Source organism: Desmodus rotundus, chromosome 12, assembly GCF_022682495.2.
Source record: "Desmodus rotundus isolate HL8 chromosome 12, HLdesRot8A.1, whole genome shotgun sequence".
In the NCBI taxonomy this organism is placed as follows: domain Eukaryota; kingdom Metazoa; phylum Chordata; class Mammalia; order Chiroptera; family Phyllostomidae; genus Desmodus; species Desmodus rotundus.
Genome location: NC_071398.1, coordinates 77,408,746 through 77,480,834, shown reverse-complemented (window position 1 = coordinate 77,480,834; position 72,089 = coordinate 77,408,746). Strand labels below are relative to the sequence as shown.

Genomic DNA, 72,089 nt, shown 5'->3' with positions numbered 1-72,089 from the left:
AAATCAATTTTGAAAAACCACATATTCAATGGTGAGGATTAAAGACAAAAAAAAAAGATAACAGATGTGACAATGCCTTGTAAACTGTCAAACAATATGAAAAGATTAGATTTTTTCTTTTTTCTACCCAAGTAACAGACAACAAGGTTATAAACTCTAAGACTACTGATACTACCATGAGTTCAACAAGGACAAAATTACTAACAATGTAGTGGTTGTTAGGGAAATGCAAATAAAAATGAAAATAAGATACTACTTAACATTCATTAAGAAGGCTATAGTAAGAAAGACTGACTATAATAATAATTGTTGGCAAGTGTGTGGAGAAACTGGAACCTTTGTACTACTCCCATTGCTGGTGAGATGTAAAATGGCACAGCTGCTTTGAGCAACAGTTTGGTAGTTCCTCCGAAAATTACACTTCTGGGTACATACCCAAGAGAAATGAGAATGTATGTCCATATAAAAACTTGAACACAAATGTTCATAATAGCATTATTTCTTACAGACAAAAAGTGGTAACAATCCAAATGTCCATCAGCTAATGAATGGACACAACAAAATAGTACATCCATACAGCAGAATTTTATTCAGCTATAAAAAGGAATAAAGCACTAGTACATATTACAGCCTGGATGAACATACTAAGTGAAATAAGCCAGATACAAAAGACCACATATTGTATGATCCCATTTACATGAAATGTCCCAAATAGGAAAATCCAGAGACACCAAGTATTTGCATATGTGGTTTCCAGGGGATATGGGAGGAGGAAACAGGAAGTGACTGGTGATAGGCACAGGGTTTCTTTCTGGGGTGACAAAAATGCTCTAGAATTAAGACAGGGTTACATAACTCTATGAATACATGAAAAATTACTGAATTGTACACTTCAAAAGGATGAATTTTATGGTATATGAATTACATCTTAAAAATTGATAAATGTATACAGACAAAAAAAGAAATATACAAAAATGAAAAGAACTATAACCTTTTGCTTAATAAATTTTAAGTATTTTATAATCCCTAGTAAAAAAAGATTTTGATAACCAGTTGAGTGTAAGAACTCAGATTTCAGTTGAACATGAGAGGCAAAAGAAAAGAGCGGCAATAATACTGTTATATTAAACAACATCTTAAAAATAGAACTTTAAACATTTCAAAACAGTGTTATTTTGTCATGTGATCCACAAAACACCCCTAAGAAATACTACTGAGAAAGTTTTTGTTGCCTTTTCATCCAAAGCAAAAAAAAAAAAGTTGGTTAAGTGATTTGCCTAAAGTCACATCCACAGTTAAGATGGTCACTGAGTGAAGATTAAAACCCATTGTCTCAGATTCCTAATAAAATGTATTCTAAACCTTACTTCTGTGGATCAGGAAATTCGGTGAAGATGGAAGAAAGAAATATCAAAAGTATGCTAGTCCTCTCTATATATTATTATGATTATATGTCTACTATTTATTGGTTGCTTTGCCAGAATCATGTAATGCAAAAATTTAGTCACATGTGACTTCATGATTTAACTCAAATTTTTAAACCCCTTTTAATCACTGCCTCACCATCCAAGAAGAATATCTAGCTTTACTTTCTGAGCTTATATAAGGAAAACAATAGTTTTATAATTTTTCTAAATAAACAAAAATACTATTGATTATTCTTTTAGAAACTGCCCTGAGATTCTAATATGCCCCATTAAGGTATTTTATCTTGTCAGCTGAGAATCACTGAGAATATAAGTCTCCAGTTTTACTCACAAGGAACTGAGAACCAAAAAGGTTAAAGGACTTGACATGATGGCAAAGCTAGTAAGGAGCAGAGGCAGGCTCTGAACCCAAAAGGGAGAAGCATGCGCACTAGGAACACAGTGAACACAGTTCTGTACAGTCTTCGCCTTTACTGTAAAGTAACAAAATGGCAACTGTGAGTGTGGTTTAGCAAATCACCCTTCTGGTGCAGCAGCAAATGTAAATAGAGATGAAGACCTTGGAAAAACTAATATGGGAGAAACAAAAGGATACAGACCTTTTTCTCTCCCAAGGAATGTTTTTAAAATCAAAATACAAAATTTCAGTTAACATACACACAAAAGACTTGTGGGGTTTTTATTACCCCTCTTTCCCCAAATACTGCCACAGCTGTGGGGTCCTGTAACACTGCGGAACTGCCAACTGAGCTAGCAACTGGCAGGGTGAAGCTGAGGCAGCTAAACAAGGCAAACCAGACAACACCTAGTCTCTGCTGGATGAGAGACTCACCATCAAGGTCAATGACAACTTTGAAACACTATTAGAAATAGCTTTCTAAACTGGAGCACATAACCCATGAGTGACTTAAGCAAGAAAGGATAAAATAGAAAACAGAGTGCATCACATGTAATAAAGGCAAACATTGTTCTGTAAGATTTGTGTTACAGTTTGTGTGTGTGTGCTGGGTTGCAATGTAAAACAAAAGTCTTCCTGTAGATCCTGATTAAAAAATTTGAAATCAAATACTCTAAACTGAGATTTTTTTGGTCTCAGAGAAGGAGACCTAAGTGTTTACTGAATTATACAGGATGGGGCAAAAAGCAAGTTTACAAGTGTTTGTATGGGAAACAATACATTAATTAATTAATTAATTAATAATGTAAGAATAAACTCTGTGTTTCATGTACTCACAACTGTAAACCTACTTTTGCCCCACCCTGTATATAACTCAAAAGATTCTTTAGGAGAAAATAAAAAAACCCACCACTCTTGAGAAGGAACATGCATTATTAGAGAAATACATCAAGAAAGAGCAAATACTACAAACTTACCTCGACAAGATGTCTCTGAGCTTTCCATTGAATCTAGTTTTAAAGCGTCAAATACCTCAAAATCAGATTTTTTGACATGGATCAAATTGTTAATCGTGCCAAGCTGACTGGTAACAACAGGCTGAAACAGTGAATGGAAAACATTTATGAGTCCCTATTTCAAATCCATCTCTTCCACTCAACTCTCCTCTTTTCAAATATCATCATACTCGCCACCTCTTTTATCAAGAGAAATCCTCCAGTGCCGGAGAGCTGCTGCCTATGGATCGACTCCGACAGCCGTGAAGTTTGACACCAAGGGGATAATAGCTAAGAGGACACTGAAGTCAGTGGTTACCCTCAGAGATCTAGGCCTTACCTCTGATGGATCATGAACCCACTGTCCATCCACAAAGAACTTGTACTGGTGCTCTCCCTCAGGGAGGTCCAGGATGGCCACAAAGTCATTATGGCTACAGAAGAAAACAGAAAGTTAAACAGGCCAAGATCCTATCAGAAGACAGAATGTAAATGTAGAAGCCATGAGGCTATCAAAATATACCAGTTCTCTCTCACACTGCTAAGCGATTGTATCCCCTAGAGTTAAAAAGTACCGTATAAACCCCGTTTCCTTTCCCATATCATGTTCAGCATGTATTTGCCAGCCCCTCCCAATAACTTTAGTTCTTAACTAACATCTAGAAAAGAATAAAGATGTTATTCTCCCAAAATGGTTCACCTTAATGTAACTATTTTGCTTCAGCAGAACAGATCCCTCACAAGTGTAAATAAGATATCAGGAGGTTCAGGATACAGAAGCGGCTCCAGGTACCCTTTCGTATTTTGGTGAGCATCTTCTGGAAAATTACATACTGATAGGTAGGCCTTTCTGATTACCAGTTAAATAATTCATTACTATTCTGCAGGCAACAAATAATATTACTACCTAGAGCTTCACCACGTGTTTTGTTTTAGTGTAGAAATCAGAGCAACTAGACTCAGCTACTTATAGAATACTTGCTACAAGCATAGAAAGGACTTGAATTAAGAGTCCTAAAAAATGTACCCACAAAGCTGTAAATGCCTCTGAGAGGTAAAATTCCTAAGTGGTAAAATACCCCTGACTCACTATGAGGTTAAAAAAAAAAAGTCGCAGACATAGTCACTGGTCACAGAAAATGTTCGAGTCCCTAGCGGATGGAGAGGAGTGATCCAGCCAGGTCTCTACTCCTGGACTCTGTAGACTCAACCAAGATGCTTGTCTTCACCTCTTAATCAGTGGAATCTTGGTGCTCCAATTGTTGAAGGACCCAGAGATGAAGACCTCCTTGCCTCCTTCAGACCAGCGGATAACAGTGGGCCGGGCCTGCTGTGTGGGCTTTACGGAGTCCTCCAAATCCTGCTGCCAGGATACAAACTCTTTGTCCCCAGGGAGCTGTAAGAAGGATTAGGTCATCCCTAAATTGTGACCCAGGAATTCTTAAAAGGTCACTCTCCTCCTTAGGGCAAAGAGGTTTCTGCTAAGGATCAATGTAAGGTTTTCAACACACTAGAGAAAAATTACTCATCTAGGACCAAAATGGTCAAATGGCTTATGTTCAAGGGCTGCCCGAATCACGTCCTAACTTCCAAGTCTATTTCCTGTTATCACATTCACTCACAGGTGGGCAGCTATGCTTCTGATTGCCTCTTAAAGAGGAAAAAATGTAAAAACAAAGTATGGTTCTATAAAAATAATTAAGCTAGACATATATTTTTCACACGCAAGTATGAAAAGCTTTCAATTATCACTGTAATGGAAGTTAGAGATACTGAAATTCATAACTCCATTTTAGCTAATAGGTTACAAAGGACATTAAAAATATAAAAACCAAATCACTGGTTTCTTAAATTTTCAGTAGTGATTATGAAATCTTACCTGCTCACCTATGGCAGGTTTATACTAATTATTTCAGGAGTATGAATGAAATTTCTGGAGCCTAAAGGAACATCAGATAAAAAACACAACTTCCTTCAACAAAAGCAGTTCCAATATCAAATGAGGTCTGTAGGATTCTAAAAACTGACTCCTTATGTAGTTTCTTTTCATTACCATGTTGGGAAAATTTCCTGGGGCTCAGAGACTGAAGAGGCTGACAATGCCATCATTACATCAAGAGTTTATTAAGGGAACTTAACATGAGGCTTATATCTTGCACACCAGCAAGATAATGTGGATATACGCCAAACTCAGTAGCAGACACTAAAGACTTACGTAGAACAGAGCAGAATGGATAGAGGTACTGGGGCAAGAGCTGCCCCAAATAAGGGGAAACAGCCTTAGTGCCTGCCCAGGGCAGGACAATGGCCTGTTCCAGGGACCAGTAAATCTGGGGCACAGGGCAGGAGTCAATCAGAAAGCCTCTTCAGGGGATTTCAGAGGAATCCTTGGAAGCAACCTTTGTTCTGGCCTGGATATAGGTGGATCTAGCTGGCGGGTCAGACAGGTTATGTCTGGAATAGTCTCTACACCACAAACCATTCTTTAGAAGAAGAATTAGCAAGCTATAGTCAGTGAGCCAGATACTTACATAAAGTTTTATTGGAAAATAACACAGAAATTCATTTACTTAGTATCTACAGCTACTTTCACGCTACAGTGGCACAACTAGGTAGTTTTAAGAAACTCTATGGTCCGTAAAGTTTAAAACATTTACTATCTGGCCCTTTACAGAAAAAGGTTGCCGATCTCCACTTTACATTGGCTTAAATGATGTTGGTAAATAAGACTGTGCAGTATCGAGTCAAAATATTACCAAATAAAATAATGTGGGTTTAAAAATAGGACTGGCTTATTCATTTGGGCTTTATTTTCAAAATGGGTGGGGTGTTATACTTCATACTGCTACTCAATATTCCTCAAAACTGCACTCAGACCCCAGTCACAGCACAATCCGAGGTAAACACAGAAAGAGAATTGAAGGGACTTTCTCATTATATAAGTGGCTTAAAAGAAAACCTGATCTCCATATTCTTAAAGCAATGCACTCTTATAGGACAGGCTGCATTAGAATTACAAAAATTTCTACATATGCCTAATAATCCTCAGATTGTAATTTAGATATAGGGCCTGGGAATCTCTTTAAGTTTCCCATATAATAACACTAATGACATATTAAACAAAGAAAAAAACCCTCATCTTTAGAGATGCATTCTAAAATATTTAGATAAAATAATATTTGGTAAGTCTAGAATTTGCTTCAAATAATTGGTGGGAGTGAATTGGGTATAAATGAAATAAATTCATTCATGAGTTGATTATTGTTTAAACTGGGTGACAGGTATTTAGGAATTCATTAGACTCTTCTCCCTATACTTTGAAACATGAATAATGTTTCAAATTTTCCATAGTGTTTAACATAATCTCAGGTGATTTTAATGTGCAAACAGAATTGAGAACTGAAGAGGATGGCATTGGAAGCAACACAGGCCTCACTACCACTGTTTCTATTAGTTACTTTTATGATTTAGGATTTTTGATTTAAAATTTGAAAGCTACAAACTATTGATATGCCTGGCTTTGGAAGGAAGCCCTTCCAGGTATGACATACACTTCTGTGTTAGCAGGAGTACAGCTAACTAGCAGAAAGACTGTTTATTCTGAGTTAAATAGTCAGCAAAGTCATCAGGAAAAGAGACAAAACAATCAGAATTGCAGTTTGAAATGTTTAAGTAAAACATCGAGAGAAAAAGTAGAGACAGTAGTTTGAGAACTATAAAATCTTCGATTTGGAAGCGACTTTAGGAATGATCTAAACCAATTTTATTATTTCACAAATGGCAGGACTGAGATAAAGGAAAGAATGATCCAAAATAGGCTCCAATTCAGAAAAAGCAACCTGGCTTTTATTCAGGACACCAATTACCGCAGTCACGGTTTGGCAACTGCACTGTACTTCAGTCCTGAGTCATCAGTGTAAGAAAAGGGTAAAAATACAGTGAGGTAGATCACCTTGACAAAGTGAATTCAGAGGGCTGGGTGGACGGCCCAAATGATGAGAAAGAAGTCCTGAAGTGGGAGAAGAAAGGAACAGAGAAGAAGAAATCCCCCCAAATGTTCATTTTAATCATCCTCACTCCCCCTTTCTCTGATTATGTTCTCAGTTGGGATCCAAGAAAATAACCAAATTCCATGTGCTACCAACTTGGAAAATCATTCTCTATTTACTTTGTGGAAGAGATAAGAAACATCAAACACACTCCAATCTCCTCAATCCCTCCATTTTTCTACTTCATTCCAGTTGGCCTTAATGCATTTAATTTAATGTTAATAGCTGTAAAAGTGATTAGAAACATTTGAATGGTAATCACCCTGTCAGCTCCATTTAGCCTTTCTGTAGAGTGAACACAGGGTGCTGTTTTCCTGAAAGTCCTTGGAACTGAGATCAAGGTCTTCAGAGCGGCGGTGGGTGGTCGTTTTCAGCCATGGTAACATTATGAAGAACTACTGGGAAATGGAGAAATCCTGGAATTATCTGCTCTGCCACTGCGAAAGAAGCACAACCTTGGCCACCACAGCCATGGAATAGGAGACAAAAACTGAGCAGCGATGTCCTTTATTGGTCTCTTAAGCTAAGAGAAAGTATTCAAATAAGCAAGTGCTTGTTGCTTACAGTCAAGCCAAAGCGGAAAAGAATCAGAAGTGCTGAGCCCCTCGAAGGTCCAAAAAGATACTGATACGTGGAAGTTGTCAGGAAAAAACTTTCATTCACCCACCTCTGGGCAAATGTGAGAAACTGAAGTTTTCCGCCAGCGCTTACAACCTATATATTCATCTATACTCCTGAAGAGGTCACCCTGCCTGTTAGGAGAACCGAAGATGGTGGGGGGGAGGGGGGAGCAGGGGTCCTACTGTCCTCATCCTGAAAATGCGGCCAACAGATTAGTCGAAAAACAAAAGCTTTTACTTCTATTCTGAGGCAATACTGCAAGAGGAATTGCCATCCAACATCCCCGTTCCCGAAAAATCCCTTTAATTCAAGAAACCGTAATCCCAGGTCCGTGTGATAAGAACTAAGAAAGGGAGGAGGAACCCTGACACACAGGCCGCTGCAGAATCGCCACCAACGGGGGGCGTGGGGACGCTCACCTTGGAGTCCGGTAGGCTGAAGAGGCTGGGGTCATCTGTGCTGCCCACCATGATCTTGTGCTCCCTGTCCAGGCCATGGCCGCTGGCGCCCTCAGCGCGTGCAGCCTTGGCGCCATGGCGTTCCCCGGCCACCCGGTCGCTGGTGGTGTTTCCCATGGCTGCAGCACCAGTCGGAGGCCACCTGCCGTGGGGAACAACACGCGGCGAAAACCACCCTGGCGGCGGAGTCAGAGGCACCCCAGGCCCCGCCCCGCCGTCTGGGGACCCGGTGAAGGGAATCCCCGCCGCAGGGAAGCCGTGTCCCGCGTCCGCTCCCTCCTAAGCCTCCAGGGACTCCAGGAACGCGGGGAACCCCAAAACCCCACAGCTCTCCGCTTCTCAGGAAACCCGCTTTCGGGAACTCCCCTGCACACCCGCGCCCACGCCACATCCCAGTCACCTTCCGAGAGGCGCTCCCTCCTCCCCGGGCTGCGGGTGCGATGGGTGTTCTGATGACGAGGCCACCAATAAAGTTATTGAAATTGAAGCCGCGCCCAGGACCAGCGATCCGGGTTTCCTCCTAAAATGGCTACAAGGCTGGCCCTGCGGACCGCCCCGCGAGCCTCGCCGCGCCGGGCCGCGCCTGCGCCCGCCTCCCTAGCTGCCACCACCCCGGTGATGGACAGCCCGCCCCAGCCTCCAGCCTGGCCGGGCGCCCGCCCGCAGTCACCAACGGGCTGGACCCGGACCACCAGCTTGCGGGACTGTTGCGGGGAAACGGTTCGCTGAGCCCCGGGGCCTGCGGTGTAGAGGACATTGTTCCGAATGACACTCGAGGCTGCCACCCTGGCTCTGGTGTTCGGTAACGGGAGGAGTGGCGCTGCCTTCTTCCTGGCTCCCTCACCGGTTTCCTTGTCTTAGGCGACCCTGAAAGGTGGGTTCCTGGAGGGAATAAGGAACCGACCGCCCACTTAAGGCTGGATTGCTCCTGGATTGCTCACGTAGGTGCTCTAGGGAACCTTCAGCCCAACTGGGGGCCCAGGGAAGGAGGGATCAGTAGATAAACCTTAAATTAGTAAAATGTCAGTCCAAAAAGAATGAGAAAGCTAGTCCAAGCTAAGAAACAGTATATGCAATTAGCAACCCCCAAAGCAGTTAAATTCAAGAAGGAGAGCAACAATAAAAACAACAGAAGGAATACTAGACAGAAAAGGGCAAAGACAGTCCTGGGTTTGGGACAAATCCAGGCCTTTGCTGATAATTAGTGGTATTTAATAAGTCTTACTCTGTAGTATAGTTATGAGTGTTTCATTCCCTATTAGCAACCATTGTGCTCAACGTGTGTTACACAGACCAGCAGCACTGGCTCACTTAGGAGCTCATTCCAAATGCAAAATTTGGGCCTCATCCTATAGAACTGAAATCTGCATTTTAATAATATCCCCAGGGGAAAGTGTGTACACATCGAAGTGTAAGGAACACAGCTTTGACAAGTGGCAGAGAGAATATCTCAGTTTGATTCCTCTTCATATTCAGCACGTGTTTTGTACAGAGTAAGCTTTAATAACATTTTCAAACTGAAGGATACATTTACTACTTTTCTCACAAGATAATGCCACTTGGGCTTAAACACAGCCAGTTTGGGGGAACCACAAGTCACACAAGCCCACCCTTTCTGAATGAGCCACTCTATAGGAAAGTTCATGTTTATGTTAGGTTGAAAACCCACCCACTTATGTCCAACAAATCCACTGCTCTGTGCTCTGCCCTTAAACTCAGTTGTTTTCTGGCTCTTAATCAAAGTCAGTTTGCATTAAAAGGCATAATTATTCAGTAACATTTTGCTTACCCCTCCCAAATCTTGACTGCTTACTTCCTATTTGGTTACATCCCCGGCCCTCCCCTCTTCCTTTCATCCTTTCCATAGGACTCTGAAGCAGCACCCTTGAAGGGATAACACATTAAACTATTCAGAAGTCCAGTGGTTTCTTCATGCCAAATAATATGTCTCTGGTAGGTATTTCCTTACAGTGGTCAATGAGCATAGGAGAAGCAAACCAAGTATATTAGACAATGCAAAACTTCTTAAAATAAACTGTTTTTGTAAAGCTAAATAGAAATGATTTTGGATTATCTGATTTGAGAGTGTTAAATGAGAAACTTTCACAGCCAAAAGCTTTTTTGGAAGAGAAGGCTTATTGAGCCAAATACAAGCCAGAAAAGGACCAGGTCCTGGGGCATGCCATCTGAACCACCAGCAGCAGGAGTAGGTGGAAAAGACAAACATATTTGTGATACTGGAGTTGCTGGGCTCCTTTATACCACAAGTTTGGGCAAGAAAGGATGTAAGTTGTTTTGAAAGAATTTACACTACAATAGATAAATGGGGTGGTGTGGGGTTAATGTTGGACATGGCCCATACACCACCTGTCACAGAAGGCTAGACAGAGGGCCCATGGCCAGAAGGAATGTTTATTGTCCTGAGGAATGGAATGTAGTTCCCTCCTTATCTTTCTTGAGGATGGGTTTCCTGCCCAGTGACTGCTTCTTGACCTTTTCCTCCTGCATGTACACACTGAGGTAATGTGATTCCAGACTACATGCAGGTTTGTGCAACTTGGACCCATGACACCTTTGTCTAAAGCCCCTTATAATGAGCCTCAGATGGAGGGGGGGTGGGGTGGGGCCGGGGGTTGTCCTGCTTTGCCAATTTGTTGCCGTGAGTGCTCCCTGTAATGTGAGTAGTAAAGGCTATGTCTGCTCTATGAGGTCCTCCTTGTGTTTTTTTTCTTTATCCAAACAAGTGGTCGAGATCCCCAGGGTTGACCTCCTGCATTACATTTGGCGTAGGAAGCAGGATTCGGATACTCCAAAAAATCCCCGAGTTTAGTCGACTGTGGACAACACTATGCTAATTGGGGAGTTGCCGGGAGGAATCCTGGGCTGGCCAGCAAATTCTGTGTAGTTTGAGGGGTAGCAGACCTTCTTGATTCATGGGGACCACCGCGGGACTGGGGGTCACCCGTGAAACTCCCATTGGCATCCTACAGGCCTTGCAATGTGTAGGAGCACATTGCACCCTAGGGAAAAACAAAAACTTCTGCCATGTTACCACTGCCTTTGTTTGGCTGATGCTGCCAGCGCTGCAGAATATGACTGAGAAGCAGATAGAGGCAGAGGCACACTCTGTGCATTTAGAAGAGGAATTGAAACTATAAAGGGATATGTGTCTTTTACCAGCAGACAATAAGGACATCCTAGGGAGAGAGTTAGAAAAGACCATTGAGCAATTGCAGGACCTAACATGCCGCTCACCAGGGTATGGGGGGGTGGGGGCTAACTAGCCCCACCCATATGTGTCACAGTGTGATTAGAATCCCCGCAAGTGGGATCCTATGGCTGAAAGTGAAAGTGACTAGATGGAGATCATCGCGGATGAGGACGGGGAGGATATAAAGGTAGAAGAAGGGAAGGTAGATATAAAGGTAGAAGAAGTTTATGGCTCATCCTATTATCCAGAAGATTAAGACCCAAGAGCCATGGGTGTCACAGGGTGTTCAAGCACCGCCTTCCCAGCAGACCTTGCATACCACGGTGTGCCCACATACCCCCACCAAACTAGTAGAGCTGGCTGTAAACTTCAGGCAGAGGTGTTTGAAGTAATTTCAGGGTGGCTAGTGTGGCTCTGGGAAACGGGCTGATGGCATTTTGCTTACTGGGGGTGATTTGAAATATATGTCTTCTGTCACCACCCATCCTTTTTTAGGATCCATGGGGCCAGAACTCAAGAACCTTTCTCTGTGGCCAATGGCTGGCTACGAAGCAGTGTGGCCTAATGAGGAAGCTCTACCCTCCTCTAATCCATGCCGGACCAGTTTATTGGAGCTCTAGCAGTTCATCCGGGAACTAGGCATGGGACACGCCATCTATAACCCACAGTCTTATGGGCCAGAAATGGAGAGGTTTACTGCAGGAATGAGGGATTAGGTTGTGCAGACAGCGCCTCTGAGTTACTGTGGCACCCTGATACCTATTTTGTCCAACAAGGTGGGTGATCATGTACAGTAAGTAGCACAGACAGTTGGTGACTTAAGGTAGAATTACTAAGGCAGAAGAAAGGAATAAGACCTGTAGAAAAAAAGGACAAAGAAGGGACAAAGGGAGAGAATTTGACTGAAAAGTAAGCAGAAAGGCCCATGTGAAGGTAACCCACAAACAGCTATGGAATGACCTAGTAAAGGCTGGGGTAGGCAAAGACAAAATAGACAAAAAGCCCAATGGTGTCCTTGTAAGCCTGTGGCAGCAACTGAAACCTGAGCGACAGTTCCAGCCTATAGCAATATCTGTGCAAACGGTGGAATAGACATTGTCCAATGAGACAGTCCCATCGGCACCCCCAGAGCCAACACCCTGTTTGGCTAACTTTATGGCTGCTCCACTTGTAGAGTTGCTACCGGCCCACCCAGAGGATGGCCCATGGGGAGGGACCTTTGCATAGGAGGATGGCTGAGGGACCTGCTTACAGGGACCCAGTGGGGACTGGAGGCCATGTGTACAACTTGCTATTTATTGGTCCCCAAAGAATGTACAAAGAGTGTTGGCTTTAGTTGATACTGGTACAAAATGTACTCTTATTTATGGTAATTCAGAGAGGTTTAGAGGACCCAGAATGTCATTGATGGCTATGGAGGACAATCCATTCATGTGAGAACTGTGACATTAACCCTTGAGATAGGGCATTTACCAGCATGCCCTATAAGGCGTATGTTCCCCCTATTCCAGAGTATGTCCTAGGAATTGACATTCTAGCCAGCATGCACTTATAGACCACCATGGGTGAGTTTTGTCTCCGAATATGGGTTGTGAAGGCCATCTTTTTGGGGGGGCATGCCAAACACCGCCATTTGTCACTTCCCACTCCCTGTAGAGTAGTGGCCACCAAACAATACCGCCTTCCAGGTGGCCATAAAGATATTGGGGAGACCACAGAAGAGTGGCTAGGGAGAATGTCATCAGACTGGCACACAGCCCTTACAACTCATCTGTGTGGCCAGTCCAAAAACCAGGTAGAGCATGGCACATGACTGTAGATATAGGGAACTAAATAAGGAAATTCCCCCTCTCTTTGGAGCCATGCCTAACACAGCTAGCCTCCTAGACCAGCTCATCCATGAGCTGGGCACATACTATTACGTATTAGATTTAGCCAGTGCCGCCTTCTCAATAGGCTTACATCCCAATAGCCAGGATGAGTTTGCCTTCACCTGGGAAGGCCACCAGTGGACATTTATTGTTTTGCCCCAGGATTACTTGCATAGCCCTACAGTTTGGCATGGCCTTGTGGCTGCATGGACTACACCATCCTCTATGAAACTGTATCATTATATTGATGACATCATGCTAACCTCTGATTCTCTTACAGAGTTAGAACACTCTCTAACTACGTTAGAGCTCCTCTGTTGTTGGCTCATCTCCAGCGCTGAGGATGGGCAGCGGATTCCAACAAAATCCAGGGACCTGGATTATCTGTCAAATTCTTGGGTGTTGTTTGATAGGGTCAGACAAAGGTGATGCCTACTGCCATTATAGATAAGATTCAAGGTTCCCTCTCCCCCCAAAGCCAAAGCAATTACAGGAATTTTTAGGATTGTTAGGATACTGGCAGGTTTTTATACCACACTTAGCTCAGCTGGTGTGCCCTCTATATCGCCTAACCCACAAAGGAGCCACCTGGGATTGGAGGTAAGAGACTGACCAGGCCTTTAAGAATGCTAAACAAGCGGTAAAGACCGTGCAATCACTGGGGTCATAGATCAATCTCAGGCATGTAATTTGGACATACACATCATCTCTGAGGGTTATGCATGGGGCCTCTGGCAACAGCAAGGAAGCACCAGGGTGCCAATTGGCTTCTGGTCCCACTGGAGGGGAGCAGAGGCTCCATAGAACAAGTAAATGCTGTTTATTAAGCTCTCCTGGCTACTGAAGCCATCATGGGACCTGCTGAGGTTTGAGTACATACTACCTGTCCCATTGCTGGTTGGGTACAGGATCCGGTAAACTGACTCAAGAGCTCAGTAGCACAGATGGCCACTCTGACAAAGTAAAGTGAATGTCTCTGGCAGAGAAGCAAATTGGCGATGAGCTCTCTGAGCAAAGAATTGCAGCAGCTCCTGGGCCCGGTTCCTTAACAAGATGCAGACACAGAGGTCCCCGCTCCCCTTCCCATGCCTGGGCCTACTATTAACTGGCCTGTAAGGATAGACAGATGATCATATCTCATTTTACAAACGAGGTTCAGGTTAAATATTTAGCCAGGATTTTTGAAATAATATGTATAGTTCATTTATATTAACAAGCTTTGATGGAAGGCCTCGTACTTGCTGGGCCTATGCTAAGTAACCCCTGCCGTGGAGTTGTTCACAGTCTGGAAACCTCCAAGGACCCCACTATGACTCCAATTAGGTATGACCTCAAACCTGAAACTTATAGACACATAAATATCTGTAGGTGACTAAACATGAACTGTAAATTTCCTCCAAAATTATAGACTTACATTATTGGAAGAATTAGTATATCAATTAGCACCTTAATTAATATGCATTAATTGAGCACATAGTATGTATACAGCATCATCACATGAGTATTGATTTTGTGCAAATAGGCAGATACCTGTACATTGTATGCCTTAGGGCAAGTATCTTTATCTTTCTAGTTGTAAACTTTCCCATATATAAAATGAGGATTATGCATGTGAACAGTAAATCCAGGGTTAAAGTTGAAGACATCAGTATGGATTCATGTTTAGTTTAATGTAGATACAGATGGATAAATGAGAATAATTATAAACATGTGTATTCATGGGTTAGTATAGACATGCACATTTACAAGCTCTGTCCTTTGAAGCGCATAGGAGCAATGAAAACTCAGTAGCACCTGGCACCTACTTTTTAGTTTCCCACCCTATTATGTAATAAAAGGAATCAGGAGAAATGGGAGAAATGGCTGCTTCTAGGACTGGACAGGGAATATGCAAGATAGTCAGGAGGATCTTATAGTTCCAGAAAGTAAAGAAATATTTAAAAAAAAATCCACTGGGGGTATGTCAAAAGGACACAGGAGTCAATGAAACAGTTCCTAATGGCTAAAGCTAGAATAATTTGAGAAATAAAGTAAGTAATTCAATATTGGATTATAACCCAAGTTATAAAATAAATATCTGTGAGTCCATACTATTATAAATATATGATTAAGTAAGTAAATGGGGGAGAATTCTTCCCATACAGAAAATTACAAAAACTTTATGTAGATACTCTGGCTGAGCATAGTAACTTCCCTGCAAAGAGTACCGTACGGAAAGGCGGAAAGAAGAATGGCTGTGTAGCGGAGAAACCGGACAAACACTACCTTAAGGTTATCAAGGTTAACATCATTAGTGATAAATTATTAATAGTATGCACCCTTGATGTGGTGGAAATAGCACTTTGCCTCTGAGGTCTTTCTCCCCCCCAAACTGTAATCCCAGCTTACTCAGACAAAAACAAATATTAGAGGAAAATATCAGACAATCACAAATTAAGGGATATTTGACAAAACATGTAACCAGTTCTCTTCAAAATTGTAAATGTCATCAAAAACAAGGAAAGTCTGACACACTGTCACAGTCTACAGGAACCCGATGACGAGAGGTAATGGGGTATCCTGAGTGAGGTCCTGTGACAGAAAAAGAACATTAGGTATAAACTAAATAAGTCAGGATAAAGTATGGAGTTTAGTTCTTTAAAAAAGTGTCAAAGTCCTGAAATACAACTGAAGACTCTTCAAAGGTTCTCGAAACTCTTAGTAAGTCTCCCTGAAAGAAAAGGGGTGTGTTCTTCTACATTTCCTTCTTCTGTGTAATGTTCATGTAACAGCAAGAGCTCCAGCAACCATCTTGGACCATGAGGTAGAAACCACATACTGATAGTAAAGCAGAAAGAGGAGCTATGGAGCTGGTATGACATCTCAGGACTATCTTCCTCCAGACTTTTTTATATGATAGGAAAATAAACTTCAATCTTGTCTAAGCTGTTGTTACTTTGGGTTTTTTATATTGTATGGGCTGAACCTAATCCTAATATATTGAATTGGTGAAAGTAATACTGACATAGGTATTAATGTCAACTATAGGAGTAATTATACACAGAGGCAGGGCGTTTGGTGCTAAAACCTTCACTGAATGAAGGGAATTCAAGGGAGGTCCATAAATAACTTCAAACAAGAGAGATAGTAGGGTGCTTCAAAAAGGTGGGAATTTAGGAAAGCAGGGAGAAACAGCTATGAGGATCAAAGCAGCGGTGAGAACCAAGGAAGACATTTACCATGCCTTTTTTGCCTGTGTTAAGACACTGACTTTTTAAATCCTGTGTTTGGTTGAGGAAGTACAGTAGACCTCATTTTATTGTGCTTCAATATGTTGTGCCTAACAGGTGTTGCATTTTTCACAAATTGAAGGCAAGCCCCTCCCGCAGCAAAATGATTACAAGTCACTTTATTGCAGTATTTGCTTTATTATGGTGGTCTGGAACTGAAATCACAATATTTCTAAGGTATGTCTGTAGGTTATAGGCAAGAAATATCACTTGTGTCTCAAACCAAACTGGACATTAGAGATGACATGCTGACTCAGATCAGTGACCTATCCCAGAATATTTTCTGGAACAGGCTTGCCCCACAGACATTTCAAAATGTTAAGCACTCCTTAATATCCTTGATCATTTTTTATCAAATTATTCGCATTTATGTATGCATGTATGTATATATATATGTATTTATAGGTTTACTCACTATTTTATTTAATCCTTTAAAAATGCATTTAGCCCAGGCTGGTGTGGCTCAGTTGATTGGAGCATTGGCCCATAACTGAAAGGTTGCAGGTTTGATTCCCAGTCAGGGCATGTACTAAGACTGCAGGTTTAATCCCTGTTCCTGGTGCCTAAGGGAGGCAACAGATCGATATTTCTCTTGCACATCAATGTTTGTCTTTCTCCCTTCCTCTCTGCCCTCCTTTCTTTCTAAAAGGAATGAAAAAATGTCCTCACTTGAGGATAAAAAAAATCGCATTCATACGTTTACCTCCCATGTCGAATTTATTCATTCAGTTAATTAATCATTAATTTACTCAACTCATATTATGTTCTAGGTGGCATTAGCAATATGCAGATTAATTACAAAGTATCTTCCTCCAAGGAATTTACTAGTTCAGGGAGGAAACAGGAGAGAGAACCAAGTGATATTATATAGTATGACAAAGATATTTACCAAATATAATTGATATTTGATAATTGATATAAATATAAAAATATTTATATTTACTTACTTTTAAGAGAGAGGGGAAGGGAGGGAAAGAAAAGGGGGAGAGAAACATCGATGATGTGTGAGAGAAACATCGATTGGCTGCCCCTTGCATGCCCCCAAACAGGGATCTGGCCCACAACCCAGGCATGCGCCCTGACCAGGAATCAAACCAGCAAATTTTCACCCTGCAGGACACCCAACCAACTGAGCTATGCCCATCAGGGCTGAGCTGTATAAGTTCTTTATAAATTTTAGATATTAACCCCTTATCAAATATATCGGTATGTTCTCCCATTCAGTGGGGTTTTTCATTTTGTTGATGGTTTCCTTTGCTGTGCAAAAATTTTTAGTTTGATGTAGTCTTGTTTATTTTTTCTTTTCTTTCCTTTGCCTGAGGAGATATATCAGAAAAATGTGTTTAAGATTTTACTATGTTGCCTTCTAAGATTTTTATGATTTTGAGCCTAACATTTCAGTCTTTAATCCATTTTGAGTTTATTCTTGTGTATGGTGTGAGAAGATCGTCTAGTTTCAATTTTTTTTGCATGTACCTTTCCAATTTTCCCAACACCACTTATTGAATAGACTGTCTTTACCCCATTGTATCCTTTGTCAAATATTGACTCTAAATGTGTGGGTTTATTTCTGGGCCCTATTCTATTCCATTAATCTATACGTCTGTTTTTATGTTAGTACTATGTTGTTTTGATTGCTATGGCCTTGTATAGTTTGTGTATCAGGTAGCGTGATTCCTTCAACTTTGTTTTTCTTTCTCAAAATTGCTGTGGTTCTTTGGGGTCATTTATGGTTCCATATGAATTACTGGAATATTTGTTCTAGTTCTGTGAAATATGCCATTGGTATCCTGATAGGAATTGTGTTAAATCTATAGATTGCTTTGGGTAGTATGGATGTTTTAATGCTGTTAATTCTTCCTATCCATGAACATGGTATGTGCTTCCACTTATTTGTATTTTCTTATATCTCTTTCTTCAGTATCTTATAATTTTATGAGTACAGGTCTAGTGAAATTGAAGCAGCATTAAAAAGACTCCTGGACTGGATGGCTTCACAGGTGAATTTTACCTATCATTCAGGGAAGAACTAACACCTATCCTCAAACTGTCGAAAAAATTCAAGAGGAGGGAAGACTCCCAAGCTCAATTTACCAGGCCAGCATTATCCTAATTCCAAAACTAGATAAAGACACTACAAAGAAAGAAAATTATAGGCTGATAAACCTGATGAACATAGATCCTATCATCCTCAACAAAATATTAGCAAACCGGATCTAGCAATTCATAAAAAAGATCTGCCCTTGTCTGCTGGCTCAGTTAGAGTGTCATCCTGTACACCAAAAGGTTGCGGGTTCAACCCCCAGTCAAGGCACATACCTAGGCTGTGGGTTCAATCCCCAGTCAGGGCATGTACATGAGGTAACCAATCAATGTTTCTCTCTCACATTTATATTTCTCTCTCTCTCTCCCTTCTTCTCTCTCTAAAATCAATGAACATATGAACAGGTGAAGTTTTTTTTTTTTTAAAAGATCTTACACCATGATCAAGTGGGATTTAGTCCAGAGATGTGTGGTTTGTAGAATATCTGTTAATCAATAAATGTGATATACCACATAAACAAAATGAAGAATAAAAACCACATGATCATATCAATAGATGCAGAAAAAGTATCTGATAAAGTCCAGCACCCATTTATGATAAAAACTCTCAGCAAAGTGGGAATAGAGAGAACATATCTCAATGTAATAAAGGTATATGGCAAACCCACAGCCAACATCATACTCAATTGGCAAAAACTACAAGTGCTTCCCTTAAGATTGGGAACAAGACATTGATGTTCACTTTCAACATAGTACTGAGGTCCCAGCCACAGCATCAGACAAGAAGGAATAAAACCATCCAAATTACAAAGGAAGAAGTAAAACTGTCATTATTTACAGGTGACACAATACTATTTATAGAGAACCCTAAGGGCTCCATTAAATAACTATTAGTACTGATAAATGAATTCGGTAAAGTAGTAGGTTACAAAATAAGTATCCAGAAATCTGCCCTGGCTGGTGTAACTCAGTGGATTGGACGCAGGCTGCCAGTTCAACCAGAGGCTCGCCAGGTCAATTCCCAGTCAGGGCACATGCATGGGTTGCCGGCCAGGCCCCTTGAAGGGGGTGTGTGAGAGGGAACCACACATTGGTGCTCCTCTCCCTCTCTTTCTCCTACCCTTCCCCTCTCTCTAAAAGTAAATAAATAAAATCTTTAAAAAACATCCAGAAATCAGTTGCATTTTTATACACTAATAATGAACTATCATAAAGGGAAACTAAGAAAACAGCCCCACTCATAATTTCTTCCAAAAAAATAAAATGACTAGGAACAAACTTAACCAACGATGTAAAAGACCTATACTTGGAAAATTATTAATATTTCCTTAATTTTTATTTAATGTCCTTTTTATGTTCCATGATGCCATCCAGGATGCATTACATTTAGATGTCAGGTCTCCTTAGACTTCTCTAGACTATGACAGTTCCTCACACTTACCTTATTTTTGATGATCTTGACCATTTTTAATGATTAGATATTTTATAAAATGTTACCAAACTTGGGTTTATCTGATATTTTTCTCATGGTTAGACGGGGTTATGGATTTTAAGAGGAAGACCACAGAAGTAAAGTACCCTTCTCATCACATCATATCAAGGGTGTAACTGAACAGACAGAGGTTCAGCTGCATGCCCCGAAGAAAGCCAAGCTTGTGAGGCAGGTGCTGGTGCTGAAGGCAAGAGGCTTTATTAAGTTGTCACCTGTGACCTGGGAGAATGGTAGAAACCCATCTCAAAGAACATCTCCTTTTCCTGTTCAAGGCTGCTGTTCTTATAGGGATAGGGAGGGGAGGGCCTTTTCTATCCATTCATATTTCTAGCTTTTGGCAGTGCTCAGTGTAAGAACCTCCCCCTGCTGCCATCTTGGTCAATGGGGGAAGACTCCCCAGCACTCAGGCTGACTGTCTGTGGTTACAACGGTACATACATACTATCAACACGACTTCACTGTGGATGTTAGTCTTAATCACCCAGCTGAGGCAGTGTACGTCAGATTTCTCCATTGTAAAGTTATTATTCCCTCTTTCCACACTGCTCTCTTTGGAAGGATGTCACTATGTATTTTACACTTAAGATAGAGTGTCTACATAAATTATTTGGAGATCTGTATGTTCTTCTCCTCTTATTAATTTATTCAATCATTTATATCAGTATGGACTCATGGGTATTTTTTATATTTTATGTTATAATCTAATACTAGGTAATTTTACTGCTCAAATTGTTATATCTTTGAGCATTGGGTCCACTTTCAGTTTGCTCCTGTGTCCCTTTGACATACTGTATCAGTTTGCTTTTGAGCATGTCCATGCTGTTTGGCACTATACAGATGCATTCTATTGTATCATCTAATTGGGAAAAATGACATAACCATTTAATATAATTACAAAAGCAAGATATGATAAATTGATATTAGCACATATTCAACAGTTACGAGTTTGTACCTTGAGTTGTTTTGAGTTCAATTTCCTATTCATATCGTGCTTTTAACTCATTTTAGAAGTTAATCAATGATTTTTTATAACCTTACATATTATAAGGAGAAAGACAGTCAATGAATTTAGAGTAAAAATTTTTGTAAAGAAAACTGGGGTACTTGTTGCTGATGATTAGGAATTATATTATGAAAGGACCATTCGTGCACAAACTGACCTGCTAATAGAGGCAAATTTATATGTTAAAAGAAACGAGAAAATAGCAAGTGACCCTCAATTTATTTTTGAATTAACCTGCAGATTAAAAGATACTAGGTCCATTTTAATAGATTATAAACACCCAACATCATAAGGATTAGGGAAGGAAAGAGACCTAGGAAGTAATATTGGTTGTCAATTCTTTAATTCTCAAAAGACATTTCCACAGGTAAATTAGGACAAAGGTCAGAAAATTGTCCAAATAATTATGACTAGGAGGAAGTTGCAGTTCTCACATTTCTGGTTCTCTTATGTGTATATTATTAAGAAAAATAATAATTTCTAATGTTGTTCTTTCAGTTTTTCCAGTTTATCCTTTTACTGAGTAATAGGCATCAATCCCAAAGTATATTGCACAACAGCTATTTATGAACATATACCTGGCTAGTAGATATAGTACCTTCATTCATGAAGCTCAGTGTGCCTGATAGCTAACACTTAGTTAACTTCTCTGTGAGGTAAGAACAGAGCAAAACTTCTACAGATGAGAAAACAGAATCAACAGTGGCACTGGAACATAAGCCGGAATCCTTGCTTTTCATTTCATTTACTTTATTTTTCAGAACTACACTGTACGATATAGAGAATTGTCATAAGCAGAATGTCCTTATATTTATTTATTTTAAAATAAATGTATTTGGGTGACATTGGTTAATAAAATCATATAGGTTTCAAGTGTATAATTCTATGATACATCATCTTTATATTGCATTGTGTACCCACAACCCAAAGTCAAATCTTCTTCCATCTCCATATATTTGACCCCCTTTACCTTTTCTTTTACTACTTTGCCACCCCCTTCCCTCTGAATGCCCCTATATTTAGTTAATATCAATTCTAACTTAATGTAGAAATGACCTCTTCAAATACTACTTAGACTGTGTGGGAGGGATTGGAGTGGAGAAAGCAGGAGTAAGGGGAGACAAATCAAATCACATTTGTAGGCCATGCTATAACAGTAGGCAGCTACTTATATTTCATAAAGTAAAGTCTTGTTAGATTCTAACATGCAAACTAAGAGATCAGAAAAGATAGGACAACTAATTTGAAGTCTCAAGTTTTTCCACAAACCTTCCGACAAATGCTAGATTATTAAAATGACCCAAAAGCCTAGAAAATTAAAGGTAGTTTCTTCATTAAGATAATAAAGACCTTTAGCTGAGAGGAAAAGAGTCAAAATGACCAGGTATCAGATACACTAGTGAATAGCTAGTGAGACAAAATGTTTAATTATCTATATATCGTAGGTATATACAAGTGTTATAAGACTATTATTTTTCCTATTCCTCAGGAAACATACATTTAATTACAATATTAAAAACAAACAAAATATTGAGTTTCTAACAGAAAAACAAATCCTATCAGAGGCAGAGTTACACAGAGTCACCCGTTTCTTATAGAGATATTGACTTATGCTCCCCACCATAATATCTGATAACAAACATTTTTTGAAAGATTTTATTTATTTACTTTTAGAGAGAAGGAGAGAAACATCAATGTGTGGTTGCCTCTCATGCTCATCCTCCTGGGGGCCTGGCCCACAACCAGGCATGTGCTGTGACTAGGAATCAAACTGGCAACCCTTTGGTTTTCAGGCTGGCACTCAACCACTGAGCCACACCAGCCAGGGCTGATAACAACAAACACTTTATTAAGTATCTATCATGTGCCAAGAACTCTGTTAAGGACATGAAAAGATGACTAAGAGAGTATCTGAGCTCACAGTGTAGGGATGGCTGAAAGCAAAACATGATGGGCCATAAGAAGGAAGACAAGTTCATATGAATGAAAAGCTGAAATTCCATTGTGGGGGAAAAGACGAAAAGTGGGTAAATGCTTTGGAAAGGGATATAAAAGTAGATTTCTGGGCAGTGTGAAACTGAGAGTTGTTCAATCTTACAGATTCTGAAGACATCTTTGAATCCAGCTCCCCAAAGAAAACTGGTGCAAGGACAATGGAACAGCTAAAAATAGGTTATAATTATAGCAAAGAGAACAATGGCCAGCATACACCTGGCCATTGTTATTGCTGAAGTTGTGGAATTACTGGTTCCAACTGCTCTCGTCATCAGAGGCTTCCTGATACGATCTACTGTGGTAAGGATAGCTTTTCGAGCCCCATTCCACTTGCCTGGGCCCTGCAGACGATATTGGATTGGAGTACAGGGTCCCAATAATAACTGTAATGCCAATTTGGGGTCTGTGAAGGCCAGATACAGCAGGTTGGGCTTGACACCCACCAGATCAGCAAGCTCTTCCGTGGTATCTATATAATCTCCCTGAATGGTATGGCGTTGGCTCTCCACATACCTGAACCAGAGAAGACAAAAGCCATGGTCTAATCACAATTTAATCAATTAATCAATCAGTGAAATAATCAGTGCTTTCTAAATGCCTGGTATTGGCTCAATATTGGTCTGGGAGCTGTGAAAAATAGGGAAGAAAGATAAGACATTGTCTTTATCCTTAAGGACTTTATCATCTCCTGGAGGAGGTAAGATAGATACACATGAAAAATAGAAGAATATAAGACTTCTGGCAAATCACTTTCGTTAAATAGAAATGTAGAAGAGGGTAGTTAAAATAGAGCTGTAATAAATCTTTGAAGGATGTGGAAATACAGATTAGCTGAGAACAAAGAGGAAAGTATTACAAGTCAAGGGAACAGCAGAGTGAAGGAATAAGGCAAGAATGAGTGAAGAATATGAATATAAAATATCTGTAGGCACTACCTGCAGTAGAGAGGAATGTTGTAATAAACAAGGGTTGGATATAGAGAGGCAAGTATAGCAGATCCAGATACAGAAGACTGATGTTAACAGAAAGAGAGAACACACGAAACTTCAGTTTGGGACCCCTAACTGACAGCAGTGGTGGTAGGTTTCACAGAGCAGGACCTCCGTGAGCCAATGTTAATTCAGAATCTTGAAAGGAGAGGGAAGGATGACTTATCCCATAAGAGGAAATGACTCTCCAAATGGAGTCAGATGGAATGATTATATCAAGTGCAGATTCGAAGAGCTAAAAGGGCTTTTTAGAGGGGAATGTGGTAATAAAGATACCTGTGTAGAAGGAGTGGGATTTAGAGACCTAACTGGTAACTTTCTTTTTTTACTTACTACAGTAAAAATAAAAGAACAGTGGGACAGACAAGAAGAGAAAAGCCAAGTCAAATTAATTAAGATTAGACGGGCTTACTAAAAGAATCCAAAAACAAGGACAGGGAAAAAAATAGAAAATAAATTTAAGGTAGAACTGGTGAAATGGAATTCCACAGGAACTGAAAAATTCTAGTTTAGAAGAGAAGACAAGACAGGACAGAATCTGGGAGTCCTCCCTTAAGGATGTTACTTTGGCTCGAGGGTTTATAGACATGCATTTATCCTATAGTACTGGGTCACAAGCTGTAGTATTCATGAATCTTTCACAAAGAGATCCACTAGCACCTGCCTTGTAGGGTTTTTATGAGGAATAAACAAACTCATACATACAAACCATTTAGTGTATGTACATAGTTGACTCTCAGTAAAGGGTAAATTATATCCTTAGGGGCTGCTCAGTCAGAAGGTAGCCAGACAAAAATAAGTAAATAAGTAAAGGAAAGGGTAGAGTTGAAAATGGATTTTTTAGTACCAGAAAAACAAGGAAAGAAAGCACTCCAAGAAGGAAGAGAAAGATGAAATGTTTTAAAGTGTCAAAGTCAGAGAGGAAGGAAAATGAAGTTGACCTTTAAGAAAGCAGTAGCAGGAGTTACAATGCAGGGAGCTTAGGAGAAAGAAAGGGTGAGAATTTAGAGCATATAGTGCTGAATATTTATCGCAGAAGTCTGACAGTGAAAACAAGGAGAAAGTAGAGTATCTGAAAAAAGGCATAAGGGTTAAATAAAAACTCCCTTTCTCCTCCTCTAAGATAAGAAAGAGTTTTGCTAATATAACCATTTAAAGAAAGCCACATATTTAGGCCTGGAGTGATTGTGCCTCTGACTTTTACACAAAATTTTAGGAACTTATCATCAACTTCTACTTTGTCCAAATAAAAATCAACCAGTAAATAAGCTCAGTTCAACCAGTGAATAATCTGAAATTCAGATTGCTGAACTATTGTATCCACCCAAGCACTAAGCAGCACCTTTCCAAATCCTGAGCCACTGTGACCTGAGTGTGCTGTCACATGACAGCAGCCCACAAAGTGGCCTCTGCAGATTTAGAATTCAACCATATACACTGCTCAATTCATTGTCACTTTTCATTTCCCTGACAGCTCTACAAGCACTTCAAGTAAACCTTGCAAAAACCATATATATGCCTGACTTTCTCTACATATGCTTTTTACTACTTGACTTTTCTTTTAGGCCTTAAACGTATGATTTTAAATACTTTTCTTAAGTTTCTTTCTTCTTCACCAGCATATGCAAATCACTTGGTGCTATTTTTCTATTCTATTGTCAGAAAACATTATTTCCTTTTCCTTCAAAATACATGCTGAATTCTTAAACTAACACAATGAAGATAAATATAGTATAATACTGTTCTTATTAAGTAGGAAAATTTGGAGCTTCCAGCCAAGATGGAGGCGTAGGTACACACACTGTACCTCCTCACACAACCAAAAGGACAACAACAATTTAAAAACAAAAAACAACCAGAACTGAAAGAAAATCAAACTGTATGGAAGTCTGACAACCAAGGAGATAAAGAAGAAACATTCATCCAGATCGGTAGGATGGGTGGAGACAGGCAGGAGGGGCGGAGAGGACTCCTGGCAAGGCAGAGGCTGGTGGATTCAGCGAGGTGGTGGATTGGGGATCGAAACAGGCCAGGCTGCAGGTAGCAGACCCAACAAGGTGGTTGCTGGCAGACCCTGCGGCCCCACATTCGTGCATAGATAAACCAGGAGGAAGGGCGGGGGAGCGAAACAGACTGTGCAACCCAGGGCTCCAGTTCAGGGAAATAAAGCCTGAAACCTCTGATTGAAAACACACATGGGGGTTGAGGCGGCAGCAAGAGAAACTCCCAGCCTCACAGGAGAGTTGGTTGAAGAGACCCACAGGGGCCTAGAGTGTGCACAAGCCCACCCACTCAGGAATCAGCACCAGAGGGGCCCAATTTGATTGTGGGTAGACAAATCCTGCAGAGAGTGGAACAAGCACCATTGCTCCCTCACGGCCCCTTCCCCACATACAGCATCACAGCGCAGCGTCCAGTGTTACCCTGCCCTGGTGAACACCTAAGGCTCCTCCCCTTTATGTAACAGGTGCGCCAAGACCAAAAAAAAAAAAAAAAAAAAGGCCCAAATGAAAGAACACATCAAAGCTCCAGAAAAAATACAACTAAGCAACAAACAGGTAGCCAACCTATCAGATGCACAGTTCAAAACACTGGTAATCAGGATGCTCACAGAATTGGTTGAATCTGGTGGCAAATTAGATGAAAAAATGAAGGCTATGCTAAGAGAAACAAAGGAAAATGTACAGGGAACCAATAGTGATGCAAAGGAAACTGGGACTCAAATCAATGGTGTGGACCAGAAGGAAGAAAGAAACATCCAACCAGAAAAGAATGAAGAAACAAGAATTCAGAAAAGTGAGGAAAGGCTTAGGAACCTCCAGCACATCTTTAAACATTCCAACATCTGAATCATAGGGGTGCCAGAAGGAGAAGAGGAAGAGCAAAAAATTGAAAACTTATTTGAACAAATAATGAAGGAGAACTTCCCTAATCTGGCAAAGGAAATAGACTTCCAGGAAGTCCAGGAAGCTCAGAGAGTCCCAAAGAAGCTGGACCCAAGGAGGAACACACCAAGGCACATCATCATTCCATTAGCCAAGATTAAAGAGAAGGAGAGAATCTTAGAAGCAGCAAGCGAAAAGGACACAGTTACCTACAAAGGAGTTCCCATAAGGCTGTCAGCTGATCTCTCAAAAGAGACCTTACAGGCAAGAAGGGGCTGGCAATAAGTATTCCAAGTCATGAAAGGCAAGGACCTACATCCAAGATTACTCTATCCAGCAAAGCTATCATTTAGAATGGAAGGGAAGATAAAGTGCTTCTCAGATAAGATCAAGTTCAAGGAGTTCATCATCACCAAGCCCTTATTATATGAAATGTTAAAGGGATTTATCTAAGAAAAAGAAGATAAAAAATAGGAAGAGTAAAAATGACAGCAAACTCACAGTTATTAACAACCACACCTAAAACAAAAACAAAAGAAAACTAAGCCAACAACTAGAACAGGAACAGAACCACAGAAATGGAGATCACATGGAAGGTTATCAACAGGGGAGTGGGATGGGGAGAGAGGGGGAAAGGTACAGAGAATAAATAGCATAAATGGTAGGTAGAAAATACACATGGGGAGGGTAAGAATAGTATAGGAAATGTAGAAGCCAAAGAACTTATATGTATGACCCATGGACATGAACTATAGGGGGGGAATGTGGGAGGGAGGGGGTGGGCAGGATGGAGTGGAGTGAAGGGGGGGAAATGGGACAACTGTAATAGCATAATCAATAAACGTATTTTTTTTAAAAAGAAAAATTTAGCACATACTTTCCTGGGAGAATTTCTCACCTTTTTTCAATTTGCTCACGAGCCTTAGTTATTTCTACTATCATTTCACTTTGTGAAGGTAATGTCTTTAGCCCTAAAGAGAAAACCCAAAAATTTAAGTGTAAAGTTACCTCAGTAGGAACAATAATCCTATTAACAATTACTATGTTATGGAGAATTCAAAGAAATACGGGATAGTTTTCTATACCAAGGAGGTTATACCTTACCTCGATCACCTTACCCTACTACTACCATATATAAGGAAATTAATATCAGTAGCTTTCTCTATTCTACTTTGTCTTTAGAAGATATTTCTCTTAACTCTGCCTTCTGTTACCTGCTTCCTCCTTAGCATAGGCTTTCAATTGGGAAATGAAATATGGATACCAGGAAATGATAAATGGCCATAAAGTACATGGAAATGAAGTACAAAGTAAAAGGGCAGGGAGAACACACCTACAGTTGTACTCTTAATAACAAAGAGGCTTTATACCACAGGGAGAACAAAGTAAAAATTAACTTTCAATTCCATTTTATGCCTGAAGTCCTATGGAAGATAAGCCTTATCTTCTGAACTTTTTTACTTGGTCAGAATGGGGTTAAGACCAAGGGCAACTCATAATACCCAATCTTTACAGATGAACTTAAGCACTGATGAACAAACAGTTCCAATAGTAGGAATTTAACAACACGGACCTGGCCAGAGAAAGGTTGAATTAGTATTTAAGTCAACATAAACAACTCTAATCTAAGGATCAGCTTTATGCCAAGATTTATAGGCACTATGCCATGTAGATAATTTTAGCCACACCCAACCAGAAGGTTATACTCCAGAATGTTCTAAATGGTATAATTTTAAAATAGTAATATATTGTACCTAATACAAGTGTTCCCTGTGCAAATACTTTAATCAAATGGTTATCTCTTTTCTCCTTAAACATTTCTGCTGATGGGGGTCTCATTACCTTCTGAGGAGGTGGTTTTCAATTGGCTGCTTTAGCTGCTAGAAACATACTCCTTTTATTGACCCTAAAATCTACTTCCATGTAACTTTCCCCATTGGACTTAGCTCTGCCTTTTGAAACCAAGGAATCTAATCTTAAATACAGGCCTTGAAACATCTGAAAATGAATGTCCTAATTTATTCAAGTCTTATCATTAACAGCAGTTCCTCACATAATAGGTTTCACATGCCCTGCCATGTTTGTTGCCCTTCTCTGGGCACACACTAGTTACTATCCTAGCATGTCTCTCTTAAAATGTGAGACTCAGAAATTCAACACTCATGAAATAGCCTTCTGTGTTTTGTCATGTGTTTTCTCATTTTACCCTTGGGAATTATTACTTATATTCATATGTCAGTGAGGAAACATTGAAATGCTTCATTTGAGATTGAGCCCATGTCCCTTACAATGCTCATGAGACATATTTTGAGAGTTGACTTCTAAATTACTTATAGTACCATAACTTTTACTTCTGTTTACTAGAAACACTATGGAGAAGGAGGTATGTTTCTTGTCTGGGAAAGGCAAGCAATTCATCAAAAACAACAAAGAAAAAACTTCTATAGATTAGATAGATAGGAATATATAAAAATATATATTATATATATACACAATATCCTGTGGTACAGTTCTCTCTCAATTCATTAATACCGTTCTTGTAGTGTTTCCTTGTTCAGACACGTAATTTACTGTATATATTTTTTTATTTCCTGTCTTCTTATCTTGCTCCCCCTTTTAGGTTACCAATTTAAATTAAAGACCACAGCACCTAAGCCTATTATTTTCTTGCTTTCATCTCCAACCTATATTCCATCAGCAAACCTTTTAAATTCACTAATTATAGAACTAAGGGGAATTAAGAAATGATAGAACTTTGGGAAGTTCTTTGGAAAGGTTTTTGATTTATCAACTCTAATACCATTATTTCTGCTTTTTCTTTGCTACCATAAGGATATCCACGAGGGAAGAGGAAGCTGTAATTCCAGCAAGAACTCTGGATGCTTTCAATTAAACATTAGTAATGATAGTAAGTTTTATTATAACCACCATAGAATCAAATAATTTCTTTGTTAGATTTCTCCCTGTCTGGGGTTTGAATCTACTCCATATTGGCCTAACCAAATGGCAATCCAACCTTTTTCATTTTCTTCCTATTCTGTTTGGATTCTTCACAATTTCAGAGGCAGCCCATTCCATCTTGAAATAGCACCAGAAAAAAGCTGATAGAAAAGTTTGTTTGTTTTTAATGTTAAGCTGACATTGTGCAATCCTCAAAGTTTCACTCCTTGGTCCTTGTGCAACCCTTTGAAGTGACACTGAGCAAATCAAATCCTTCTACCATGGGACATCTCTTCAGATATTTGAAGGGAACTCTCATATCTCCCCTGAATCTTGTCTGCTCTAGGCTAAACCTCTCTAGCTTCTTTAGTTATACTTGAAAAGGCATATTTTCAAATCTCTTAACCACTCTTGTCTCTCCTATTAATGCACTCCAATTGCACTTTTAAAACATGCCTTTGGGTTTACTCTGACCGGTTTAGAGAAGAACAATTATAAATTGTACTTTTTTAGAATTTATAAGAATAACTGTAATTCTAATTATAACATTATGATTTTTTAATGATGCTAGATATAATTAAGCCCTTTGGAAGACATATTCTCCTCACTGACATTAAGCCTAGTATCTCAAACCCCAAAGTTTTTATTTTTTTCCTCTTGGCTAAATTCTCTTAGCCAAGACTGAAAGAGAGGACACAAAGGGGGGAAGGTGAGAATTTGAGGTTGAATCTTCTCAACTGTGGACTAGTCTTTATCCAGGTCTTAACTTTTGGCTAAAATCAAATCGTCAAATCATACCATTTCTGTTCACAAATATGTATCAATTGTCTAAAATCTAGATGAGTAGATTCTGATCTGGAGTGCACACTGGAATTACCCAAGTAACATTTTCTCAATGATCTCAAAGTCCCCCTGACCCCAAACTTACAGAATAAACACCACCAGGCAAAGCATGCCTATTTTGGGACAATTTCCCAGGAGATTACAATATATGTCCATGGTTATAAATAACTACTTTATATTCACTCAAAAATTGATTATTGAACACTAATTTTGTGTCGGGCACTATAACATTCATACGTAGTATGTCAGCTATTTAAAAGCAAGAACATAAATATAATTAAACATACTATCAATTAATTAAGTAGTCAACTTGCATGGTTACTTACCTTTAAATACTTGAGTGACCCAGCGTCCTTGGAGCTCTGAAATGGGCATAATGGCACCCAAGGGCTGGATCAAGCCTATGATTGCAAGAGTTGGCTTTTCCAGATTAGGAGGAAAGACCTTTTTATACAGAGATATCTTGTTTTTTACTACTTTGACATAATCTTCAAGAAAAGGAAAAGCAAAGCTATAGCCCGTGGCAAAGATAACAGCATCAATGTCATCCTCCCTGGTATCATCTTCAAATATGGCAGCTGTCTCTGTGAATTCCTTCACATTTCCTTTCACCTTCACCAAGCCAGAAATTATACGATTTGGCAGGTCATCATTGACTGTTGGATGTTGACTCAGAGGTCTGTGAGTGGTGATAAAGACCGAAAAGAAGGAGAAATGAAAGTGATCATGGGGGCATGGAGGGAGAGAGGAATCAGTAACATGTAAGTAAAATTTTACTTTGCTGGAGGTGGTTAAACAATATGCCAATGGTCTCCCTTTTGGTCTACCCATGGGATTTGGGAAAGGTTTAATGCATTTTGGCCCAGATCAAGATCTCAGAGCAGAAGTTGGACCCTGGATGGCACTGGAAGGAAAGATGTTGGAGGGTGCATGTATAGTACTCAAGGAATAGTAGTGTTCTCAGTTATGTAATAAGGCTACAGGCCAAAAATTTTTATCTGTATGAAAAGAAGAATACAGAACTGGACTATCAGCATTCTGTTGAGTCTCATTTCCGGTTTCAAAGGCCCAAGAGCTAGACTTAGAATATTATTTTTTAAACTATATAATAAATTCCATGTACATAGTAATTTATAGTTATAAATTGATTTTACATGCACTGACTTATTTGAGTCTCACACAAACCCAATACAGAAAGCAGGACAGGTGTCATTATCCAGCTTTTATAGATGAGGAAACTGAGGCATAAATAAGTGGCTTGCCCAGACACAGCCTAAAATTTAAAAATTTATATCAGAATAGTTTTCTATGAACTTCCTTGTGTTTCCTAGAGATACCATAGGATAAGGATGCAAAAAAAAAAAAAAAAAAAAAAAAGGCAGGGTTTCCAGGGTCTTGGACCTTTCTAAAAATCAGTCTGTATCCTTGGATCCTAAGTTAACAGGCTCTGAGAACCCTCAGCCCATCATGTTCAGACGGAGCTGGCCTAGCCTCAGGAATATGGTATGTTTCAATAACTATTACTGGTTTGTTGCATTTAGTTATGCTTTGACTCTAAGCTTTTACATACAGGATCTGATCTCATCCCGACCTCATGATTTCATCTTTTTCTCCAAACTTACTCCTTTTAATTAATAGTACCACCATCCATTCACATAGTTGCCTAAGCCACAAAAACAGTCTTACGTCTGGTCACCAAGTCTTTTTCTTTTCTCCTCTTAACATCCCCAGGATAGTTTTATCTATTTTCCATCTTACTGGACTATTACAGTTGTCTTTAGAGCCTCCTGCTCCATCCCCCTTTAACTATGTTTTACATAATTTTTGGAGTGGTTGTTCAAAATTCATTTACTATTATGTCACCCACTTGACTAAAATCTTGCAATGGATCTGGACTGTCTTCATTCCAAACTTTTTATGTAGCAAAGACTGCAGAGGTTTACTTGGACCTGCCCAGTGAGCCTGGAGATGTGCTCAGTCACTCTTCCATCTTTCCCAGATAGTTTAGTCAAACCAGACTACATGCAGGCACCAGAGCATATTTTTTTGCCGTTTCAAGATCTTGTACTTACAATTAGAATGCTACTTCCTTACCCTATTTGCTTGACTATCTCCTATTATTCAATAAAGTTTCAATTTATTTTGTAATCACTGAAGTTACAGATGCTACAATTTCCATAATTTGGGTGAAATAAACGGGTGAAAGGTGTTGGGGAACAGAGCCTCAAAATATCACCCCACTCAAAGGAAAAAAATCTTTGCAGAGGAAAAACCTGGTCGATATCACCTTATCCAAGTGATTAAATTTAACAACATTAATATGGAATAAACTGCTATCATGTGGCCCCTGATGTGATCTACCAAGGCACAACATAACCTATGAATATTTGTGCCCAAAATGTTTAACTTGAATATAATAAAGGAAGTCCAAACATACAGACTTTCTGCAAAACAATTTAGCTTGGATTTTTGTTTAAAAGAATTATTTCAGGTTAAGAGAAACTAAAGAGACATGACAGCTAAATGCAATGGTGTAATACCTGACAAGATCCTGGGTTTAAAAATTAAAAAGCTATAAATATGTATTATTTTGGCAACTTGGTAAATTTGAATACATTACATAATGGTATTTTGTCAATGTTAAATTTTTCAAGTGTGATTATAGTATTATGTTTATGTAGGAGAATGTCTTTTTTCTCAGGCAATATATGCTGAATAATTTAGGGTACAGTGTCTTAATAATTGCAACTTACTATTAAATGGTTCAGAAAAACATGTATGTGTACATGTATGTAGGCATCATATATGATATACATGTATGAATCTATCTTCAAAGAGGGGGAGAGATAAAGCCAATATAGCGAACTATTAATAACAGGTGAATCTAAGTGAAGAGTATATGGGTGCTCACTGTATTTACCATTTTCTATCTGAATATTTAAAAAATAAAAAGTTGGTGGGGAAAAAATAATTTAAAATCAGCCCCTAGAAATGCTTTCACAGCCTCCATCCATGACTGGGAGGACTCCCACCCTTCATGCTCTACAGCATGCATGCATTTCTTTATCTTATTCTATCATTATTCTATCATTCTGTCTTCCCATTAGAGTATTTAAGGTAAAATCCATTTCTCGAATCTGCCATTTACTTCCTTTTGAATCTTGGGCTAATTAGTTTCTTAGTGTCAATTTTTGTATCTGTAAAATGGAGAGAAAGTGCCAACCTATTAAGTCCTCAGAAAGGTAAGATGTTATTATTTGTATTAGTATTACTATTAGGTTTTTAATCTCTCTCTACTCATGCCCAATATAATGCTTGGCTCATAAGAGGTGCTCAATGTTTGTTGGATAAATGAGTGAATGAGTGAATGATGCACTGCCTTCTACTACCATTTTGTTGTTGTTAGACATCATGTATAAAAAACAAACAAACTAGTACTTAAGGAAATGATTAGATGGTTAATGCCAAGGAGGATCATAGATCAAAGATTACAGACCAATAGATGTTGGGCATCTGTGGGGCAAGGTAGAAATCTGATCTCAGATTCTGTGGATTTTCTTAATGTGTAGAGGTAGCTCTACTATTAGCCTATTTGAACAGTCCTTATTTTTGTGGTTTGGTTATTACTGCCCCAATCCCATCCTGAGAACATACCTGTGTTTAGGCTTTAGGCCATACATTTCATGGTTAAACCTTTGGTTCATCCTTTTTTCCAAATATGTGTTCATAAGTGATTGACCACAAATCTTTTTCAAAAAATGTTTAAGTCGAGAATGGAACAACACATCAAAAGGATATCCTTGGTCTGCTATACGATTCAGGATCCAAGCCCCTCTCCTGGTGCTGAGGAAAACCTGGGGCATGAGAAAAACTTGTTTGCTTTGATCATTCTCTGATTCATAATCCTTTAAAAATACCCCATTTTCTTCAAAGGACGTTTAACTCAGTAGTCTGGCTTTTCAGTGCCTGCACAATTCTTCTCAGACACTAAGCTTACAATTAAATTGGTGTATTCACTGACCAAGAATATATCTTGCTCTAAACCACCACTGCATTTCTGTTTAATGTCATTACGCCTCCCTGAAAAGCCCACTATCCTCTTAATTCTGCAAAGCCTATTCATTTTTAAGATCCAGATCAAGTCTCCCTTCTTCATGAAGACACTACAGATTGTACTGGCTGACAGTTTTTTCTCCATCCTTTGAACTCTCTGGCACTTACCACCTACCTGTACATCTCATTTAAAATCATGAAACAGCGAAGCTGAAAGCAAGTGTAGATCATTTAATTCAAAGTCCTCAGTCTTATTAGTGAGTGAGTGGGAGGGGGAGAGAGGGGGAAAAGGTGCAGAGAATAAGAAGCATAAATAATGGGTAGAAAATAGACCAGGGGAGGTTAAGAATAGTATAGGAAATATAGAAGCCAAAGAACTTATATGTAAGACCCAGGGACATGAACTAAAGCGGGGGGGAAATATGGGTGGGAGGGGGTGTGCAGGGTGGAGGGGAATAAAGGAGGGGGGGGAAATGGGGCAACTATAATAGCATAATCAATAAAATATATTAAAAAACCCCCTCAGTCTCTTTGCCTTTGACATTGTTTGCATTATTGTGAAAAAATCTGTTATTTATCATTTATATTGATATTATTAAACGTTTTCCTTTCAACTGTGTAAAAATGCTTAATTATGATAGCACTTAAGGTCACCATCAGTGAGAATATATGTGTGAAGTTAAACACTCTTAATTTCTGTCCCTCCAAATGTTTTCTTCAGGGTAGAAGGTACAGCATACAAATATTTCAGTCTTGCCAACACACATCATCATATCACTTCCATTTATTGAGATTTGTGACCTATAAGTCACTATGCTAGGTCCTTTATCTGCATTTTATTTAATTAACACAACAACCTCTTGAGGTAAGTACCATTATCCCCATTTTATGGGTGAGAGGCATGGAGAAGATGCATAACTTGCCTCAGATCATACAGCTAGTAAGTGGCAGAGCTGACTTTCTAATGCCCAGTCTGTACTTAAGAAATGTTTCATGGATTATTTAATTGAAATATTGAAGATTGCTAGTAGAATAACACGAAACTAGTCAGTCATTGTATGACCTTTGCTGGCTAAAGACCATGTTCAGAGTGATGAAAGTGTGACTCAGTAGTCTGGCTTTTCAGTGCCTGCACAATTCTTCTCAGACACTAAGCTTACAATAAATTGGTGTATTCACTGACCAAGAATATATCTTGCTCTTAACCACCACTGCATTTCTGTTTAATGTCATTACGCCTCCCTGAAATGCCCTAAGAAAAGTATCACTACATTACAAAACTTTCTAGAGATAGTTTTGAGTACTAAGGAATATAAATGCATTGATTTATGGTGTTTAGTCTCAGCTCTAAGTAAAAAGGTAAGCTGTCTACAGTTGGGGATAATCATGTACTTCACACACATATCATCACAGACAGTGACCATACTTTAATGCTATCACAATTGGGCACTTTTACACATCACAGTTGAAAGAGCAAGCATGGTCTTAGGAATTAAATGGTTTTGTGTGCAGTATATATAGCTTTTGTTATATATGAGTAATCTAAATGTGCTCAGAGCCTCAATTAAAAGTTTCCTATGTATAAAACAGTGACCATAATACATATAAACACAAGGCTGTTGTGAGAAATAGTGTACAAAAATACTACATAGTAAACACTCTAAATGCTTAATGGCTATCATCACTCTTACTTCAGTTTTCCATCTATACCTTGTTTTATTTATTTATTTTGATATATTTATTGATTATGCTATTACAGTTGTCTCTTTTCCGCCCCTTCACTCAACTCCATCCTGCCCACCCCCTCCCTCCCACATTCCCCCCCTATAGTTCATGTCCATGGGTCATACTTATAAGTTCTTTGGCTTCTACATTTCCTATACTAATCTTACCCTCCCCCTGTCTATTTTCCACCTATCATTTATGCTATTTATTCTCTGTACCTTTCCCCCCTCTCTCCCCCTCCCACTCCCCTATTGATAACCCTCCATGTGATCTCCATTTCTGTGGTTCTGTTTCTGTTCTAGTTGTTTGCTTAGTTTTCTTTTGTTTTGGTTTTAGGTGTGGTTGTTAATAACTGTGAGTTTGCTGTCATTTTTACTATTCATATTTTTTATCTTCTTTTTCTTAGATAAATCCCTTTAACATTTCACATAATAAGGACTTGGTGATGATGAACTCCTTTAACTTGACCTTATCTGAGAAGCACTTTATCTTCCCTTCCATTCTAAATGGTAGCTTTGCCGGATACAGTAATCTTGGATGTAGGTCCTTGCCTTTCATGACTTGGAATACTTATTGCCAGCCCCTTCTTGCCTGTAAGGTCTCTTTTGAGAAATCAGCTGACAGTCTTATGGGAAGTCCTTTGTAGGTAACTGTGTCCTTTTCTCTGGCTGCTTCTAAGATTCTCTCCTTATTTTTAATCTTGGGTAATGGAATTATGATGTGCCTTGGTGTGTTCCTCCTTGGGTCTAGCTTCTTTGGGACTCTCTGAGCTTCCTGGGCTTCCTGGAAGTCGATTTCCTTTGCCAGATTGGGGAAGTTCTCCTTCATTATTTGTTCAAATAAGTTTTCAATTTGTTGCTCTTCCTCTTCTCCTTCTGGCACCCCTATAATTCGGATGTTGAAACGTTTAAAGATGTCCTGGAGGTTCCTAAGCGTCTCCTCATTTTTCCGAATTCTTGTTTCTTCATTCTTTTCTGGTTGGATGTTTCTTTCTTCCTTCTGGTCCACACCATTGATTTGAGTCCCAGTTTCCTTCGCATCACTATTGTTTCCCTGTACATTTTCCTTTGTTTCTCTTGGCATAGGCTTCATTTTTTCATTTACTTTTCGAACAAATTCAACCAATTCTGTGAGCGTCTTAACAACCAGTGTTTTGAACTGTGCATCTGATAGGTTGGCTATCTCTTCCTCGCTTAGTTGTATTTTTTCTGGAGCTTTGAAGTGTTCTGTCATTTGGGCCATTTTTTTTTTTTTTGTCTTGGCGTGTCTGTTACTTTAAGGGGTGGAGCCTTAGGTGTTCACTGGGGCGGGGTAACGCTGGTTGCTGCGCTGTGACGCTACACTGTGAGGCTGTACGTGGGGGAGGGGCCGAGAGGGAGCAAGGGCGCCCGCTCCATTCTCCACCGGGTTTCAGCCACTCCCTCCGCTTCCCACAATCAAATTGGGCCCCTCTGGTGCTGGTTCCCAAGTGGGTGGGCTTGTGCACACTCTAGGCCCCTGTGGGTCTCTCCAATGACCTCTCCTGTGAGGCTGGGAGTCTCTCCTGCTGCCGCCCCAACCCCCACGGGCATTTTCAATCAGAGGTCTGAGGCTTTATTTCCCCCTGCTGGAGCCCTGGGTTACTCGGACTGCTTTGCTGCCCTCTGTTCGTCTTGGTTTATCTGTGCGCGAGTGTGGGGCCTCGGTGTGCTACCCGCGCTCTGCCTGCCCCATTCTCCGCCACTCTGAGTCCGGCCCTCTCGGTTTATCTGCGCGAATGTGGGGCCGCAGGGTCTGCTAGTGGTCCGATTGCCTGCCCCCGTTGGTCCCACACTCCGTCAGTCTCGGTGCCGCCACGGCAACTCGAGTCCTCTCCACCCCGGCTGCCCGTCTCCGCCCCTCCTACCGGTCTGGATGAATGTTTATTTTTTATTTCCTTGGTGTCGGACTTCCTAGCTGTTTTCGATTTTCCGTCAGTTCTGGTTGTGCAAGGAGGCGCAGCGTGTCCACCTACGCCGCCATCTTGATTCTCCTATACCTTGTTTTAAGCAAACATATTTACAAGTTTGGATTTGTAAGAAACAAATATAAGGAAAATTGTTTTACAAGATATTGTTTTAAATGGATATTTTCTCTTCACAAAAGCATTATAGCACAAGAATTCTTATACCAAAATGTCCTAGATATACTGAAATTTATAGGTTCATTTAAAATATCTGATTTATAAACCACCTCTCATATATACAATTTAATATGTAAAGGAAAAAGTCAGAATCCAGCAACTGAGTTTCTTCAGCTTATTTTACTGGTGTGACAGTACTGTCTTTGCTATGTCTTTTCCCAGGCTCTCTCAGACACAGCTATCTTACCTCTACCCACTCTGGATGCTTTGTTCCTTGGCAGTGTAAAATTTTTCAGTGCATGTAAGGCCCAGCTCCCTTATAACTGGACATTTGATGAGTCAATGATATTAGAAAATGTTCATATCTTGGGTCCCTACCACAAATCTTGCACATTCTTTTAATCATAATACCCATCCACATTTTTTTACCCTTTCTTGTTTATATAGTTATTTCCTGAAAAATGCTTGTTGAATTAAACATGGAGCATCTGATATCACTTTTGTGGTGATAGATGGGGATACGACTGAAAAGTGGTGTTATTAGATGGAGTTTCTGAATAAAGGTCATTTAACAAAGTTGTGGCATTTAACTTCTATTTTTAAAAAATAATTTAAAACACATTTGTGGAGAAGCACAGCATAATTAAAGTTAAGTGAAGAACAACCAGACATCTAACTATTATTGATAGTTATGATTCAATAAAGACATGAATAACAAAATATAAAAATGACATGTCTTTTGCTAGGAATTTATAATGACGACACTTTCTTTCCAGTTCAAAGTCTGTGACACAAAACAAACAAAAACCCCCTCAAAGACAGAGAAATTGCTTTAGTGGAAATGTCATTCTCTGTTACCTAACTGTATGCAAAGGCTGGTGTGAGCTGCGTGCATGTGCTACAGCATGGACACTTTCACACTGATAAGCATATTGTCTTTGGAAAAATTAGACTGCTTCTTTTTTTCCAGTTGGGGAGTGAAGAGGAACATTTCCCCGCCATCCTACGACTGAAAAGCTTTCAGTGACCCAGTGTGCTTTCCTTCACATAATAGCACGGCACAGCTGCTGGCCAACAAAAGATCCATACTTCTGAGTGTTACATTCTGACAAGCTCTCCCATCAATTACTTGGTGTTCTTCAAAACCTGAAGAGAACAGCTGATTGGGATTATGAGCATAGCCTGTGGCCATGACCTTATCCCTTAGTGTGCGGCCCATCAAATGATGGGAATCTAACTGGCAACCTTGACTCCATCATATCATCAGTCAGTGTTGCCAAGTGAGGCAATGATCCAAGCCATTTGCCATTGGCACTGATGAGCTACGTGCAGGTATTCAAACTCTCTGTTGAGTCCACGTGTAGCTTTCTTGGTGAAGCAAAGTAAATAATTTACTGATTCAAACCTGTTTGGCTACATGGCTAATCTCCACAGCCAGATCCCCTCCAGAATTCCCAATGCCAATTATAATGACTCTCTTTCCAGTGAAACTCTCTGGACTTTTATAGTCTCGACTATGGAAATACTGTCCTTTGAACGTCTCAATTCCTGCAAGTGAAGGGAAAATAATTATCAGGTGATGGTTTAGCTGATATTATTTGACAAATCATTTTTTTTGCAGTGTGTAGAGTTTAAACATATACTTTCCATGTGTTCTCCCTTTATCTACTTGCCTTTCTGAGTATTTTTGCCTATTTCCCATAGCCTCAGAGTAGAACCTTGTGATTTCCTTAAATAAATAGTCTGCTTCACTCAGGATCTGTTTGTGTTCTGTACTTGTAGGCTCAGAAATACAAATGGCTTCAGAAAATTTCCGTTCACTTTTATGTTTTCATTCTCTTTAAATACCTACTCCCATTTCAACTGGAGTATATATTTTTATAAACTCTACAAAATACATAGAGTGCTTTTGTTTTTTCAAAATGAAAATCCAGGCCAAAGACTGTAATGAATTATTTCCTTAAGCTTTAATTTCTTCCTTACAAACTCAATATTTGTTTGTTTCCTTGATTGCTGAAAATCCTCATTCAATCTAATGCACATAACTCCATGTTCTTACTTTTGATCCTTAGAAAAACTAAAGTCATTGTGAAACTAAATATAAAGCCTTCTAACTTTCCCCTAGTTTAAAAAATTACCATTCTCTCTACCTCCCGAATGCCAATAATACAAGTTGCTCCCACTTCTTTTAGGAGAATATGCAGAATTAGGATAAGCCTTATTTCATCCCAAAGTAGGAATCACTAAGACCGAAATCCCCCCATTCCTTAGGGACCAGGTCATAGGCATGGTTCAAGCATCTTCCCTCCCGGTAGGCTACTCACCAGGGAAGCTTTCCAGGGGTAAGTAAGCATTGGTATGATGGCCAGTGCAAACCATGACTCCATCGAAGACATTCACCTTCTTTTTCCCTTCAGATTCTGTGACCACTTCCCATTGGCCTGAAGTGGAGAAATCAGGTCGCTTTTTTACACTGCACACAGTAGTCTGAAAAGAAGAGCAATAGCTACAGTGGATGGTAGCCACAGCCTCTACAGTGGACATCTTCCCTGACCTGAGTCTCCTGCTAGAAAGTGACACAAAGAGCTGACATCACATAAGAGGGCTCATGCAAGAATATTTTCATACTCCACAAATAACAACATTTTTGTGAGATGTGGTCAGAGTGAGAAAATTTCCATGAAACAGACAAAATAAAATAGAGTTGGCAGGCTTATGATGTACTCTTCTCTGCTTTTTGAAAAGTGCAAATTACTAGTTCTTTGGGACCATGCCTTAAGGCAATACTTTTCAACTGGTGTGCTGCAAGAATTTTTGAAACATGCAGTACCTGACTATTTAGTCAGGGGCATTGACCTCTTTTCCCTTAGATTGTCAAATTAAAAAATGACAACAGCCAACACAACAATAGCTGTCTAGTGTGAATGAAACAAAATTATACCTATTTTTTGACTAACAAAAAATGTATCTTTTGATGTGCCCCAGAATTTTAATAATTAGTTTATATGTGCCATGGAATGAAAAAATTGAAAATTGCTGCACACTTGAAGAAAGCTTAGGCTTCTCCTATGCTTCTAAGATACCCTGTGCTCTAAATGCCTGTTCCTCCCCTGAGACCCTCTGATGTTTTCTTACCCCAAGTACTGTTCTATCTACCCTCAAACATGTGACTGAGCTATAGGGCTCCCTTCCTTGTAGAGCAGAAAAATATTTCAGAGGTTCATTTCCATAAAACTTTTTTTCCAAAAAACTTTTTCCAAAAAAGTTTTATGGAAATGAACCTCTCTTTGGCTCCCATAAAAGCCTATTTTACAAGTAACAATCAAAGAAGCAGCTGTGGGAAGGGATAGTCAGTGGTATAATTTTTAGTTTTAAAAAATAAAATTATATGGGTTATTCTATCCAGCCTAAGAAAACATTAAGAATGTGCTCCTATGTGCTTCTTATGGTCTATGACCATAATGTCTTGGTGGACTAATAGAGATACCACACCTTTATACTCTAGCCATCCTGCACTATTTATAGTTCTTGCTTTTACTCAGGCTGGTGCTTCTGTCTGGATCATCCTTTTATTTCTTCTTCGTTTGGCTGATTTCTGCTCACCCTTCAACATTTCCTTTAGATATTATCTCCTCTAAGAAAACTTTCGTGGTGCCTGATGTCTCATTCCCAGATGGGTTAAGCATTGTTCCTCTGAGCTGCAATACATAGAACTCTATAGCATTTCTCACCCTGTAAAGCTTGTTTTAAAAAAAGTCAACAAAAATCTCATTTAAAGTGAAGTAGGAAGGAGCAGGAAGGGGGGCTGTTATGCCCTATGTCAATCATGAGGCACAACAGGGATAACTCTGTAATAGCCCTCTCAACTTCTTCTTCCCCTACCTAAAAGAGTTCCCTCTTCTTTGTTTTAGCGAACTTGCATGTGGGCCACCATGGTTGTATGTTCTGGACTGCAATTCTTTGTTGTACCTGAGTAAACCTATTTTGTTGGAGAAATATCTGACTTTTTAAGGTTAACATTCTTTATATTTATTAATTGTATTTATAATAAAATTTTCTTCATTTTTCTATCTCCTTGACTATGAAAATCACTGGGATTCTTTTGTCTTGTTTTGGTTTTGTCTTTGTACCTTCACTGCTTAGGATGGTAACAAACTTGTTCAGTAAGTGTTTAAACAAGTGAAGAAAAGTACTACTGGGCTGTAAATGACTTACTTTGGAAGTTGTCACTGGATATTACCATTTTTATTGTAGTTAAACAGGAAAAGGCATGATTTAGCAGAATGATCAGAAAGTAGAAGGGAGGCCCTGACTGGTGTGACCTAGTTGGTTGGAGCATTGTCCCATACACTGGAAGGTTGTAGGTTCGATTCCCAGGCAGGACATATTCCTAGGTTTTGAGTTCAATGCCCAGTTGGGGTGCATATAGGAGGCAACAAATCAATGTTTCTCTCTCACACTGATGTTTCTCTTTTTCTCTCTCCCCCTTTCTCTTTCTCTCAAAGCAATGAAAAAAAAGTCCTTGGGTGAGAAAGAGAAGGAAGGAAGGAAGGAAGGAAGGAAGGAAGGAAGGAAGGAAGGAAGGAAGGAAAGAAAGAAGGAATGGGTTGGCCAAAAAGTTCATTCATTTGGTTTTTTCCCTGTAAGATGGCTCTAGTAGCACTTAGTTGTCTTTAACTTCATTCAAAACAATTTTGTTAGATTGTGTTGTGACAGCTTTCATATCAGAGTGCATTTGTAAGAAAATTAAAATTGGTGAATTTTTGTGTAGCCATTTTAATATTGAAGATGGAAGAAAATAAACATCTTCAGCATATTATGCTTTATTATTTCAAGAAAGGTAAAAATACAGCTGAAACACACACACAAAGAGATTTGTGCAGCGTATGGAGAAGGTGCTATGACTGATCGAATGTGTCAAAAGTGGTTTGTGAAGTTCAGTGCTGGAGATTTCTCGCTGGACAATGCTCCATGGTCAGGTAGACCAGTTGAAGTTGATAGAGATCAAATCAAAACATTGATTGAGAACAATGAAGTTGTGCATTGAGAACAATCAATGTTATACCACATAGGAAATAGCCAACATATTCAAAATATCCAAATCAAGTGTTGAAAATCATTTGCATAAGCTAGGTTATGTTAATTGCTTTGATATTTGGGTTCCACATAAGTGAAAAAAAAAACCTTCTTGACCATATTTCCACATATAATTCTCTTCTTAAACATAATGAAAACATTCTGCTTTTAAAACAAGTTGTTATGGGTGATGAAAAGTGGATAGGTTACAATAATGTAGAATGGAAGAGAATGTGGGGCAAGTTAAATGAACCACCACCAACCATACCAAAGACCAGTCTTCATCCAGAGAAGGTGATGTGTAAATGGTGGGATTGGAAGGGAGCTCTTTATTATGAGCTCCTTCTGGAAAACCAAATGATTAATTCCAACAAATACTGCTCCCAGTTAGACCAACTGAAAGCAACACTTGACAAAATGTGTCTGGAATTAGTCAACAGAAAACACATAATCTTCCATCACGATAACATGAAACTGCATGTTTCTTTGATAACCAGACAAAAACTGTTACAGCTTGGCTAAGAAGTTATGATTCATTCACCGTATTCACCAGACATTTCACCTTTGTATTTACATTTATTTTGGTCTTTACAAAATTCTCCTAATGGAAAAAAATTCAATTCCATGGAAGGCTGCAAAAGGCACCTGGAACAGTTCTTTGCTCAGAAAGATAAAATGTTTGGGAAGATGGAATTATGAAGTTGACTGAAACATGGCAGAAGGTAGTGGAACAAAATGGTGAATACACTGTTCAATAAAGTTATTGGTGAAAATGAAAAAGATATGTATTTTATTTTTACTTCAAAACTAAATGAACATTTTGGCCAACCCAATACAAAGGAGATGGGGGTAGGAGAATTGAATTACGTTGGTCAAAAGGTACAAAATTCAAGTTATAAGATAAATAAGGAAGAGGAAAGATGGTGGTGAGATAGGTGGGAGCAGAGTCCACTTCCCCCTGCACACGGGTGAAACACCTAGCCCATCTACTGAGGAACAAAGTGAACAGCAAACAGCACCCCAGCGTTTATGAAGATAGGAGACCAAAAAGTATAGAGGACACTGAAAAAACAGTTGGTATGGGGACTGCTTCAGGTCAAAAAGGTCCCTGGGACCAGCATGGGGACCAGGGCAACTGCAGCCCCAGTCCTGTGCCTGCTGGGCCTGTTGCAGGACTCCTGGGAGAGAGTGGGGTTAAGGGTTCTCTCCCCTGCTGCACAGGGCTTGAGCAGCACCAAGAGACACCTGGTTGCTTGAGGTGGCAGGGAGGGGAATGAGGATGAAGTGTGGTAAACACACAGAGACCCTGGGCGCTGGCTGGGGAGAGTTGAGAGTTGGGCTGTGTGGGGCCCTGACCCAGACAGTCCCAGTCTAGCTGGAGAGGTGGGCTGTGCAAGAGGACAGGCCCTTCCTTGTATGGAGCAGCAGGATTGAGCAGGAGGATTTTCCCAAAAAGAAACAGACCCTCGGGGGCACTTTGAGGAACTCTCCTGCAGCAGCAGCTCCAGTCTCCTCTCCACAGGGCTGGCCAGGACTCCCATGGGGCTGTGGGGGATGTCGAGCCCAAATCCTAAGCACCTGGGGGAGAGTGCACACCCGAGACCACATGCACCAACCAAGGAGCATGCAACTCAGAGAGACGTGAGACCAAAGGCACCGGGAAGAGTGCAAATCAAGGAAGGCCCTGTGCGCCGCATAGCCTGGAGGAGGGTGAGTGCCTGAACCTGTGGGTCCAAGGGCCTCTGGAGAGCTGGGCTTGAGGCTGCCTGAGTGCAAGTCCAGATGGAGAAGAGCTGGGCTAGGCTGCCTGAGTTGGCTACAGCCAAAAAAGACCAGCAAAACTGGCTTAGCCAGCAGGTTTGTTTTTTGTTTTGTTTTCTTTTAAGTAATTCTTTATTATTATTTTTTAAATTATTTTTCTTTCTTTTAACACTTCTTCCTCTCCTTCTTTCTTGTTCAACTTCTTCTTTCTCTCCCTTTTTATATCTCTTCTTCCTTCCATCTTTTTTTTTTTTTTAATCCCCACAAGTGAGACAATAAAACCTGGAACTGTGAAAAGACCAAAGTTGGACCCAAAGAGGGGGCATCCCAACAGCTGAGACAGTGAAACAAATTTCACTTTGCTACTCCAGAGAACTTGCAAGATATTGTATATTTGTATTATTATTTTTTATTATCCTTACATCACTCATTTTATTAATATTTTTGCATCTCTCTTCTTTCCGTTTAGTCTTCTTCGCTTGACTGGTTAATTTGCATTGTTTGACTGGTATCCCTTTGTTCTCCCTTTCACAGTGTATTGTTAATTAACTGTCTTTCACTTCAGTTGGGTTCCATTAGCACACTAGTCTAGGACCTATACTCCCTATTCTAGTTATTCAGATCACATAGATTCTGTCATATGATTGTTGCTCCATTACTATAGTAAATAATAGCTGTTCCATTCATCTGTAAATACTATACAGAACTTCTCCCAGATCTCATCCCCCTTCACTGTTTCCTTAACTTTATTACTGGTGTGGTTCAATCTATTCTCTCACACATTACACCTATTTTCTACCCTTTACTCTCACTTTACCTCATAATCTTACCTCTCACAAGCTCACAGCTTTCTAGACTCAACTAACAATCCTTCCCCCCCATAACAAGAATCTTATCTTCTTTCCACCCATTCTAAAAAGTGGCTAGGTGGATGAAATATCACGGTTAACACTATATGTATCTCCAAAGGATCTCCTATCTCTTCTATAAGGGCTGGTACTTTAAATATCATATTATACACTCCTTCTCTCTTAAACCATTTCACCTTCCCCCTACAACCAACCATAAAAAAGAGTAGGTAGAAGACATGAACACTGGGATACCTCCTGGAAGAGGAAACCCACCAACAAAGGAAAGACCAACAGCTAAAAACAGAAGAAGGTGAAGGAGGGAGTGGAAGTCACACTACATCAACCCAGGACCTATCTGGAAATACAACTAAATAGTGGAGAAATTACTAAGAACAAACAACTGAACAAGAGCAAGAGAAAAGCCTCACAATCTTGTACACACAGAAGAACCAGCTCCAACACAACCTGCCCACACCTGCACAACAGAAAGCAAGAGGTGGGGGACAGACAGGCCCTCAGATAATCAGCTGGAGGGAAAGACCCACCAAAGAAAGTCTCAACTCGAACCAAAAGCCAAAGACATACACAGAGCCAACATAAACCACAGCCCAAGATCAGTAAGATCGGGAGATCAGGAGACTGTAGCACTGAATCTCACAGGTATTCTACCACAGAAATTCACACTATAAATCCAGGGGGCCAGAACAGAGCAACTTAAGAAGCAGAGGCTAACAGGAAGAGTCTCACAAACAATGGGAAGACAAAGAAACAATCCCCAAATGAAAGGAAAGGAGGAAGTCTCAGAAACAATGCTAAATGAAAAAGAGGCAAGTCAACCATCAGATACTGAGTTCAAAGAATTGGTTATATGGAAGCTTAATGAGCTCACACAAAATTACCAAAAACTACAGGGAAACGACAATGAACTCACTGCAACTATATTAACAAAAAAAAAGGAAATAGAAACTATCAACAAGGGCCAAGAGGAGATGAAGAATACAATTTCTGAACTGAAGAACACAATAGAAGGAATCAAAAGCAGCCTCAATGAAGCAGAGGATTGGATCAGCAAACTGGAGGACAAGGTAGAAAAAAACACCCAGAATGAGCAAGAAAAGGAAAAGAGGCTCAGAAAGAATGAAGAGGCATTAAGGGAAATACAGGACAACATGAAACGAAATAATATCCATATAATAGGGATACCAGAAGGAGAAGAGGAAAAGCAAGGGATAGAAAACCTGTTTGAAAAAGTAATGACGGAAAACTTCCCTAATTTGATGAGAGAAAAAGTCAAACAAATCCAGGAATCACAGAGAGTCCCAATCAAGAGGAACCCAAAGAGGCCCACTTTAAGACACATCATAATTAAAACGGCAAAATTCCAAGGCAAAGAAAGAATCTTAAAGGCAGCAAGGGAGAAACAGAAAGTAACATACAAGGGAGCCCCAATAAGGTTAGCAATTGACTTCTCAATGGAAACGCTCCAAGCCAGAAGAGAATGGCAAAAAATATTCCAAGTAATGAGAACCAGAGGCCTGCAATCAAGACTACTTTACCCAGCAAGGCTCTCAATCAAGATAGAAGGCCAAATAAGGAGTTTCCCAGACAAAAGAAGTCTAAAATAATACACCTCCACCAAACCAGCTCTGCAAGAGATGCTAAAGGGACTGCTTTAAGGAAAGGAAGGAAAAGAAAGAGAAAGAGAGGAACATAGTTACAAAAAACCAGCAATGAATAAGTACCTATCAATAATAAGCTTAAATGTAAATGGATTAAATGCTCCAATCAAAAGACATAGAATAGTTAAATGGATAAGAAAGCATGACCCACACATATGCTGCCTACAAGAGACCTACTTCAGGACAGAAGATCTACACAGACTGAAAGTGAAGGGCTGGAAACAAATTTTCCAAGCAAATGGAAGGGGGAAAAAAGCAGGGGTAGCAATACTCATATCAGACAAAATAGACTTCAAAAAAGGGCCATAAAGAGAGACCCAGAAGGTCACTTCATAATACTCAAAGGAAGAATCCACCAAGAAGACATAAATACTGTAAATATATATGCACCCATCATAGGAGCACCCACATACATAAAGAAAATCTTGGAGGACTTCAAGAAAGATATTGACAGCAACACAATTATAGTAGGGGATTTTAACACCCCACTGTCAAAGATGGACAGATCTTCCAAACAAAATATCCACAAAGATATTGTGGCATTGAACAATGCCCTAGAGGAAATGGACTTAACTGATATATATAGAACTTTTCATCCCAAAGAAGCAAAATACACATTCTCTTCAAGTGTACATGAACTTGAACATTTTCAAAGATAGACCACATGATAGGACACAAAAGAAGCCTCAACAGGTTCAAGAAAATTGAAATCATATCAAGCATTTTCTCTGACCACAAGGGACTGAAACTAGAAACAAATCTCAAGGAAAAAACCCCAAAACACTCAAAAACATGGAGATTGAATAGCATGCTATTAAACAATGAACGGGTGAAGAATGATGTTAGGGAAGAAATCAAAAAGTTTCTGGAAACAAACAAAAATGCACTCACAACAATCCAAAACCTATAGGACACAGCAAAGGCAGTCCTGAGAGGGAAGTTCATAGTGATATAGGCCTACCTAAAAAGAATAGAAACATCTCAATTAAACAGCCTAACCCTACGCCTACAAGAACTCGAGGAACAACAACAAAGACAACCCAGAGCAAGTAGAAGGAAGGAAATAACCAAGATCAGAGCAGAATTAAATGACATAGACACTAAAAGCACAATTGTAAGGATCAACGAACCTAGGAGCTCGTTCTCTGAAAAGATAAACAAAATTGACAAGCCCTTAAGCAGGCTCATCAAGAAAAAAAGAGAGAGGACACAAATAAACATAATCAGAAATGAAAGAGGAGAGACTACAACTGATACCACAGAAATACAAAGGATTGTAAGAAATTACTATGAAAAACTATATGCTAAGAAATGAGAAAACCTAGATGAAACCGAAAAATTTCTAGAAAAATATAACCTTCCAAAACTGAATGAAGAAGCAGAAAGCCTGAACAGACCAATAACAACTGATGAAATTGAAACAGTAATCAAAAAGCTTCCGCCACACAAAAGCCCTGGACCAGACGGTTTCACAGGAGAATTCTACAGAGCATTTAAGGGAGAGGTAATCCCCATCCTCCACAGATTATTTCAAAAAATTCAAGAAGATGAAAGACTCCCAAACTCATTTAATGAAGCCAACATCATTCTAATCCCAAAACCAGATAAAGACATAACAAAGAAAGAAAACTTCAGGCCAATATCGCTGATGAACATAGATGCTAAAATCCTCAACAAAATATTGGCAAACCGTATCCAGTAGTACATTAAAAAGATCATACACCATGATCAAGTGGGATTCATCCCAGGGATGCAAGGATGGTGCAATATTTGCAAATCAATAAACATAATATACCACATAAACAAAAGCAAAGATGAAAACCACTTGATCATAACAATAGATGCAGAAAAAGCATTTGATAAGGTACAGCATCCATTTATGATAAAAACACCCAGCAAAGTGGGAATAGAGGGAGCATTCCTCTACATGATAAAGGCCATATATGACAGACCTACAGCCAGCATCATACTCAATGGACAAAAATTTAGAGCTTTCCCACTAAGATCAGGAACAAGACAAGGATGCCCTCTCTCACCACTCCTATTCAACATAGTATTGGAAGTCCTAGCCACAGCAATCAGACAAGAAAAAGAAATAAAAGGCATCCAAATTGGAAAGGAGGAAATGAAACTGTCACTGTTTGCAGATGACATGATAGTGTACATGGAGAATCCTATAGACTCTACAAAAAACTACTTGACCTAATAAATGAATTTGGCAAAACAGCTGGATACAAAGTCAATACTCAGAAATCGAAGGCATTCCTGTACACAAACAATGAATCATCAGAAACAGAAATCAGGAAAAAAATCCCATTTGATATAGCAACAAGAAAAATAAAGTACCTAGGAATAAACCTAACCAAGGAGTTAAATGATCTGTACTCAGAAAACTACACAACACTGAAGAAAGAAATTAAGGAAGACACAAACAAATGGAAGCATGTACCATGCTCATTGATTAGAAGAACTAACATCATGAACATGGCCGTATTACCCAAAGTGATTTATAGATTCAATGCAATCCCTATTAAAGTATCCATGATATATTTCACAGATATAGAACAAACATTTCAAAAATTTATATGGAACCATTAATGTCCTTGAATAGCTGCAGCAATTTTGAGAAAGAAGAACAAAGCTGGAGGGATCAGAATACCTGATATGAAATGGTATTACAAGGCCACTATAAACGAAACAGCCTGGTACTTGCTTAAAAGCAGGCACATAGACCAATGGAACAGAACAGAGAGCCCAGAAATAAACCCAAGACTCTACGGTCAATTAATATTTGACAAAGGAGGCAGGAGCATAAAATGGAGTAAAATAGCCTCCTCAACAAATGGTGTTGGGAGAGGTGGACAGCTGCATGCAAAAAAATAAAAACTCGATCACCAACTTACACCATACACAAAAATAAATTCAAGGTGGATAAAAGACTTAAATATAAGTCGTAACACCATAAAAGTCCTAGAGGAAAACATTGGCAGGAAGATCTCAGACATTCCACGCAGCAACATCCTCACAGGCACGTCCCCTAAAGCAAGGGACATAAAGGAAAGAATAAACAAGTGGGACCTCATCAAAATAAAAAGCTTCTGCATGGCTAAAGAAAACAGCATTAAAATGCAAAGAGAACCAACAGTATGGGAAAACACATTTGCCAATGATACCACAGACAAGGGCCTGATCTCCAAAATATATAAAGAACTCACATCACTCCACTCCAGGAAGACAGACAACCCAATTAAAAAAATGGGCAAAGGACTTCAACAGACACTTCTCCAAGGAAGACATACAGAGGGCCCAGAGACATATGAAAAGATGCTCAGCGACACTAGCCATCAGAGAGATGCAAATTAATACCACAATGAGGTACCATCTCACACCAGTCAGAGTGGCCAACATAAACAAATCAACAAACAAATGTTGGAGAGGATGTTGATGAAGAAAAGGGAACCTTAGTACAGTGTTGGTGGGAATGCAGACTGGTGCAGCCACTGTGGAAAACAGTATGGAATTTCCACAGAAAACTAAAAATGGAACTGCCCTTTGACCCAGCAATTCCGCTGCTGGGATTATACTCTAACAACCCTGAATCACCAATCCAAAAGAGCCTTTGCACCCCAATGTTCATAGCAGCACAGTTTACAATAGCCAAGTATTAGAAGCAACGTAAGTGCCCATCGGCAAATGAGTGGATCAAAAAACTATGGTACATTTACACAATGGAATTCTACACAGCAGAGAGAAAGTAGGAGCTTATACCCTTTGCAACAGCATGTATGGTACTGGAGAGCATTATGCTAAGTGAAATAAGCCAGGAGGTGAGGGACAAATACCATATGATCTCACCTTTAACTGGAACATAATCAACGAAAGAAAAAAGCAAACAAAATATAACCAGAGACATTGAAGTTAAGAGCAATCTTACAATAACCAGAGGGGAGTGGGGAGGGGACAATGGGGAGAGGGGTTTTCAGGAACTACTATAAAGGACACTTGGACAAAACCAAGAGGGAGGGTGGAGGTGGGGGAGGGAGATGGGTTTTTCTGGGGTGGGGAGAAAATGCAGACAACTGTAATTGAACAGCAATAAAAAACATGTTTAAAAAAATAAAAAAATAAAGAAGATGGAAAAAAAAGATAAATAAGTACTGGGGATTTAATGCACTATATGTAACTATAGTTAACACTGCTGTATGGTATGTATTAATGTTGTTGAGAGAGTAGATCCTAAGAGTTTTCATCACAAAGGAAAAAAATGGTAGAAGATTCAGGCTTTGTGCCAGCTGTCAGAACTATCTGCTCTTTAATGGCCATGGCTAAAATGATAGAAAAGTCATGAAAGACATTACAGCAGGAAGAAACCATTGAATAATCTAGTAGAATCATCCTGTTTTACAGAAAAGAAAATTAAGACACATGGAAATTGAGGAAGTTACTTGTCTGAGGTCACAAGTTGATTAGTAATAAAAAACTGAGTAGAATTCAAGTTGTTATTGCCCAATTCACTGTTCTTCCTTTTCACCAGTGTTAACTTCTTTGCTTTCTCAATAACTTCCCAATATCTACTTCTCTGGGTTGTTTTGATCACATAAAATAATGCATTGGAAAATACTTCAGAAAGTATAAGAGGGCTAAGCACTAGTGGACGAGTTGTGGAACCAGAGAATTTTAAAGTTCCTATACCTGTCAGGTCCCTCTCTAATTGGGAAAACATTCCCCCTTATTTTATTACAACGTAATAGTATAAAATGAAAACATTCTGCCCTGTGGCTTCCTAGAACTGCAGCCAAAATATATAAAAGAAGGACTTTTCTCTGAATATTTTTCAGACACACAGAAAACAAAGAGTGCACTCTCTGTCTAGATAGGATAGATACATGTGATATCAAACCAATATTTATATGAAAGCACTGGTAAATGAAGCCACATTAATTCATTTACTTGAAAAACAACTTTGAACACAAAGATACCCACAAAGTTTCCTACCTTCAACTGGATATACTTTAGAAGGTCAAATTCTTTGGCATACATCCTCATATACTCCAGGACCTGGGAGTTGTGCATGAAGTTAGGAAAATGATCAGGGATGGGATAGTCACTGAAGCACATCATCTCCTTAGAAGTGTTGATGACCAGTGATTTGTAAATACTGGCCCTTCCTTCTTCAGGATTTTCCTGCAGTAAATAAGACGTATTCAGAGGCACTAGAGAATTAACTTCGTGTTTTATAAACAGCCAAAAAACAGTTCAAAAAGTCTCTAAAAAGAAATGTCATTTTCAAAAGTTACATACACATACACCTTGAATCTGAGTTGCCTTTATGACTTGCTTTTGACCAACAGCCTGCAGTTGGAATGATACTGAATGGCTTCCAAGACTGTCATAAGTAGTCTTTCAGCTCTGCCTAGGTCTCTTAGAAAGCTTGCTCTGGTGGAAGTCAGCAGCCTTGTAAAAAGTCCAGCTACCTTGAGACTACCACACCGTGAGGACACCCATGTTAGTCACATGAAGAGAACGTATGGGATAGAGAGATGTGCAACCAGCTCCCAGAAATTCTACTTATCCCAGTTGAAGCTCTAAATGTGTGAGCAAAGAGACTATAGCAGATGTCCAGTCGCAGTTGTCAACTGATTGCAATGACCTGAAATTCCAAGTGAGAATTGCCCATCTGAATAATAATCTTAACTATTTTATATATCTCAAAGCCTGGGTAAATTTTGAGAGTTTTTATATACTTATGAGATTGCTCTCCAGGAATCATTGTACTAACTTAAATTCTGTCTAGTATATGTTCCTATTTTACCTCATTTTTACTAATTTAAAAGATAATTACAGAACTTTCAGTCAAGATGGCAGCACAGGTAAACATGGCTTCCTCCTCACACAACCACATCAAAATAAAATTACAATTAAACTATAGAACCATCATTCAGGACCATCAGAAATCGAGCTGAATGAGAGTCCTACAACTACTGAATTAAAGAAGAAACTGCATGAAGACTGGTAGGAGGGGTGGACATGGAATAGGCTGGTCCCTCACCCACATGTGGCAGATAAAAAACAGGAGGATTATCTCAGGAGCAAGGGGTCCCAGCCTCATACTAGGCTCCCCAGCCCAGGGTTCCAGTGTCAGGAAGATAAGTCCCCGTAACTTCTGGCAAAAACTAGTGGGGAATGAGGCTGTGGGAGACAGAAACTGTGGGATTCTCAGGCAGTTCATCTTAAAGGGCCCATGCACAGACTTACTTGGACTCACTGCCTCTGAGCTCCAGCATGGGGCAGCAGACTGAAAGCCATCAGAACATACAGGAAGGAAATGAATTGTCTAGTATCAGGGCGAGAGCTGGAGGGCAGCTTTCTCCCAGACAGAAGTGCTGGCAGAGGCCACTGTTCATTTTCGGAGCCTTGCCCGACAAAGCCACATAGCCCCATACTGCTCACTAAGTTGCCTCAGGCCCAACACTAGCAGCAGCCAGCCTTGGTTCACAGCTTGGCCTCACCTGGGCACCTCCAAGCCCAGCACAAGTAGGAGCTGTCTGCAGATCACTTTGCAGCTTATGCTGTGTGATCTTAGAGAGAACACAGGTGGTGCCTGACTTTGGATGTGCCAACAGCAATCAAGGCTCACCTATAACAGGAGGGTATACACAAGACACATGGTGGGCATAACTTGAGTACCAAGCTTGGGTAATAGGGGAGGCTGTGCCCTGGACTCTACAGGACACCTACTACACTACGCTACTCTACCAAGCTTGGGAGTCATAGCAGCTCTACCTAATACACAAAAACAAATGCAAGGAGGCTGCCAACTTGAGAAGACAAAGAAACATGTCCACAATGAAAGAATAAAACAACCCCCCCCCCAAAAAAAAAACTAAACTAAACAGAGACAAGCAATCTACTAGGTGCAGAGTTCAAAAAACTGTAATAATGATACTCAAAGAACTTAGCAAGTACCTCAACAGCATAAAAAAATCCAGTCAGAAGCAAAGGATACACTAATTAAAATAAATAACAATTTACAGGGAATCAACAGTAGAGTGGATGGAGCGATAATCAAATCAGCGATTTGGAACATAAGAAAAAACAACCAATCAGAACAGCAAGAAAAAAATAATCCAAAAAAATGAGGATATGTAAGGAGCCCATGGGACAACTTCAAGCATACCAACATTCTCCTTCCAACACCCCCAACATTTGCATCATTCAGGTGCTGGAAGGAGAATAGAGAGCAAGAAATTAGAAACCTACCTGAAAAAATAATGACAGAAAACTTCCCTAACTTGGTAAAGGAGATAGACATACAAGTCCAGAAGGCACAGAGTCCAAAACAAGATAAACCCAAAGATGTCTACAACAAGAGACACATCATAATTGAAATGCCAAAGGTAAAGACAGAGAAAGAACCTTAAAAGCGGCAAGAGATAAAGTTAGTTACCTACAAGGGAGCTCCCATAAGGCTGTCAGCTGATTTCTCAATGGAAATTTTGCAGGCTAGAACAAAGCAGTATGGAGATACCTCAAAAAATTAAAAATGGATCTGCCTTTTGATCCAGCAATTCCCACTTCTGGGAATATATCTGAAGGAACCCTAAACACTAACTTGAAAGAACATAAGCAGCCCTATGTTCACTGCAGCACTATTTGCAACTGCCAAGATATGGAAGCAGCCCAAGTGTCCATCAATAGATGAGTGGATTAAATAACTACGAGACATTTACACATTTCTTCGACTGTAAAAAAGAAGAAAATTTTACCCTTTGTGACAGTATGGATAGACCTAGAGAACATTATGCTAAGTGAAATATGCCAGTCAGAGGAAGACAAATACCATATGGTTTCACTGGTATGTGGAATCTAATGAACAAACTGAACTAACAGGAAAATGGGGAGAGACTCATAGATGGAGAACAGGATGACAGCTAGTTGGCAGGGGAGGTTAGGGGTGGAGGGATTGAATGAAAAGGAAAAAGGACTCATGGACATGGACAACACTGTGGTGATTGCTGGGGAGAGGAGGGTATAAGGGGACTAAATGGTAATGGAAAAAATATAATAAAGATTTAAAAATAATAACAATAATAAAAAGAAGGAATTGGCAAGAAATATTGAAAGTGATAAAAATCAAGGACCTACAGCAAAGATTACTCTACCCAGCAAACTATCATTTAGAATTGAAGGACAGATAAAGAGTTTCCCAGATAATAAAAAGCTAAAGGAGTTCATCATCATCAAACCAGTATTATATGAAATGTTAAAGGTCTTCTTTAAGAAGAAGAAGATCAAAAATATGAACAAAAAAAATGGCAATAAATACATACCTATCAGCAATTGATTCTAAAAAAACAAAATAAATGAACAAGCAGATCTGAAACAGAATCATGGATACAGAGAATATTTTGATGATTGACAGATGGGAGGGGGGTGAAGGAGATGGGAGAAAAAGGTGAAGGGATTAAGAAGAATGAATTGGTTGTTACAGAATAGTCATGGGAGTGTAAAGTACAGTATAGACAATAGAGTAGCCAAAGAACATATATGCATGACTCATGGACATGTACAATGGTGTGGGGATTGCCTGAGGGAGTGTGTGGGTAGGAACTGGGTAGAGGGGACAAAAGGAAGAAAAACTGGCACAACTGTAATAGCATAAACAATATAATATAACTTTTAAAAAGGTCAATTACTCACTGTCAGCAAAAATGAAGTAAAATTGAAACTTATGCTGGAGAGAGTGTAAGTTCACACAATGCACTTTTCCACCACCAGTCTTACTTAATATTAGTGATGAGATCAAGAATTGATGGAAACTAATGTCTTGAGAACTTATATATATAGCAGCCCCTCCTTATCAGCTTTCTACGGTTTCAGTTACCTGTAGTTAACTTTGGTCTGAAAATAGTAAATGGGAAATTCCAGAAATAAACAATTCCTAAGTTTTAAATTTTGTGCTGTTCTGAGCAGCATGATGAAATTTCATTCTGTCCTTCTCTGACCTGCCCATGGCATGAATCATCCCTCTGTCCAGCATATCTACACTGTATATGCTCCCTGCAAGTTAGTCACTTATAGCCATCCTGGTTATCATATTGACTATCAGAAGTATTTCAGTGGTCGTGTTCAAGGAACACTATTTTGCTTAGTAATGGCTCCAAAGTACAAGAGTAGTTTTGCTGATGATTCCAATATGCCAAAGAGAAGCCATAAGTGATTTAAGTGAAAAGTTGAGTATAATACAGTAAGATATTTTGAGAGAGACCACATTCATGTAACTTTTTTACAGTATATTATAATTGCTCTACTTTATAATTAATTATTGTTGCTAATCTCTTCTGTGCCTAATTTATAAATTAAACTTTATTATAGGGATGTATGTATAGGAAAAACCATACTTTCTATAGGGTTTGGTACTACCTGTGGTTTCAGGCATCCACTGGGGATCCTGAAACATACCCTCATAGGTATGGGGGGATAATTATTACTAGAAATTTTTAGCAATAACAAGAAGGAAGCAAGTGGTGAATCCTCCTGTTTGGCGGGTGGAATAGAGAAAAAGAAATAGAGATAAGAAAAGAAAATGCAAGTGATGGTATTTGAGAAGAAAAAAATACATGCTGTATCCCTGGGATCTGTTTCAAAAGAACAGATATTTCTGACATATATATACATATACATATATACATATAATATCTCATATATATGTATATATTAAAATACATGTAAAATATGATATATACTATAATAGACACAGATGTGCTCTGTATTAACATAAGTCAGAGATTTATGATAAAATATAGCTTATTTATTTTCAAGGAAGGAGTTTATAAGGTGTTGAAATTTTGCCAAGAAGATAATTAGAAAACAACTTCAACTTAAGTCTTTATCAGAGAACAAGGTTAAACCACTTTGGAGATAAAAGACAAATACCTGATGATCAGGTAGGGTGGTGGACCCTGGGATGGTGATTTCATGCCTGGTCAGTAGCTGCCACATCTGGCTAGGATGCTTACCAGAGACACCAAATACACGGGCCCCACTCCAGGTCTACTGAATAATAACTGACATATAACACTTACTTTGCACATAGCACAGTTATTAATGATTGACACAATTATTCATACACTTAATCCCCACAATAACTCTATGAAGTGGGTACTGTTATTTTCTCCTTCTTAAAGATGAAGAAACAGAAGTACAGAGAGGTTTACTGATTTTCCCCAACATGACACTGCTAATAGGTACAGACATAGAATCTGAACCCAGACTATGCTGTTAAGTTCTACACTGTGTTGTGGCTGGATTTCAAAAATCGAATTTTCTGTTGACTACTAAATACTAATTAACAGCTTTTTCAGCCCATGCCCAAGACTGATTATGAGAGAGGCATAGGGGGAGGTGCGTGATTTTCGAAAGGGTATCCACTCTAGAACTAAATAAGGACTATTGTTAAACAGAGCTAGTCCTCCAGAACAGAGCCAAAATGCAAAAGCACTGTACTGCTCAACTAAGGAATGCTGTGAAGACACTTTTAAGGAGCTGGACAACACTGTGTTCGTTTTTATGAAACGTAAAACATATATGGATATCCCACTACCATTAACTGGTTTACAAAGTGAGTTGAAAGACAAACTCAATGCATGTCACTTTGGAGATCAGGAAAGCAGGTTAGTATTATTTGTCATATAATAAGCTTAACTATCATTGAAGTAGATCATACTTAACTGTTAGTAACAAGTTACAGGTCTGGATATGCATGTTACAGCAACTCGACTTTAAAACTGAATATTTGCAAAGATAAGAAAACCCAGGTGCAGGTGTTTTCCACCTTCTTCTGAAGACAGGACTGTGGCCTACTGATTTGATTTCTCAAGTGAAGGAAAGTTCAAAGGAAAGAAGGCAGCCAGACTTTACATTCTAGTGAAAGGCAAGGATTATGTGATAATTATGTAAAGTGAACCAGAATTCAAAGAAAGAAAGAGAGAGAGGAAGAAAGAAAGGAGGGAGGGAGGGAGGAAGGAAGGAAACAAAGAAGGAAGAAAGAAAAAAAGAGGAAAGGAAAAGAAAGAAAAGAAAGGTAACAAGGTTAGAGAAGATTAAAAGGGGAGATTCCTGGAAGGAGGTGTAAGCAGGTACTTTTACATCACTTACCTATTACTGCAGACCAGGAACAACCACTCTACATTTTCTAACCACTTTATATTTTCTGTTTGTTATTATGTTTCCTCCTCACCACCACCCAGTGTTCTCCTCTTCTGGAGAGCAGCAAGACTCAGTAACTGAAATGATCTCTGCGCCATTTTTCAGGATGTCGGTAAAAGAAAAACAAATGATACCTGTATTCCATTTTGCTGCCAGCCTAGGGAAAGAGGAATCTGTACAGAAGTGGTGGCTGCAGAGAAGAGGTCAGCAGGCTGAATTCTAGCACATTTAATCACTGTCAAGGCCATTATATTTCCTGACACAAGATAAAATGTCTCATGCTCCTACTTGCAGCGAGGGTTCCAAGTATCAATAAACCAGGAGATTTACCTGGAACCTCCAGAGTCCTCCGATGTCATCAGTCCTTTCAAAGCAGATGGGCTCCAAGCCTTCTTCTAGGCAGCACTTGATAGATATGAGCCCGCTCACACCTCCCCCAATCACAGCAATTCTTTTGTTGGTCATGGTCTCCAGAGATCTTCGGCTGAATCCACGCAATCTACGTAGAGAAAAAATGACAAAAGACAGCACACAGAAGTTAACACCTTTCAAGAAAAGAACATGACCCTGGCATCCAAATAAATCCTGCAACAACAGTTGTCTTTGGGGAAGCCAGATTCTGCTGTCTTCTTAGTCATAGGGAATTTCCACGCGTGGGACAGGGGAGCCGCGTCCCTCCAAGCTGAGGCTCAGAACTGAGAGCTCTGCTGTCTCATACACGGTCTCACTACCTTTCTTACAGCACCAGGCGGATCTTTTCAGCCGAAGCCTGGAGGCTACTTGGCACTTTCGGATGTTTTCAACCACGTATTTAGCAACAAAGGGCAAACAGTAACAGCCAATGGAGACAAGCTGTTCCGCACCACCGCTTTCAGCCAGCACCCCGCCCACTCTGGGGCCCTGCTGAGGGGAGGGGCGGGGAGGGGGATCGAACGTGCACGGAACATCCTTTGGGCAGAAAAAATTAATCCTACAACTTCTCTTTCAGCTGACATTTCCCGTACTCTCAACCACTCTCTCGGGAGATGGAGAGGTCTTCGATCTCCTTTGCACCCCGCCCCTCCGCATCCACTGTGAACTTCCTGGTGCTTGCCTTAAAGGGCCAAATCTTCTCACTGGTGAAGGAAACTGTCAACAACCCTGAAGCAAGTCTTGCTGCAACAGCTTACGTGGAGAACCTCAACCTTTCAGGGGATCTGTTAAAACAGATCCCGGTCCCTGGCCCACCCCCTACTCTTACCCACCTCACAGATTGGATCTTTGGTTCTATGCTACTAGTGAAAATTTCCTTTCAAATATCCATGCATTGAAATGGGTGCTGGCCTACTGTGGAGTGGATTACACTTCCTACTTAGAGGAGCTTATAGTTCAGTGAAGACCAAACCATAGACCAATAATATTAAGAAAATAAAAATACTTTTACAAGTGTTTTCTCTCATGCCATTACATGTAGAATTAAAACCACAAAATACCCACTTTTAAAATGTAACTTAAAATTTTCAAATATAAAATCATGCAGAAAAGGTCAATATAGAAGATATAGGATTTTACTCACTGGGTCACAGGGCACATCCAACCCAGGAATCTATTTCCACAAAGGGTGTTGGACGGGCTGTGTCTTGTGCATCCATTGTTATTCAACTTGGCTTAAGATGCCTGAATTCCAATAATGTCAGCCCTGGGTTTTGATTTACTGGTCTCACCTCAGAAGTATTGTTCATGGAGTGAGTAGTTATCATTTCTCAAGAGCTTACATTGTATGGTTCTCAAAGACTTAATGGGAATCGATATTTAATCCTCTAAGCAACCCTATGAGGCAAATACTATTAAGACGCCCATTTTACAAGTAGGTGGAAAGTCAGGGATGCAAGCCACACACTCCAGGTTTAGGCCAGGACTTCTGATCACTGTGCCTACTGCTCCTTTAGGAGGATGTTTATTTAGGAGGATTTTAGGAGGATATTCTTATTTAGTCACGAGTCCTTCTTCCATTTCTCATTTCCTTTCTTTTTGCCTAACTTCTGCCTTTACAACACTCTTACATTGAATTGCTTTTAGCTGAGCTACAGTGTGCCTTATTTCAGCTACTTCAAAATTGTTGAAAAATAGTGTTGAAAAATAGAACTTTGCTTTGGGGAATCATTTGATTCCACTAGGAAGATTCCTGCTCAATATATGGTCTGAATTATATTAAAAAATATTTAGTAAACACACATACATATACTGGAACACATGACATCAACATAGTCTAATGGGAGAATGAAGGACAAGAGGCTCAAGGATGGAGTTTTATATATTTTTTCAGTCATTAAAAGAAAAGTTTTTGCTTTTTGATGTAGTCCTATCTTTTGGTTCTTATTTAGGAAAACCTTTCAGTAGTCACATAGAATTGAACTAATTTAAAAGTATTTTTCTTTTTAAAAAAATTTTAAAAATTGTTTATGCTATTAAAGTTGTCCTACTTTCTCCCTCTTTGTGGCCCCTCCACCCAGCCCACGTCCTACTTCCGTAATCAGTCCCCTCACCATTGTCCCTGTCCATGGGTCCTTCGTACATGTTCTTTGACTAATCCCTTCACCTTATTTCAGACAGTCCCCAACTCCCTCCTACCTTCTTACAGCTGTCAGTGTGTTGCATGATTTTCTGTACCTCTGGTTCTCTTTTTGTTTATCATTTTGGTCATTAGATTCCTCCAATAAATGAGATGATATGGTATTTGTTTTTCACCGACTGGCTTATTTCACATAGCTTAATAGTCTCCAGTTCCATCCGTGTTGTATACAAAGGTAGGAATTCCTTCTTCTTTCTGCTGAATAGAGTTCCACTGTTTAGATGTAACACAGGTTTGTTTGTTTTTTTTAATCTACTCATCTAATGATGGGCATTTAGGCTGTTTATAAATCTTGGCTATTGTAAATAGTGCTGCTATGAATATGGGGGGGTGCATAAATTCTTTTGAATTGGTGTTTTGGGATTCTTAGGGTATATTCCCAGCAGTGGAATCACTGGGTCAAAAAGCACTTCCATTTTTAATTTTTTGAGGAAATTCATGCTGTTTTCCATAGTGGTTATACCAGTTGGCATTCTCACCAACAGTACACTAGGATTCCCTTTTCTCCACAACCATGCCAGCACTTGTTTGTTGATTTATTAATGATAGCCATTTTGGCAGATGTGAGGTAGTATCTCATTTGGGTTTTTTCCCCCCAAGTTCTTTTTTTAAAAAAATATATTTATTGATTATGCTATTACAGTTGTCCCATTTTCCCCCCTTCACTCCACTCCATCCCGCCCTCCCCCTCCCTCTCACATTCCCCCCCTATAGTTCATGTCCATGGGTCATACATATAAGTTCTTTGGCTTCTACATTTCCTACACTATTCTTACCCTCCCCCTGTCTATTTTCCACCTACCATTTATGCTACTTATTCTCTGTACCTTTCCCACCTCTCTCCTCCTCCCACTCCCCTGTTGATAACCCTCCATGTCATCTCCATTATTGTGGTTGTTTCTGTTCTAGTTGTTGCTTAGTTTGTTTTTGTTTTAGGTGTGGTTGTTAATATCTGTGAGTTTGCTTTCATTTTTACTGTTCATATTTTTTATCTTCTTTTTCTTAGATAAGTCCTTTAACATTGCACATAATAAGGGCTTAATGATGAAGAACTCCTTTCACATGACCTTATCTGGTAAGTACTTTATCTGCGCTTCCATTCCAAATGAAAGCTTTGCTAGACAGAGCAATCTGGGATGAAAGTCCTTGCCTTTCCTGACTTGGAATACTTCTCCAGCCCCTTCTTGCCTGTAAGGTCTCTTTTGAGAAGTCAGCTGACAGTCTTATGGGAAGTCCTTTGTAGGTAACTGTGTCCTTTTCTCTTGCTGCTTCTAAGATTCTCTCCTTCTCTTTAATCTTGGCTAATGGAATTACGATGTGCCTTGGTGTGTTCCTCCTTGGGTCCAGCTTCTTTGGGACTCTCTGAGCTTCCTGGACTTCCTGGAAGTCTATTTCCTTTGCCAGATGAGGGAAGTTCTCCTTCATTATTTGTTCAAATAAGTTTTCAATTTGTTGCTCTTCCTCTTCTCCTTCTGGCACCCCTATAATTCAGATGTTGGAACGTTTCAAGATGTCCTGGAGGTTCCTAAGCCTCTCCTCATTTTTCCGAATTCTTGTTTCTTCATTCTTTTCTAGTTGGATGTTTGTTTCTTCCTTCTGGTCCACACAGTTGATTTGAGTCCCAGTTTCCTTTGCATCACTATTGGTTCCCTGTACATTTTCCTTTGTTTCTCTTAGCATAGCCTTTATTTTTTCATCTAATTTGCGACCAAATTCAACCAAATCTGTGAGCATCCTAATTACCAGTGTTTTGAACTGTGCATCTGATAGGTTGGCTATCTGTTCGCTGCTTAGCTATATTATTTCTGGAGCTTTGATCTGTTCTTTCATTTGGGACATTTTTTTTTTTTTTTTGTCTTGGTGCATCTGTTACTTAAAGGGGCAGAGCCTTAGGTGTTCCCTGGGGTGGGGTAACGCTGGTGGCTGTGCTGTGACGCTGTATGTGGGGGAGGGGCTGAGAGGGAGCAATGGCTCCCGCTCCACTCTCCACTGGACCTCAATCTTTCACTCCGCTACCCACAATCAAACTGGGCCCCTCTGGTGCTGGTTCCCAAGTGGGTGGGCTTGTGCACGCTCTAGGCCCCTGTGGGTCTCTCCAATGACCTCTCCTGTGAGGCTGGGAGTCTCTCCTGCTGCCGCCCTAACCCCCACGGGCATTTTCAATCAGAGGTTTGAGGCTTTATTTCCCCCGCACCGGAGCCCTGGGTTGCACGGTCTGCTTTGCTCCCTGCCGTTTGTCCGGTTTATCTGTGTGCGAATGTGGGGCGGCAGGGTGCTACCCGCTGCTCTGCCTGCCCCATTCTCTGCCACTCTGAGTCCGGCCCTCTCGGTTTATCTGCACGAATGTGGGGCCGCAGGGTCTGCCAGTGGTCAGACTGCCTGCCCCGTTCGTCCCACGCTCCGCCAGTCTCCGTCCAGTCACAGCAACGCGAGTCCTCTCCGCTCCGGCTGCCCGTCTCTGCCCTTCCTACCGGTCTGGATGAATGTTTATTTTTTATTTCCTTGGTGTCGGACTTCCTTGCCGTTCGATTTTCTGTCAGTTCTGGTTGTGCGAGGAGGAGCAGTATGTCTACCTACGCCACCATCTTGGTTCTCTTAATTTTTAATTAGATTATTTGTCTTCCTAGTGCTGAGTCATATAAATTCTTTATATATTTGGAGACTAAACCCTTTGTCCAATGTCACTGGCAAATGTATTGTCCCATACAGCTGGTTCCCTTTTCATTATGATGATGGGGTTTTTTTAGCCATGAAGAAGCTTTTTAACTTGATGTAGCTCCATTTGCTTATTATTTTTCTTTTATTTCCCTTGCCTAGGAGATATATCGGAAAATATTGCTATGTGAGATACCTGAAATTTTACTGCCTATGTTTTCCTCTATGATTTTTTTGGTATCACAATTCATATTTAAGTCCTTTATCCATTTTGAGTTTATTCTGGTGTATGGCATAAGATGGTGGCCTAGTTTCATTTTTTTTGCATATACAAGTCCAATTCTGCCAACACCAGTTATTGAAGAGACTGACTGTCTTTACTCTATTGTATGCTCTTGCCTCCTTTGTCAAATATTAATTAACCATAAAGACATGGGTTTGTTTCTGGTCTCTCTATTCTGTTCCATTGAGCTATGTGTCTGTTCTTATACCAGTAGCAGACTGTTTTGGTTGCAGCAGACTTGTAGTATAGTTTGATATCAAGTATTGTAATCCTTCCAACGTTGTTCTTCTTTCTCAATATTGCTATTCAGGGTCTTTTTGGTTCCATATAAATTTTTGGAATATTTGTTCCAGATCTGTGAAATATGCTATTGGTATCTTAATAGGAATTGCATTGAATCTATAGATTGCTTTGGGTAGTATGGACATTTCAGTGATGTTAATTCTTCCAATCCATGAACACGGTATATGCATCCATTTGTATCTTCCTCAAATTCTTTCTTAGGTTTCCTATAGTTTTCCAAGTACAGGTCTTTTACCTCCTTGGTTAAATTTATTCCTAGGTACTTTTTGTTGTTGTTGTTGTTGCAATAGAAATAGGGTTGTTTTCTTAGTTTTTCTGATAGTTCATTATTGGTGTATGAAAATGCCATCAATTTCTGAATATTGACTTTGTATCCCACTACTTTGCTGAATTCACTTATTAGGTTGAGTATTTTTTTTGGTGGAGCCTATAAAATTTTCTATGTACAATATTTTGTCCTGTATGAATAATGACAACTTTACTTGCTCTTTTCCAATTTGGGTGCCTTTTATTTCTTCATCTTGTCTGATCACTGTGGCTAGGACTTCCAGTACTATGTTGAGTAGGAGCGGTGAAAGCAGATACCACTGTCTTTTTCCTGATCTTAAGAAAATGCATTTAATTTTTACCCATTGAGTATGATCTTGGCAGTAGGTATATTATGTGGTGTATTATGTTTATTGATTTGTGAATATTGTACCATCCTTGCATCCCTGGAATGAATCCCACATGATCATGGTGAATGATATTTTTAACGTATTGCTGGATTCAGTTTGCTAATATTTTTTGAGGACTTTAGCATCTATGTTCATCAGTGATATTGGCCTGTAGTCTTCTTTCTTTGTTGTGTCTTTACTTGGTTTTTGAATTCAGATAATACTGGCCTCATAGAAATAGCCTGGAAGTTTTCCCTTTTCTTGAATTTTTTGGAAGTGTTTGAGAAAGACAGGTGTTAGTTCTTCTTTGAGTGATTGGTAAAATTCACCTATAAAGCCATCTAATCCAGAGCTTTTGTGTGTTGGGAGTTCTTGTATTACTGCTTCAATTTTGTTCATTGTTATCAGTCTATTTAGGTTTTCTGCTTCTCCCTGATTCAGTTTTGGGAGATTGTATGTTTCTAGAAATTTGTCCATTTCACCTAAGTTGACATTTTTTGCCATATAGTTGTTCACAGTAATTTCTTACACAGTTATTTCTTACTTTGTATTTCTGTGATATCAGTTGTTATTCTGCTTCTTTTATTTCTGATTTTATTTATTTGGGTCCTCTCTCTCCTTTTTCTGATGACGGGTTAAAGGTTGGTCAATCTTATTTATCTTTTTAAAGAACCATTTCCTGGTTTCATTGATCTTCTGTATTGTTTTTTGTTTTTTTTTTTAATCTCTGTGTCATTGATTTCTGCTCTAATCTTGATTATTTCCTTCTACTTTATCTGGGCTTTGTTTATTGTTGTTTTTCCAGTTCTTTTAGGTATAGTGCTAGATTATTTGAGATTTTTCTTGCTACTTGAGGTAGGCCTGTAGTGCTATGGACTTCCCTCTCAGGACTGTTTTCACTGTGTCCCATAGGTTTCAGGTTATTGTGTGGTCAATTTCATTTGTTTCCAGGGATTGTTTGATCTCCTTGATCTCATTGGTTACCCACTCATTATTTAATAACATGGTATTTAGTCTCCAAATATTTGACTGTTTTTGTATCTTTTTAATCAAGGTTGATTTCTAATTTCATGCCATTGTGATTTGAGAAAATGCTTGATATGAGTAATTTTTTTTGAATTTGTTAAAGCTTGTTTTATGGCCTAACATGTGGTCTATCTTTGAGAATGATCAATGTGCACATGAGAAGAATGTATATACTTCTTCTTTGGGGTGAAATGTTATATAAATATCCATTAAGTCCATTTTATCTAGTGTATTGTTTAATGCTGCTATCTCCTTGTTGATTTTTTTTGTTGGAAATCTATCCATTGTTGACAGTAGGGTGTTAAAATCCCCTATTATGCAATATCATTATTCATATCTTCCCTAAAGTCCACCAAGATTTTTTTTATGTATCTAGGTGCTCCTGTATTGGGTACATATATGTTTACAAGGTTTATGTACTCTTGTTGAATTGACCCCTTAAGAATTTTATAGTGTCCCTTTCTGTCACTTTTGATGGCCTTCATTCTGAAATCTATTTTGTAAGATATAAGGATTTCTACCCTCACTTTTTTTTCATTTCCATTTGTGTGGAATATTTTCCTCCAACTCTACTCTCAGCCTGTGGGAATCTTCTGCTCTGAGGTGGGTCTCTTGCAGATACCATATATATGGGTCATATTTTCTTATCCATTCAGCTACTCTATGTCTTTTGATTGGAGTATTTAATCCATTCAAATTTAAGGTTATTATAGATAAATGTTTATTGCCATTTTTTATATTGTACCTATATTTTTCTCTCCATTTCTTCTTATAGAAGGCCCCTTAACATTTCTTCCAATCCTGGTTTGGTAGTAATGAACTTCTTCAAGCTTACTTCCTGTGAAAAGCTCTTTATTTGGCCTTAAATTTTAAATGACAGCCTCTCTGGGTAGAGCAATCTAGGCTGCATGTTCTTAGCTTTCATTACTCTGAATATTTCCTCCAATGTCTTCTGGTCTGTAGTGTTTCTGTTGAGAATCAGCTGAGATTCTAATGGGGGCTCTCTTGTATGTACTGACTTTCTCTCTGTTGCTGCCTTAAAATGTTCTCTTTGTTTTCAAGCTTTGACATTTTAATTACGATGTTTTTTGGTGTAGGTCTCTTTGGGTTCATCTTTATTGGGACTCTCTGAACTTCCTGGACTTGTGTGCCCTTTTCCTTCACCAGCTTAGGAGCATTTTCTGCCATTATTTCTCCAAATATATTCTCTACCCCACTCTCACATTCATGTCTTTCTGGCACTCCTATGATGCTGATGTTGTTACTCTTGATGTTACCCCAAAGGTCCTTTAGGCTTTTCATGTTTCTCTTGTCTGTTTTCTTTTTCATTTTCTCTTTGGGTGGATACTGTCATCTTGTTGTTTAATTTGCTGATTTGACCCTCTGCTTCATCTAACCTATTGTTGCTTGCTTCAAGCAAATTCTTCATTTCAGATACTATAATATTCATTTCTTCAGATTCTTATGTATGTTTTCTGTATGCTTTTTAATGCTTACTATCTCTTTGTTTAAGTTCTCACTAAGATAATCTATTCTTCCCCTAAGGTCTTTGAGCATCCTTATTGCCATTATTTTAAATTCTATATCGGTATTTGTGATGCTTCCATTTCTTCTATATATTTTCATTCTTTTTGAGGGGATTTCTGTTGTCCTTTTGCTTGGGACATTTTCCTTTGTTTCTCCATTTGATATCTCTGTTAGGTAGGTATGCTATATTTCTCAAACCTACTTTGATTACTTTATGACACAGGTGTCTTATTGGGATTAGTTGCTCAATCCTTTAGAACACCTGAACTCCATGGTTCAGGAGTGTCTCTTGTGGGTTCTGGGACCCTCTTGTTCTATTTGTGTCTTAAATGACAATGGCTCCTTTGTGAGTAGAGTTTTCTCTTCAGGTTGGGTGATCATAAGAGTAACCCTAGTTCTCTGTGTGTGGAATGTTGTACATTTGCTGCCCTTTGATGTGGTGCCGTTCCCAGCAGTGCCTGGAGCCTCCAGGAATCCAATATTTGAGTATACTTATTGTGTGGCTAGTTTGTTCAAGCTTTGGTGTGGGCTGAAGCCCACCACTGGTATTGTTGGTTCTGGGTCCATTTGGGTAGGGCTCAGAAAAAGGTCACTTTGAGATGTTGTGTGAAACTGGGTATCTCTTTGTAGCTACAAGGGTGTTTGCTGCTGTATCTGTGTTTACTGGACCTGCTTGTGCATGTTAAAACAGTGTGTAAAAGAGTCAACTCCTTTCTTCTTGGATCTGGTGGCAGCTCTGTATAAGAGCTGAGGCTTCCAGGGTCAGCCTCCTTCTTTCAGCCTCTCTTCCCTTCCCTAAGGTTACAGGGTTTTTCTCTAGCACATTTGATAAGGGTCTGTAAGGTGAGACCAGGTCTGTTGAGATAGGGTTAGCAGGTTTCCACTTTGTCAGTCCTGGAGATTGTAGGTCATTCAGTAAGTGGAGGGTAGTATCCCCTACTCATGCTAACCCCTATAGTCTTTGCCAGAGACTCCAGCACTTGCTTCCTTAGTAGGGCTAACTGCTGGTTCAGGATGGATACATTAAATTTTCTTCTTTGCAGGAGTGAGCTCAGCAGTTCTTCAGGGGACAGATCAAAGGATAAGCTCTCTGTCCTGCTCCCAGGTGATAACCTCCAAAATTCAACTACTTTGAAATTCTTCATTTGGAGTTTCTCTTTCTTCCCCCTGTGGAAATATACCCAGTGGAGGAATCTTGGACTTGTGAAGGCTGTTCCATAGAGTTTCTTTTTTGGAGGTGGTGTCTGCAGCCCTGCAGGAGGGGGGTGGGCACTCCCTTCCCTTCCCAGGGGATTTTAGACTGCCAGGGGATTTGCTTCACTGCAAAGTATCCCAGGCACTCAACTCTTGCCCTTCTAACTTCCAACTCTAGCCCATAGCCTTTGCAGGAGACACAGTCCAGAACTCTCTATTCCATGCAGCCCCTGGGTTGCTTGCAAGTCGAGCTGTGCAAGGCCCAGAAAACCCCAGATGTGTAAATTTCTGATCTCTCTGCCCAGCTGGTCTCAGTGGGAAAGGACCCAAAGATCCAGCATGTCTGGCATGGTTGAGAAAAGTTCAGAACGGGTCAAAAAACGATTTTCCCATTCTGCAAGATTTCTCTTTGCAGCCTTAGTAGCAGTAGCAGATGCTAGAGTGGTTGGCAACATAGGCTGTGAAAGAATTCACAAGGAGAAGAAAGTGCAAAAAGCAAAGTTTTTATTTTACTTTCCCAATGAGAAAGAAAGGGTTAGGTGCAGAGATATGCACCAGCATTGAGGGGTGGGGGCTTTGAGCTTTTACTGGATTATAATTGGATTATAGCAGGGTTGGGGGGGTTGCTGTTGTGTGGCCCCTGGGCTATTGGGGGCATTGTAACACAGGAGGTTTTGGTTGGTTTTGCCTAAGCTGCAGTTTGCCCCAATGGTATCTTTTGTCTGTGGCTGTGGGAGGTGGTTAGTCACATTTTTCTCTTGCTTTTCCAGTAGTGTTCCAGTCCTGGGTACATAAGCTTAGAAGAGTAAAATGGAAGTCATATTTAACAAGGTCATAGGCCTACTCACCAAATAGTGCGACAATAGCAAACGGTGCTGGCTTTATCTTTTCATCAGGGTTAGTTCACACTGGGGGTGGGATGCCACCCAAGGGCTTGATAGTGGGGCAACTGGTTTTCTTTCTCAATCCACTCAGCAAGCTATCTGTTTTGCTCCCCTCCCCCTGCATTTCGCAAATTTCTGATCTCTGCCCAGCTGGTCTCAGTGGGAAAGAACCCAAAGATACAGTGTTCAGAAGAGGTCAAAAACTCCCCCATGATTTGTTTGTTTTGTTGATTAGGTTCCACTTATAGGTGAGATCATATGTAAACCAGCAAGCAAAATATAGTCGGATACATTGAAATTAAGAACAAACTGACAATAACCAGAGGGGAGGAGGGAGAGACATAGTTGGGGGGGGGAGAAGGGAAAGGGTCATCAAAGAACATATATAAAGGACCCATGGACAAAGCCAAATGGAGGTAGGATTGCGGGTGGGAGGTGGAGGTGGGTGGGATGCGGGAAAGTGGTGGTGGAAAATGGAGACAACTGTATTTGAACATTAATTAAAAAATGTTAAATAAAAAAGCACAATTGTTTTCATTCTGCTAGATTTCTCTCTGCAGCCGCAGCAGCAGCAGGGGTGGTGCACAATGGGGTGAGGCAGTGAGGTGCTCCATACAGGCTTGAGAGTGGAGAAACCGGTTTTCTTTTCCAACTGCTGTTTTGATTATCCCCTGCAGTCAATGATTCCCTTTGTACAACTGCTGTCTGCTATTTTCAGAACTCCTGTTGTATCAGTATGGCTTTGAAACTGGAAAAGACACCGGAGTTCAGGCTGCCTGTCATGACCAAACCCAATAAGCAATAAAAGAGATTGAATCTTCATGGGTGTTTTATTCAGATGGCCAGCAATCTGAGGATCTCAGAAGATGTTGGGTTCGCACCCAAAAGAACCGTCTTCCCTTTTCTTTCCAGGCCAGATTTTTTAAAACAGGGAATAAACAAGGTGTGGTGAGGGCTTTTGAAATTCAGGGAGGATGAGGTGAAAGAAACTGCAACATTCCTGTCCTGGGCAGTTAGCTGTTCCCAGGGGTGGGTGGTCACCTGTCCCTTCCCAGAACACAATGGTCTGGATGCCCCCACTTGTCCCCAGGTGGTAATCTTTAGCAGTGCCCGGGGAGGTTGGCTGTTTTCCCGGGAGCCAGGATGGGCCTGATCTACCTGTAGTTTCTGAAACAAACACTTTATCATATACATCACTTGCTAGGCTTATAACTTTTTACCTTAAACTAAAATTTTCCAACTCTTGAGTCCCCTATCAGTTTCTCTCTTAGTCTGAGCTGATATAGTGAACTCTTCAACTTGGTGCCCAAACCATGGAAGCACTTCATGCTTTGTGGGGATCTCTGCTTTTCACGGGTGTGGTGGAACCTCACTGCATCCAGCACCAGAGACCCCAGGCAGCCTTTCATTCCTCTCTATTGCTGCATTTTTATGACCCCACAGTTCAAAGGGAAGGATGCTCTACAGCTGCAATTTTAATCTGTTCTCTTTGCTGGCAGACCAGCCATGTGTGGAGTCCTTGGCCAGCCACATTTCAGTTCCTTTTGAAAAGTCACTCTGCAGTACCCATACTGCAGTACTGAGTCACTGTCTGGTTCTCCACACATACAACCTCCCAAAAAAGCAAAATGTCTCTTAAGTTCATGGCTGAATACAGCCGGCAGGTGCCTCTGACAGACCCGGGAGCAGCAAAATGATCACTTGAGCAGTCTTAGTTTCTATCTGGAGCTCTCCAGGTTAGTACTCCAGTTATGGAAGTGCTGCTCACTGTGTCTATGTAGCCTGGGTCTCACAGACTCAGTAGATCCCCCACCAAATCTCCCCCTGATTAGGGTTGGGGATCCCTGCGTGGGTCTAAGGCCGCCTGCTCTGAGAGGGGAGGGAGCTCCAAAGCTGCAATTTCTGTGTGGTCTCTCTGCTGCTACAGGAGAGAGACCACACTGGATATTTCCCCTTCAACTTATGAAGTCCCCTTATTGGATGGTATGAAGCATCTTCTGTGCTCCTT

At 39.8% G+C, this 72,089-nt stretch overlaps 2 protein-coding genes across 6 annotated transcripts in view; both read right to left on the bottom strand.

The window, feature by feature from the left end:
• Positions 1–8,459, bottom strand: part of PRKAB2 (protein kinase AMP-activated non-catalytic subunit beta 2) — an 18,310-nt gene extending 9,851 nt beyond the window's left edge. The window contains exons 1-5 of one of the 2 annotated variants that reach the window (XM_024574482.4): positions 8,348–8,459; positions 7,909–8,089; positions 4,049–4,215; positions 3,160–3,253; positions 2,802–2,922 (exon numbers count right to left, since the gene is read on the bottom strand). In XM_024574482.4, coding sequence (XP_024430250.1) covers positions 2,802–2,922; positions 3,160–3,253; positions 4,049–4,215; positions 7,909–8,064 — 538 coding nt within the window. In that variant the 5' untranslated portion in view covers positions 8,065–8,089; positions 8,348–8,459. The other variant, XM_045181544.2, reaches the window with a different exon arrangement.
• Positions 8,460–18,963: 10,504 nt separating this feature from the next.
• Positions 18,964–59,935, bottom strand: FMO5 (flavin containing dimethylaniline monoxygenase 5). Of its 4 annotated transcripts, none has more exons than XM_024574499.4 (9): positions 59,917–59,935; positions 59,273–59,441; positions 52,730–52,918; positions 40,692–40,854; positions 39,773–39,915; positions 34,143–34,342; positions 30,815–31,167; positions 27,604–27,676; positions 18,964–23,344 (listed from the first exon to the last, which is right to left on the bottom strand). In XM_024574499.4, exons 2-9 carry the CDS (start codon positions 59,405–59,407, stop codon positions 22,999–23,001), a joined length of 1,602 nt encoding a protein of 533 aa, XP_024430267.2. In that variant the 5' UTR covers positions 59,408–59,441; positions 59,917–59,935; the 3' UTR covers positions 18,964–22,998. The 4 variants fall into 4 exon arrangements, with proteins under 4 accessions (XP_024430267.2, XP_024430260.2, XP_024430275.2 ...); XM_024574492.3 differs by lacking the exon at positions 59,917–59,935 and adding an exon at positions 59,674–59,893; XM_024574507.3 differs by lacking the exon at positions 59,917–59,935 and adding an exon at positions 53,044–59,099 and having other exon boundaries at positions 59,273–59,399.
• Between the last annotated feature and the right edge of the window lie 12,154 nt (positions 59,936–72,089).

What these genes read in the sequence shown, in the direction of transcription:
- FMO5 (XM_024574499.4), bottom strand. Translation starts at nt 59,407, where the DNA reads ATGACCAACAAAAGAATTGCTGTGATTGGGGGAGGTGTGAGCGGGCTC. An exon ending in TAAAGTATATCCAGTTGAAG is followed by an intron (nt 40,855 to 52,729) that starts GTAGGAAACTTT and finishes TCTTCTTTTCAG; the next exon opens with ACTACTGTGTGCAGTGTAAA. An exon ending in CGTGAGCAAATTGAAAAAAG is followed by an intron (nt 23,345 to 27,603) that starts GTGAGAAATTCT and finishes TCTCTGGTTCAG; the next exon opens with GTATGTGGAGAGCCAACGCC.